General features: G+C 39.6%; 1 protein-coding gene across 1 annotated transcript; it reads right to left on the bottom strand.

Annotated features, from left to right (window-relative positions):
* Positions 1 to 44256: 44256 nt before the first annotated feature.
* On the bottom strand, positions 44257 to 45453 carry LOC135228039 (olfactory receptor 1A1). The gene has a single exon (XM_064270393.1). The coding sequence runs from the start codon at positions 45184 to 45186 to the stop codon at positions 44257 to 44259; it is 930 nt and encodes a 309-aa protein (XP_064126463.1). The 5' UTR covers positions 45187 to 45453.
* Between the last annotated feature and the right edge of the window lie 26636 nt (positions 45454 to 72089).

Here is a 72089-nt window from a genome sequence, read left to right as displayed (position 1 = left end):
CCCCTGGGTGAGGTGTCTTTCCTGAGGCTCTGCCAGGCACAGCTCCTACTGCTTCAATACAGTGGAAAGTGTGGGGGATCTGAATAGCATGGTTGACAGATATGATCTAGACTTACATGGAGTTATACATCCTACAATTGGAAAGTGAGTATTTTTCTAAGGCACACATTGAAGATTTGCAGAAATTAATCATGTACTGGCCATAAAGAATACCTCAACAAATTTCAAGGAATATATGAGCCAAGCATAGTCTGTAATCACAACTGGTCAATTGGTTTGGGAGTTAATAACAGAAAGGTTAATGGAGAATCCTCAAATGTTTGGACCTTGAGAAGCATGCTGCTCGATAACTCAAGGATAGAAAAGAAATAAAAATGGGAATATCTAGAACTGAGTGATAATAAAGACACTGTATGTTAAAACTTGTAGGACATTGTCTTAGTCATCTAGAGCTGCTGTAACAGAAATGCCACAAGTGGATGGCTTTAATAAGAAGAAATTTATTTTCTCAAAGTCTCGTAGGCTAGAAGTCCAAATTCAGGGCATCGGCTCCAGGGACAGGCTTTCTCTCTCTGTCACCTCTGGAGGAAAGTCCTTGTCATTGATCTTCCCCTGGACTAGGAGTTTCTCCACACAGGAATCGAGGTCCAAAGGACATGCTCTGTTCCTGGCACTGTTTTCTTGGTAGTACGAGGTTCCCAATTCTCTGCTTGCTTCCCTTTCCTTTCCTCTCTTGTAAGATAAAAGGTGGTGCAGGCCACACTCCAGGCAAACTCCCTTTACATTGGATCAAGGATATGACCTTAGTAAGGGTGTCACAATCCTATCCTAATCATTTTTAACATAAACAATCACAAATTGGAGGACAACCACACAGTACTGGCAATCACGACCTAACAAAGTTGACACATATTTTGGAGGGACACAATTCAATCCATGACAGACATTGCAAGCATGGTCCTATGAGGGAAATTACAGCCTTAATTATATTAGAAAGACATGAAGCATCGTGTTTATTGAGCTACATATTCATCTTAAGATTCTGGAACAAATAAACAATGAAATGACCCCAGGGAACATAGAAGGAAAGAGATTAAGAAATTGGAAGTAGAAATCAATGAAATGGAAAATAAAAACATAACAGAGAGAATGAAAAAAGCCAAAGGTTGGTTCATAGGAAAAAATAACAAAGCAGAAATACACCTGGAAGTCTGACCAAAGGAAGAAGAGAAAAAAACATAAACAAACAATACAATGAGAAAAAAAAAAGAGGGATAAAATCAAGATTAGAATGATTACAAGAGTATATTGCCAACATCCATGTACAAACTATTTCAACAAAATAAATGAACCCCTGAAAAAATGTGACTTGCCAGAGCTGACTGAAGAAAAAATGGAAACTTTAAATAGTCCTATAACTATTGGAAATATTAAAGCAGTTTCATTTTATATATAAATAAAACTGAAACCCATTGTCATTGAGTCAATTCTGACTCATAATGAACCTATAGGACAGAGTAGAACTGCCCCAAATAGTTTCCAAACAACAGCTGGAGGATTTAAACTACTGACCTTTTGGTTGGTAGCCAAACGCTTAACCACTGTGTCACCAATACAAAGGGTTTTACAAGCATGTTTCAGCAAATTAGGAATCATCTAATTTTTTTTACAAATTTTTCCAAAGAATGGAAAAGAAATAAAACTTCCCAATTCATTTTATTTCTAGCAGAAGAAGAATTCAAGAAATGAAAAGTCCAGGGGTTAATTTCACTTAAGACTATAAATATAGAGATGCTAAAAAAAAAAGGAGGTGGGCAAGTGGGGTGGGGAGAAGAATGAGGAGTTTAAAAAGAAAAAAAAAGGTTAATAATACCCAATGTTGGTTATGGTTTAGGGAAACACCACTTTAATGCACCAATGGTTGGAATACAAATTTGTGGCTATTTTTAGAACAATTTGGCAATATCAATCAAAAGTTTAAATACATACACCCTGTGATCTAGTAATTACATAGCTCTGAATTTGCTCCCGTGGATAGATATACAAAAGTATCCTAGATAAACAAAAAAGGCTGTTCCTTATATCTTATTTATAATGACAGCAAAACTGGAAATGATCTAATTTCAACGTTAGAGGACTGTTTAAATAAATTACGACACAGCCATAAAATGGAATCTATGCAGCCATTAAAATAACAACTAAATCTATGTGCATTCTTATGAAAAGACTTCAAACGGATTTTGATAACTTAAAAAAGCACAGTTTAGTATACTGTGCATAGTATAATCCCTTTTGCCTAAGTAAGAATATATATACAAGCAAAAAAGAAAAGGAAAAAACTAGCACTGTCAAGATTTGATGTAGTATCAAAGAAAAATAATCACAATTTTCCAATCACATATCTGTATAACGCTGGATTTCCTTCATATACCTCAACCAAAATAACATATCACAACGAAATAAGTGCTGAAGCTGGTATCAGACTCCAGCTATCTTCTATCAAGTCACACATCAAAACGATTTGGAAAAAAGAATGTAAAACAATGGCATTCTTCTCACAAAATTTTTGTTTGATTTGGAAAACATACTTTTTATTAAAAATTTGTCTAATGATAACATGTAATGATGAATTATTGGTCTAGTTAATAAGTATTTTTAAAATATCTAATATGGTAAGATATATATATATAACTCACATACAGAAAAGCTTTTTGAGGTCCTCAATAATTTTGAGTGTAAATGCATCCTGAGACTAAAAGTTTCAGAATGGTTCTCTTAAAGTACAAACGTATTTGAAAATGATTCACATCAAATTCAGAACAATGGTTCCTTTGAGGAAGAGGATAGAGTGGAGGAAAGAAATGGGGATAGCACTTTAGTGATATCATTAATATTTTAAATCTTTTTCAAGAGAGAGAAGTGACAAAAGAAGGTAGTAAATTAATACTGTTTAATTTCTGTAGTGGGTATGTACCTGCCTAAGACTATTTTCATATTTTGTTGCATGCTTGAAATTATTCATAACTAATATTTTCACTTTTTCAATGACCTGAAAGTTTGATTTGCAATTAGGTTTGGGTAAGGGAATTTAAAAAAAAATTGAGATGCCTGATAAGATCTGAAATGGCCAGTTTGAGGACTGGGTGTTTTTCCTTGCTGGTCCTGTTTTCACCCTAGTGGCAGCAATCTTCTACGCTATTTCTAAGAAAGGAATGTCTGGTAATGATGATGTAACTACACTGCAACTCCCCTAAGGGAGGAATGTCTGGGAATGATGACTTAAGTACCCTAAAACCCCCTCCCATCACATACCCTTGTAACTACCACACTGTAACCAACCTAAGAAGTCCTGCCTTAAAAGTTACTGATACAGGAAATACTGCCTTATAATGATCTACTACCAAATAATGTCTTTCGATGATCTAAGCCTGTAATTACTAATCAAGTAATAACTTTCAGTGATCTAAATTTGCAAATATCAATCAAGTAATGTGCTTCATATCCTTTGTGCCTTCCTGTCTTAGTTATCTAGTGCTGCTATAACGGAAATACCACAAGTGGATGCTTTAACAAAGAGAAATTTATTCGGTCACAGTCTAGGAGGCTAGAAATTCTAATTCAGCCTGCCAGCTCCAGGGGAAGGCTTTCTCTTTCACCGGCTCTGCAGAAAGGTCCTTGTCATCAAGCTTCTCAGTGTACAGACCCCGGGTCCGAAGGACACACTATGCTCCTGGTGCTTCTTTCTTCATGGTGTGAGGTCCCTTTGTCTGTCTGCTCACTCCTCTCTTTTTTATCTCAAAAGAGATTGGCTTAAATTGCAGATTGATCTTGTAGATTGAGTTTACCTAACTGCCACTAATCCCATATCTCAACAACATCATAGAGATAGGATTTACAACACGTAGGGAAATCACATCAGAAGACAAAATGGTGGACAACCATGCAACACTGGGAATCATGACTTGCCAAGTCAGATATTTTGGGGGGACACAAACATCACTGCTGAGTCACCATATTGGATTACTGGATTCCATCACATGGAATTTAGTCTATCCCCTACTTGAGCTGATTTTATATTATCAATAATCTCTCAAATTTACATTAATCAGAGTACAGATGGTTACTCTATGACATTTACTGGTATAGTTGGCATGATTTCTGAAGGAATATTATCCTCTGTATTCCTAAGAAGTTGCAGAGCCGACTTGCCCTGGTACCAGTGAGGACCCTTTGTACCCAGACCACCTCCCTAAATTCGGTGGGTTCGCTGGAAGTAAGCCTCTCAGATCGAAGCCTCATCTTATTGTGAAGATCGTTCTTTGAGGGATTTATTTGCTATCTTTTCTCTATACTTCCATTTTCTGCTCATTTCCTGAGCATCTTGCTCCATTCATTACCAAATTAAGTTTGTCAGGGCTGCCATCTCATGGCCCGTCTATTTTACTGAACTCCCTTTTCTTTCTGGTGCACTGTAAGGTTTTCATGCACGTTTAGGTCTTTAATACTAACAAATTTCTCCATAAGATGGGGAATGCCACATCCAAGACTGAAGTAGGACCTCTTAAGGGAACTCCTGCTGATTATATGACAAAGTATTATGGCCCTGGTTCAGTCCTCTATTTAGGCCAATGGGAAGCAAGCACTTATAGAAGGAAATTTAAAGAGCCAATGGGCATTGTGGGAGTTATTTGAGTTAACCAATTTGAGCTTTCTGTGCAGCAAGTAAGGGAATAAGGGCTTACAAACAAAACTAAAGTAATGGGAGGCATTTAGTAATTGGTACTTGGAAGCTTCCAAAAGAAATCATAATGATAAATTTGTCTCCTTGCCAGAGACTGTTTTAAAATAAGCTAACAGTGTCAGAGCTCTGTAACCTCGATGACTACTTACCTGGCAGAAAACCCTATACACTCTTTTTCTCAAAATGACTCCCTTTCCCAAATTGGCTTCTTTTCCAAAAATGCTGAAGTCCCCAGAATCTGCACTCCAATCCCAGCCTCCAACACCTGGCACTCTTTCTTTTATTCTGCTTTTCTAACAGTTACTCCCCTGTACCTTTCTTTACCGACCTACTCCACTGAAAACCCCCTTACTGAATCGCCATATTATCTCAAGGAACCTCTAAACCCAGCCCCAGTGCCATCAAGGAACCTCTAGAAGAAGTAAAATCCATTTGGGAAGTGCCTTTTAAAATCAGATATCCTGAAGAGGCTCAGAAGCCACCACAAAATACTTTTGCCCCTTCATCAAAAGTGGAACTTTGAACTTATTGTTAAGGAATTTCCCAACTCTTGTGAAGATCCTCACAAATTCACTTAAGAATTTAGGATGTTGACTGATACCTAAGAACCTGGTCTGGCACACATATATAATGTAATAAATTCATTGATAGGGCCAGGTGATGAACAAAGGTGAATGGGAAAGGTCTGATGGAAAACTCTACAGAATTTCTAATCATCCAGCCTAATATTTCAGGCATGAAACTAACAGCACAGGCCACAGATGTTGTCACGAATCTTACTGAAGCTATCGTGAAGGTTTTCCCCCCAAAAAATAGATTGGAACAAGGTTCAGGGTTGCAAACAAAATGAAGATGAAAATGTTTATGATTACAGGGGTGTTTTGACTAAACTGTTTGAAGAACACTCCAGTTTAAAGCTAGAAGAGTCTGGATCCCATATTGCTTTCAATGCCCTTTTGCCACTGGCCTCCATTCAGAGCTCGCAGAGTTAGTCGATTGCCACAAATTAGATTGGATAAATGAAAACTCTTCACAGTTAGCCACTCTAGCCTATAAGTTCTCAAACTCTAAAGCAGCAGGCTAGGGAAGCTGAACAGAGAACTAAAGCTAAACAAAATCAACTTATGGTCCTGCAATTACAGTTGCAGACAGAGCTGCAAAAGAATGTTCCCATACAGGATATGACATATGTCTAAGACTGGGCCCACTATCTTGCCCTTGTTTGTTACTACTATAAAAAGACTGCACTTTAAAAAAAATTTTTTTATTGTGCTTTAAGTGAAAGTTTATGGATCAAGTCGGACTCTCATACAAAAATTTATAAACATATTGCTATATAGTCCTAATTGCTCTCCCCCTAATGAGACAGACTACTCCTTCCCTCCTCTATTCTGTTTTGTGTTCATTCGGCCAGCTTCTGACCCTCTCTATCCTCTCATCTCCCCTTCAGATAGGCGATCCCAGCATAGTCTCATGTGTCCATTTGATCCAAGAAGATCATTCTTCACCAGTATCATTGTCTATCCCATAGTTTAGTTCAATCCCTATCTGAAGAGTTAGCTTCAGGAATGGTTCTTATCTTGGGCTAACAGAAGATCTGGGGACCAAGACCTCCAGGGTCATTCTAGTCTCAGTCAGACCATTACGTCTGGTCTTTTTACGAGAATTTGCGTCTGCATCCCACTACTCTTCTGCTCCCTCAGGGGTTCTCTGTTGTGTTCCCTGTCAGAGCAGTCATCGGTTGTAGCTGGGTGCCGTCTAGTCCTTCTGGTCTCAGGCTGATGTAGTCTCTGGTTCATGTGGCCTTTTCTGTCTCTTGGGCTCAGAATTACCTGTGTCTTCGGTGTTCTTCATTCTCCTTTGCTTCAGGTGGGCTGAGACCAATTGATGTATCTTAGATGGCCACTTGCTAGCATTTAAGACCCCAGACACCACTCTCCAAGGTGCGATGTAGAATGTTTTCTTAATAGATTTTATTATGCCAATTGACTTAGATGTCCCCTGAAACCATGACCCCCAAGCCCCTGCCCCTGCTTTGCTGACCTTCGAAGCATTCAGTTTATTCAGGAAACTTCTTTGCTTTTGGTTTAGTCCAGTTGTGCTGACCTCCCCTGTATTGTGTGTTGTCTTTCCCTTCACCTAAAATAGTTCTTATGTACTATCTAATTAGTGAAAACCCCTTCCTCCCCCCCCCCAGAACCGTCAAAGAATATTCTTTTCTCTGTTTAAACTACTTCTTGAGCTCTTCCAAGAGTGGCCTTATACAATATTTGTCCTTATGTAGCTGACTAATTTCACTCAGCATAATGCCTTCCAGATTCCTCCATGTTATGAAATGTTTCATGGATTCATCTTTGTTCTTTATTGATGTGTAATGTTCCATTGTATGAATATACCATAATTTATTTATCCATTCATCCGTGGATGGGCACCTTGGTTGCTTCCAGCTTTTTGCTATTGGAAACAGTGCTGCAATGAACATGGGTGTGCATATATCTGTTTGTGTAAAGGCTCTTATTTCTCTAGGATATATTCCAAGGAGCAGAATTGCTGGATCGTATGGTAGTTCTATTTCTAGCTTTTTAAGGAAGTGCCAAATCGATTTCCAAAGTGGTTGTACCATTCTACATTCCCACCAGCAGTGTGTAAGTGTTCCAGTGTCTCCACAACCTCTCTAACATTTATTATTTTGTGTTTTTTTTTTATTATTATTAATGCCAGCCTTGTTGAAGTGAGATGGAATCTCATTGTAGTTTTGATTTGCATTTCTCTAATAAGCCTGACCATTTTTAAAGGGAATATTTAAAACTAAAAAATAAACTGGGCAACCTAACACCAGATGTAGCCTTGAAGACAATAGAATGAAGGAGCTCTGGGGGCAAATCAGGGGCTTTTCCTATGGTAGCACTATATTCTCAGGGAGAAGCTATTATACAAACAAATGGAGAACCATGTAAATTTTGAATTGACACAGGCACTACCTTCTCTGCAATGTTGTTGTTGTTGTTAGATGTCATCGAGCCAGTTCTGACTCATAGCAACTCTATGTACAACAGAATGAAACACTGACTGGTCCTGCACCATTCTCATGACCATTCTAATAAACCCCACGAATTTACAAAGGGCTTTGCCCCAGAGTAATAAAACCTCAAGAATTGTGGGGGTCACTAATCAAGAACAGATTTTAACCTATTTCCAGCCTGTTTCTGTCTCTTTAGGTCCTATAGAGGACACGCACCCATTTTTTCTCAGCTTAGATAGTCCAGTAAACTTACTAGGAAGACATCTGTTATCCAAATGGAATTGCCATATAAAATTCTCAGGAACAGGAGGAATGCTATTAGATTTATCTGAAGCCAATCAACAGATAGACTCTAAGATAAAAAACACTTTATGTAAAGAAGCCTATTTGTTATTTAAAAGCCCTCAGCTTACCACCACAAGGTCATTTATCCAATTCTATCAAATGTCTTTCTTCTGTACCTGAAAATTTGCAGGCCACTGCTTCTACTAATGTTTGCTGAGTCCTGTAATTTGAACCAATTAAAACTCAAATAGCTACCCCTAAACCTTTACCTAAGTTTTTTCAATACCCTTTAGAACTAGAAGCTAAGGAAGAAACTTGTTCCTATAATTCAAGGCTTTATGGCTAAAAACATAATAATCCCATGCACCAATGCTTGCAAAGTTCTGGGTTTTCCTGTTAAGAAGCCCAACAAACAGGGCTGGTGATTTATAGAAGACTTGCGTGCTATTAATTATATAGTAATTCCAAGATTCCCCATAGATCCTAACCCTCACCTGCTTCTAATATTCCCCCTCTGAAGTGACTCATTTTACAGTAGTTGATCTTTGCTGCGTGTTTTTGAACATTCCAATCCACCTGGAGAGTCAATATTTGCTTGCCTTCACTTGAGGGAACCAATAATTTACCTGGACTGCCATGCCCCAAGGTTTTATCAAGTCCTGCATCTAGTTTTCTCAGATTTTACATGCAGATTTACAGACCTTACAGTTCACTCAGGAGCCTACATTATTACAATATGTGGATGATTTACTAGTCTGCTCTCTCAACAGGCATGTCTTACTGATAGTATCCTGTTGTTACATTTGGCCAGAGGAAGTCACAACGCCTCCAGAGAAAAATTACAGTTAGCCCAACCTTTTTTTGGAATCAGTTTAATGGCAATAGGGTTTTTTCTTTATTAGCATTTTGTTAAGTGCTTGGGACACATTATTTCTGCAAAAGTGGTCACTATAGACCCCAAAAGAAAAAAGACCATTTTAGCTAACCCTGTCCCTATTGCCAAGGAAAAGTTAAGAGGATTTCCAGGACTCTGCAGCTATTGCAGAACTTGGATATGTAATTTTCCTTTGCAGGCTCGACCTCTTTACCATTTGCTAAACTGTTCAGAGCCTGACCCCTTCCAGCTCTCTGAGAATGGACAAAAGGCCATAACTCAACTAAAAGAAGCATTAATCAACACTCCTATTCTTGGGTTTCCTAATTATAATTTAGACTTTCTTCTTTTTTGTCCATGAGATTTCTGGGAATGCCCTGGGAATGCCCTAGGAATCCTCACTCACAAACACAAGGGACAACAGAGACCCATTGGTTATTATAGCATCCAGCTGGACCCCATTGCAAGGGGCTAACCACCTTGCCTTAGAGCAGTAGCTACAACTGCTAGGCTAGTTGAGACCACAGCAGATATTGTTTTAGGAAATTTTCTTGATATTTATGTCCCTCATGCAAAGTCAGTCATTTTAAATTCAACAGTTACTCAGTAGCGATTGGCCTGCAGGCTGCTTGCTTATCAAATTCTCCTTTTGGCCACTTCTAATACTTTTTTTTTTAATTTTTTTAATACTTAGTTACATACTGTAACCTCTCTGAATCCAACTACATTGTTACCTTTACCTAATAATGACCATCCATCCCATGATTGCTTGAATCTTGCTGGACAACTTTCTTCTTCTATGTCAGAAACCTTGTTATCGAATCCTGCTTTAGTTCTATTTGTTGATGGGTCATATTTAAAGCCTGAAGCTACTGGATCTCATTACCAGGAAGGATATACTGAGACTACCTCAACTGAAGCCCTGGTGGTGAAGTGGCTAAGAGCTCAGGCTGCTAATCAAAATGTCTGCAGCTGGAAAACACCAGCCACTCCTTGGAAACCCTACAGAGCAGTTCTACTCGAAGACACACAACAACCTCAACCAAGGTTCTCAAAAGTGATGTCCTCCCTGAAGTCACTTCACCTCATCAAGCTGAATGAATTGCACTCAAAAGCTTGCAAACTGTCTTCTGGACAGTGAGTAAATATTTTACTGGTTCTAGATCTGTTTTCGGAGTTACTTATGATTTCCAATGTTATGGAAACAAAAAGAGTTCCTAACTTCTTCTCAGACCCAAATTAAAAACGATCCTTTACTAGCAGACCTCTAAGAAGCCCTTCTGCTCCCCTCTGAAATTTCTCTAGTTATTGTCCACGCCCACTCTCATGGATTGAATTGTGTCTGCCAAATATGTGTGTCAACTTGGCTAGTCCGTGATTCCCAGTATTGTGTGATTGTCCATTTTGTCATCTGCTGTGATTTTTCTATGTGTTGTAAATCCTACCTCTACGAAGTTAATGAGGTAGAATTTTTGTGGCAGTTATGTTAATGAGGCAGGATTCAATCCACAAGATTAAGTTGTGTTTTAAGTCAATCTTTTTTGACATATAAAAGAGAAAAGTGAACAGAGAGATATGTAGACCTCATACCATCAAGAAAGCAGTGCCTGGAGCAGAGCACAGACCCAGGATTCCTGTGCAGAGAAGCTTCTAGACCAGGGAAAACTGATGACGAGGACCTACCTGCAGTGCCAACAGAGAAAGCCTTCCCCTGGAACTGGCACCCTGAATTTGGACTTCCAGCCTACAAGGCTGTGAGAGAATAAATTTATCTTTGTTAAAGTCATCCACTTGTGGTACTTTTGTTACAGCAGCACTAGACAACTAACAGACACATCAACTCAAAGGAGGTTCACAAACAGAGAACATTAAAGGAAACGACCTAGCTGACAAAGCAGCTAAACAAGCTGCTTCCCAATCACCCTTTAAAGATGCCACCCTCATTCATGACTATAATAATTCCACTTTTGATCATGATGAAAAGGAGGAAATAGATAACAGTAGTAGAACACTTAGGACGCCTGTAAATATGGCACCTGTAAATTGTTGCCCACCAAAATTTGACCCAAAAGAAATTTCAGAATCACTTTTTAAACAACAACAATTAAACCCCACAGAGGAAATTAAAGAATGGGAACAGACCAGCTGTCATCAGGATCCAACCACTGGATTGTGGATAAAGCCTAACAAAAAAACCATTTTGCCAGAATGCTTACAAGTCTCTATGATTTGAAATTACTGGCATGATAAAATAGGGATAATGATGGATGAACTAGTCTGGGTTTTAGAAGCCCATTAGTGAGGAGATTTTTCTTCTCTGTAGAGCATGTTTTCCCTCATACTTTTAAAGATCACACTACTCCTTGTTTCAATCCTGTTAATGATCCTCACAAGCTTTTAAATTATGTATAGTCCCTCACATTGGAGGACTGTCTTAGGTAATGAACAACCTTATAACATGCTTATAAAGAATCCATCTAGGTCTGGAGAAAGTGCCTTAAGAGATTTATTTGGACATCAAGAATCAGGGCCTCCTGGAACTAAAACCATTCTCAAAACCAACTCTTCAGACAAAGATTAGACTGGACTATGAGACAAAAATGATAGTGGTGAAGAGTGTGCTTCTTGGCTCAAGTAGATACATGAAACTAGATGGACAGCTCCTGTCCAGAGGTGAGGTGAGAAGGCATAAGGGGACCGGAGCTGGATGTACAGACATGGGAAATACAGGGTGGAGAGGAGGAGTGTGTTGTCACATTGTAGGGAGAGCACCTAGGTTCACATAGCAATATGTGTATAAGTTTTTGTATGAAAAACTGATTTGAGTTGTAAAATTTCGCTTAAAGCACACACACACAAAATAAGCCCACATAATGAGATTGAGAAATGGAAAAAACATGGTTGCTCCCAATGCCCCATCTCTGAGATATGGACGGAACCCAATGAAAACTTAGTTCTCCCCCAAATCCCTGCAAGCCCTTGTACTGGAGGTATTGTACATGAATACCCATTTGGGAAGAGGTAAGATGATTTTTTTTTTTAAGATTATAGAAATTTTAAAGAAATATTGGTGGACACATTTTTATGAAGCCACTGAACAAGTGGATTCCCAATGTTCAATTGCTCTCAATTTAATGCAGGTAAACCTTACAAGGCTCCATCTGGGAGATTTCCCTTACTGTCAGAACCAACACTTGATCTGCCAGATTGATTTTATATAATTCCCTCTCCCCCCAAGTGATTACAATTTTGTAATGATTTGTAGATTTCCTCGCTGGGAAGAAGCTCTACCCAATCATCTTGCTACTGTGGCATTTGTGGCTAAGAAATTTCATGAGAACTTTATCCCAACTAGGGAAGCCCCAAGGGTCCTTTGTAGTGACTGGGGTCCCTATTTTGCTAGGCAAATAATTAAGGAAATATGTAAAATCTTCCCCACATTTCAAAGACTTCATTGTCCTTATCACCCTCAATCCTTTGGTCTAGTTGAAAGAACTAATGGTATAATACTCGAATAGCCAAACTTTCCAAATTTTTGCAATTGCCTTGGACTAAGGTGCTACCTCTGGTCCTTTTAAATTTAATAACTACTCCCTTTGGACTTCTCAAATTGACTCCTCATGAAATAATCACTGGACAGCCAATGACCCTCCCCCATTGGGTGACATGCCCTGATTCAAATTCAGTTCAATCTGATTTGTTTCAATATTGCAAATCTCTGGTCCAATATTCTATTGCATGCTTTACACAAGCTAAGGAGACTTTTGATAGTCAAAAGCAAAAAAGAGCTAAATTACCTAATATTCCACCTGGAGATCATGTTTACTGGAAAGGACACCAATTAAAGCATTCCTTCAAACCTCTATGGAAAAGACTTTATTTTGTCCTTTTCAATAATCCTTGCGCCACGAAATTACAGGGAGTTAAGGCTTGGATTCATTTATCCCAACTGAAGAAAATCCTGACTCCTGAATGAACTGATGAGCCTCATGGTGGACTGAAATTAAAATTCAAACATCACCAAAAAAAGAAGTAGATGACAGTTGGGTAGAATGCGTTCCCAAGACCTCCAGAGTGGACCTGAAGCTGCCTATGTAGCTCGTAGTAAAATTTGGACTTTTTGCCCTTTTCTTTATCATTTTTGTTATCTTAGTATTGTTACCTGTTATCCATGATTGTGGAATTATATCCTGGAGGTTTTGGTGATTATATTATGCCAATTGTTATCTTTGAAATAAGTTGTTTAATGAGGGTTTTAACTCTTTTTGAATTTTTATTAGTCACCAGGACCATGAATTTTATTGTGGGTATTTTGATGGTTTTAATGATCTAACTCATCTGTAGTGGCACCTTCTGACCATTACAGTTGGCCATTACAGTCATATTTGCTTAATTTCTCACTGCTTTTGAAACAGTTTTTTCTTTTATAAATTTGAACTTTTAGGATGGAAAAAAATCAGCTGTAGAGGTAATAAGTATTTGTTTTCCGATTACTCTAATCCCTTATGTTGTCATTGGACTCCAACCGTGAGGTATTATTCCTTGTTTTAATATCTTGTTCTTCCCCTGAGAAATCAGACCTATTTTTATAAGCACCACTTTTATAGAAAAGTTATATTTCTTATGACCTGTCTAGGATTAGAATCCATCTTTTATTTTAAAGTCTAATCAAATTTTTAACAACATTTATTCTCTTTTGCTATTAATGCCAGTCACAGATTAATTTAGTAAGACACATGTATATTGGTGGAACATTGTAACTTTTTATCATTAGCATTCTAATTATATTTGTCTTTTATTGTTTAGTAGCCTTTTTATCCTCCTTCAGGGCTTTCGTTGCTGAAGTTTATTTTGTCCTCACTATTATTCGTATGATAATAGCCTTTGTTTATTTCTTTTGGGCTGTGTTTCTCCATTATGAAGTCTTTCTTAATATTTCTGCCCATACTGCTACTCATCCTAAACTCATCCTAGCTCCGATTAATTCTTGGCAGGAGAATGCCTCTGTTAAGCTCCCTCAGGCAGTTGCACGATCTACAAATCAACGGAATGCTGGATCTGTCATCCTTTACTCGAAACTATACATGAGAACTCAGATCCATTAGCTACTCCCATACTGAATTATAGCTTTGTTTCCCCTGTTACCGTCAATTTTGACATCACTTCAGGTTAGCCATACATGTGGGACTGTGGCATCCTTCTTAGATCCCAGCGCACCCCCAAGTCCCATGTTTCAATCTGACTCAGATTAAAGAGTGTTCCAAAATACCCTGGATCTCCTCTTCATTGTAAAGACATGCCCTTAAATTCACGTAATGTCCCTTTCAGATATTGAAATGTGGCTTTTTCAGGAAATTTAACAGTATGTCTACAAGGAAAAAGATCTTTTTGTGTCCGAATATGAAATTGGCTAAGGTTAGGGCACCTGTCTCTTTGCGACAACTCCTTGATGGAGAATTGAATTGAACAGATGAATCAAACCATCCAACTCCCAGGTAAAGACACCAGGACCAGCCTAATATGTGCTGGATACGTATTTTTATGTGGAGGATCAAGAAACCCCATCTTTGCCAATTCAAATCCAAATAAAGAGCCCTATACCTGGGCTTTATCCTGTTTGGATGGTTGGAATATGACAGGACTATGTACCTTAGGACGTATGGGAATCCCATTAGACATCCATTCTTAAGATCAGAGTTTACATTGGACTGATCACCTAAAACTGTTAGAAAGGAGGAGAGAAAAATGGTCAAGAGATGAGCAAGGGTGAGATGGAGGGCACCCTTTAAAGGATTTCCCTTCCTTAGGTTATATTTTTTTGAGACTATTCTTCCCTTGGTATGGAGTAGGTAATTTAGAACCTGCCACTCGTAACATTTCCAGAACCATGGAAGGAACAGCAGATGATGTTGTCAATGCTATATTGTTCAAGAGAAACCACTGTACTCACTTGTCAAAGTAGTTTTGGATAACAACTTTCCCTAGATTTCCTGTTAGCCTAGCATGGAGGGATTTGTGCTATAGCTAACACGTCTTGTTGTACCTGGATTAACACCTTAGGAGAAGTGAAACAAGATATTAAACTGATTTGCCAGCAGGCTACTTGGTTCCGTATGACTCCACCCCCAGTCTCCCCTTTTCTAGATATTTTCAGCTGGCTACCCTCAGCCATTGAATCATGGATTAAGTCTATATTGTCCATCCAATTAATAATATTCATTGTCATTGTAATAATCATGTTCCTGTTGTTAGGTACCATCAAGTCAGTTCTGACTCGTAGGAACCCTATGTACAACAGAACAAAACTCTGCCCAGTCCTGCACTATCCTCACAATCATCGTTATGCTTGAGTCCATTGTTGTAACCACTGTGCAAATCCATTCTGTTAAAGGTCTTCCTCTTTTTTGCTGACCCTCTACCAAGCATGATAACCTTCTCCAGGGACTGGTCCCTCCTGATAAAATGTCCAAAGTATGTGAGACAAAGTCTTGCAATCCTCACTTCTAAGGAGCATTCTAGTTGTGCTTCCTCCAGGGCAGATTTGTTAGTTCTTCTGGCCAAAATCAAACCTGTTGCCGTCGAGTCGATTCCGAATCTATATTCAGTATTTTTTGCCAACACCTTAATTCAAAGGCAACAATTCTTCTTTGATCTTCTTTATTCATTGTCCAGTTTTTGCATGCATATGAGGCCACTGAAAACACCATGGCTTGGGTCAGGTGCACCTTAGTCCTTAGAGTGACATCTTTGCTTTTTAATATTTTAAAGAGGTCTTTTGTGGCAGATTTGCCCAATGCAATACATCATTTGATTTCTTGACTGCTGCTTTCATGGGCGTTGATTGTGGATCTAAGTAAAACGAAATCCTTGACAACTTCTGTATTTTCTCCATTTATCATGTTGTTGCTTATTGGTCCAGTTGTGAGTAATTTTGTTTTCTTTATGTTAACGTGTATTACATACTGAAGGCTTTGATCTTCATCAATAGGTGCCTCATGTCCTCTTCACTTTCAGCAAGCAAGATCGTGTCATCTGCATATTACAGGTTCTTAATGAGTCTTCCTTCAATCCTGATGCCATGTTCTTCTTCATACAGTCCAGGGAGTATTAAATGTTGTATGAAATTTTTGACAAATGGCATTACCTAAAAGACCCATTTAATGCCTTTGAAAATAATAATGTACATTGACAGTAATTATATTTTAGATGGACTCGAGACCACTCCTTGAGTAAGCCATCAGATGTCAGGTTATTCCTCTAATGTGGCCTGCCTGCACTAACCCTCAAATAGTAAAACCCAGAAACAAGAGTCTAAAGCTACGGCACAGTGAAGATGTCAAATATAGTGCCTGACTACCTTTTCACAATGTTCTGTTGCTACTCATACTCTGATTCATTTTTTTAATCCACACTCGACAGTCCTGAAAGTGACAGTTTGGAGATAAATGAAGAGTTACATTTGGACAAATCTGCTGCAAAAGACCTTTTTAAAATGTTAAAAAGCAGTGATATTGCATTGAAGACTAAGGTGCACTCAACCCAGACTATAATATTTGCAACCACTTTATATGCATGTGACAGTGGAACAGTGAATAAAAGGAAGACTGAAGAAGAATCGAAACCTTTGCATTAGGGTATTGGCAAAAAATAGTGAATGTGCCATGGACTGACAAAAGAATGAACAAATTTGTCTTGAAAGAAATACCAGCAGGGGTTCTTTCTGTTGTGTGCGGAGTCACTATGAGTTGGAGCTGACTTGATGGCACCTAACAGTAATAACAACCTTTTGACATGCATAGCAACCCAAGGTCTTCAAGGCTTAGTAAATAAACAGCCATACAGAATAAACATATGCTCAAAGTCCGTGCAGAAGAAAGCCTCAAAATTCTTATCAAAAGAAGGGTATGTGTAAGGGATTTTTTTTTTTTTTAATTGAGGCGCCTAATAAGATCTGAAATTGTCTGCTTGAAGATTGGGTGCAATTCCTTGGCTAGTGGTTCCATTTTCACCCTAGCGGCAGCAGTCCTCCATGCTGTTTCTAAGAGAGCAATGCCTGGTAATAATGACAGAACTACACTGCAGCTCCCCTAATGGAGGAATGTCCAGTAATGATGACATAATTACACTAAGACTCCCTGCCATCACATACCTTTGTAACTGCCACACTATAATCAATCTAAGAAAGATATGTATATACCTTTAAGTCAATAGCCTTACTAGCTTGCATCACAGGAAGTCATGCCTTACAAGTTGCCATTACAGGAAGGGCTACCAAACAATGGTCTACTACCAGTCAAGTAATGTCTTCCAATGATCTAAGTTTGTAAATACTAATCAAGTAATGTGCTTCATATCCTTTGTTCTCCCTTTATAAAATAGAGTGCTGAGTCACCATATTGCATTACTAGATTCCACTGCATGGAATTTAGTCTATCCCTGTTTGAGCTGATTCTGTATTTTCAATGAATCTCTCAATTTTACATTAATCAGAGTACATATGGTTACTCTACGACAGGTTTGACCTGTAAATTGGAAGAATAATGAGATATGGGAAACACTTTTCTTCCCCCTCCAAGCACATAGAAAATCTGGATAATTTATTTTTACATTTTAGAAAATTGTCAAGCTTGTAAATCTAGAAAGAAAAATCACCCGAAGTGGAAAGTGAATCCTTAGCAACAAGGAATTGAATTGGTGGCCTCTGGAATGACTAGGAACCACAGGGGATGGGACTTTATCTCCCATAGAGCCAGAAACTAAAAGTCACAGGGCTTAGGTGAGGTGGGTTTCAGAACTGGATTTCTTATATTAAAAAAATGAAAAAGAGCTGAGAAAGTTCTACCCCATTCATAAACAGAGCCTGGAAAATTTCCACCCACAGACCCAGGATCATAGCTTGAAGTAAACCACCTAGAACTTTTCTTTCTTTGCATCTCTTTTTCTCTATGTGCCATGTCTTGGTAAAAACCATCAGTTTGATCTTTCAGCTGGGTCCATTCTACTACTTGAGTCACTTTTTTTTTTTTAATTTAGGGATTACATTTTTCAAATAGACTCCTGAACTTAGTTCTCAAGAGAATGACTAGGTATGCATATCCTGAGCATTCCTAGCAGGGCTAACATACCATTTGATTGGAAAATGAAAATCAAAACCCCTCCCCACTTGATGTATAATAGTAGGTATGATGTCTCCATTGAGTCATTTTTAATTTGTTTGCTTTTTAAAACTAACAAACATGCATAACATGAAGAGTAAGGAATCTGTATACACATAAATGCCTCTTGCATACACTATGTTGGGGAGGATACTCAAGAAACTTACAAATTCCCTCTGGAGATGGGAACGGGGACACCACAGTAGGAGAGAGAGTTATTTTCACACTGATTATTTGCTTATCTGCTTGCATTTTTTTTCATGTATCTGTATTACTTTTAAAAAGCATATATATAGATTTCCAAAGAAAAATAAAAAATCTCTTCCCCTTCCCCCATTCCCCTTTTAAAACCCCAGGAATAATAACCACTATTAACAGTCCCTATGTGCACCCTTTCAGATATACATCTTTTCTTCCATACATTTTCTGGTTCAATGATGTGTGCCTATCTCTACATATGACATCGTGGGATAAATTGTACTTAAATTACCTAGACATAGCAATAAGGCCCTATGTTATTGTTGTATTCACAGTCAGAGTGACAGGGCAACAGATCAGTGATACAGACGCGAACCTAGCAACGCAACTGGAGCAGCTTTCACCAGCTTGCCACGTGGCACTGCCCATGTGACTAGACCACTGCCTCAGTACTCAGTACCTGTCCTGGGCTGGATTACAGAATATTTTCTATCTTCAGTTTTATTGTTCAGCAAGGTTCCCCACTGTTTCCATTCTGGTGTGTCTAGCCTCAGCCTTTTAGCTACGTATGAATGCTCAACAAGACCCAGCTCTGAGCCTCTGCAGGGAGGCTAGACTAGCCTCTCCCAGGTGTATTCAATATTGCAAAAATGCTCAGTCTTCTCCAAATTATTCTTTAGTTATATTGCAATCCAAATAAAAATTCCAAAAGGACTTTATAAGGAAATCGACAAGCCTATTCTAAAATTTATATGGAAAGGCAGAACCAAGAATAGTCAAAAAAAAAAAAAAACTACTGAAGAAGAAGAAAATACTGAAGACTGGAAGAAGGAGAACAAGAACAAGAAGAAAAACAACAACAGGTTTACATATACAGTCACTTGATTAATCTTTGATTTTGTGCTAAACATTGTGTTAGAAAATTTCTTAAGATAAATAATTTGAAGTCTAGGGTGATGTTATTTCCTATAAATATGGTTTTCAATTGCTTTTACTTAGAATTTGGGGCCACTAGGTATCTGGGATCATCCTAATCCAGCTTTGGTGTTACAGATTTTTCTAGACCACTGATGACTCAAAGCCAGGCTACAGTGTGTGTGAATTCTGCAGGCTAGTTTCGGCAAGTTGTGGATCATCTAATTTTCTTATAATTCTTTCAGAGGGTCGAAAAAGAAATAAAACTTCCCAATTCATTTTATGGGTCAGTATAACTCACACTAAAGCAAAAAAACAATGCAAGAAATGAAAGGTTCAGGGGTTAATTTCAATTAAGACTGTAAGTATACAAATCCCAAACAAAATAATAGTAAATTGAATCCAATAGAGTGTTCTAATAATAATACGAGATGGCCAATTTGGGTTTATCACAGGTATGTAAAGATAACTTAGTATTTTTTTATTCATAAATGTTCTTGACTATACTGACAGATTGAAAGAAAAAAAAAACTTGGTTATACCAATAGATGTGGAGAAAACACCAGATAAAATTTTAAACAAAAAATGTCCTTGATAAAGCAGTAAAATTATTTTATTAAATCTCAACCCTTGAGCATTACCTTTTTAATATTCTGTGTAATAAAATGGGAAGTACACATAAAACACTTCTACACCACAAAGTACAATGGTTGTCTTGACAGGATATACTTGTGTAATTGTTTGAGTTTGAGCTGAACTAGCCCCTTCGTGGAACACCATTTTTATTTGAAAAGAACCGACTGATAAACTATGGCTATTTAGACTTGAGTTTATTTGGCAGGTATTTTCTCAAAAATGAAAAAAACCAAGCTTGTCACTATAAGGAAAACAATAGACAGTATTTGTCACCAGCAATGATATTTGAGCTTTCAAGCAAATTGTTAAAAATTTTGGAAAATTTCTTTCTGCCATGGTGATCTTGACAGTTTGTCAATACTTTAAGACTTTTCTGATGAAATCAGTAGTGACATATAGACAAGTAGATAGATCATTAGATAGATATAGATATGCAAGATTATATAATGAAATGTATCAACATCTAGAAGATCCATATGACTCAATGAATCAATATTTTTCAAATGATCAATGCATTATGTGACAAAGTCACACATGGGTAAACGATTGATTCAAAACGCAAGTCAGGTCAACAGATTTTTATGTCAGAGAGGATAAAAAGTTCATTAATATGCCATCAGACTCCACATTGCTACTAACCTTTAAGAAATTAGCAACAAAAACAACCCAAGTGCCCACCAATGATGAATGGATAAACAAAATATGGTATATACATACAACGGTATCATTCAGTCATGAAGAGAAATAAAGTTCTGGTATAGGCTATGAGATACAGGAACCTCGAAAACAAGCTCAGTGAAATGTCAGATACAAAAGAACAAATATTTCATGGTCCCACTTAAATGAAGTGGGCTATGAATATCTAGAATAGGCAAATCCATCGAGACAAAAGAAGATTAGTGGTTACCAGGGGCTGGGAGGAGCGAGGAAAGCAGAGTTTAAAAAAAAAAAAAAAAAAAGATTGATAATGCCCTTTGTCGGTGAGGATCTAGAGAAACAGCCACTTCCATGCACTAATGGTTGGAGTACAGATTTGTAGCTATTTTTAGGAAAATTCATAAACAGAGCCGAGAAGTTTCCACCCTCACACCCAGGGGCATAGCTGGAAGTGAACCGCCTGTCCTAGAACCTGTCATACATCCCATCTATTTAGCCCCATGTGCCAGGTCTTGGGGAAAATCATTAGCCTTACCTTTCAGCTCACTCCTTTACTCTTCAGCTGGGTCCATTCTGCTACTTGGGCTGTATGTATATATATATATTTTTTCATTTTAACAACTATATTTTACATTTGCGAGGTCTCTAACTTTTTGGAATTTTAAATGGAGCACAAGCCTTTTTCTCTCATTCTAAGCCATAGGGCTTACTTCCCAGGCTGCAATCCTTTCATGGTCTGGCATCCTGTCTACTTACCTCTGACCAAAAGCATCTTCTCCGCCTAACAGTGACACACACACATACACACACAAATAGACTCCAGACCTCAGCTCTCAAGAGAACAACCAGATGTGCGTATTCTGAGCACCCCAAGCACTGGTATTTATGGTGCCATCTGATGGGAAAATAAATATCAAAACTTCTTACTAATTAACCCAAAACATTATGTATGAAGCCCCCATTGAGTCAGATTTTAATTGACTTTTTAAATCCATATAAACAATGTTGACAAGCAGAAGGTAAACAGGGAGACTTCTGTATACATAAATGCCTTATTTGTATAGATAATGCTGTAAAAGGTACTCAAGAAGCTTAGAAGTTTCCTTTGGAGATGGGGATAAGGATACCAGAGTAGGGGTTAGAGTTAATTTTCACAAATTACTCATTTATACGGTTTGTACTTTTTTATTCATGTGTATACGCTACATTTATATATATATATATATGTATAGTTAAAAGTGAAACATGGTTCCTCAAAAATTAAACACAGCATTAACAGAGTGCCTGGTGGATTCAAAGTGCTGAACTTTTGGTTAGCAGCTGTAGCTCTTAACCACTACGCCACCAGGGTTTCTAGTGTTACCATACAAATCAGCAATTCCAGTCCTAGGTATGCACCCAAAAGAACTGAAAGCAGGAACAGAGATCCTTGTACACCAGTGTTCACTGCAGCACTATTCACAATAGCCAAAGGTGGAAACATCCTAAATATCCATCAACAGATGAATGAAAAAATAAAATGTAATACGTACTTTCACTGGACTAGTACTCAGTCGTATAGAAAAATGAAGGTCTAATACATGCTACAACATGGATGGATCTTGAAAACATTACTCTGAGTGAGAGAAGTCAGTCACAAAATGACAAATATTGTATGACCCCACTTACATGAAATATATAGAATAGGCAAGTGTATAGAGATCCAAGTTTATTAGTGGTTACCAGGGGCAGGGCGGAGGGAGGGGGAAAGGAAGACACAATGCCTACAGGAGACTGAACTTCTTAAGGGGAATGGAATAATTCAGAAATGGTTAATGGTGATGGGTGAACAACATGATGATCATATTTAATATCACTGGACTGTACCACAATTTAAAAAATGTCAAAATGGTAAAAAAAAAAAAAAGAGTAAAATAAAAAATAAGTCTCTACCCTTCATTCTCCATGTCCACTTTGCTAACCCAGGAGTAATCACTGTTAACATTTTTGACCTGTATCCTTTCACACCCTTCCTGCATAGCTTTTCTGGGCCAGCAGTGTGTTCCCGTCCATGTCCACATGCGACATCGTGGGATAAACTGCACTTAAATTACCTGCACACAGCATTAAGGCCTTGTGTAATCGTGGTTCACAGTCAGACGACAGATCAGGGATACAGATGTGAAGCTAGCGATGCTGCTGGAGCAACTGTGGCCAGCTTGCCATGTGGCACTGCCCACTTCGTCTTGCACCCTCACTTTCGGCTCAGGCTCATGTGACTAGACCACGGCCTCAGCACCAGAACCTGTCCCAGGCTCCCTTACAGAGTATTTTCTATCTTGAACTTTATTGTTTGGCAAGGTTCCCCACTGTTTCCGTTCTGGTTGTATTGCTTCAGCCTTTTAGCTACATATGAGCAGTCAGCAAGACCCAGCTCTGCGCCTCTGCAGGGAGGTGGGGCCAGCCTCTCTTAGGTGTATAGGTAACCATCGCCCTTCTCCATGAATCAGGACCCAGCAACTCCATGAAAACCCAGAGTGAGTTTACATGTGTGTGCACCACATGTGTGTTGGAAGGGCTGGGGGAGCTACAGGTTTCTCCATTAACCATTACAGGTTACTGATCTGGGGACTACAAGCTTTCCAAGAATCAATAAAATGCTGGCATCCTGAAAAAATATGTATTCTTGGCTCCAAAATACCAAAAGAAAATTGAAATTACTAAGTATGTATTTAAATGGTTTCAAAAACTAGCACATCAACTTGTCAACAACTCAAGTCTTTGAGAGTCACCTACCAATTCTTTATTGTTGGGTGTAGGTGCATATTAATGAGTTTGACATTTCATAGAGTTAGGCCTCCAAACGGTTAAGCGCTGGGCTACTAACCTAAAGGTTGGCAGTTGGAATCCACCCAGAAGAGAGGCCTGGTGATCTACTTCCAAAAGGTCGCAGACATTGAAAATTACTCTGAAACACTTGAAGTCGCCGTGAGTCAGAACCCACTGGAAGGAAACTGGTCTGTCTGTCTGTCTGCCTGCCTGTCTGTCTGTAGCTTCCAGTACTAATCGCCTTAAGAGGACCCCCAAGGTCTCCTAACCAACAGATGGGAGACGCTGGCTGGGACTGACTGCCGCCCACCCAGTTCATGGGGAGAGAGGGCTGACCAGAGTCGTCTCCTCCCTCTCCACCCAGTGCTCTATCCCAGACTCCGTTCGGCCCCTGGCAGAGCATCCAGAGAGGGATGGAAAGAAAAACACCGCTTCCCTGCCTCCCGCCCTTTTCTACTAGGGGCGACGGTGCTGAACCCACCTAACCCCTCCCCGGGACCAGGCGTCTCTGTGGAAGGTCCCGAAGCTCCTTCATCCCTTATCCACGGGACTGAGGCAAAGATCGGTGGGCAGGGCTTCCAGCCAGCCTAAGTCGGTTCAGGAGCTATGGGGAACCCGGGTCACCCCAAAGGGACAGCAGTGGGAGCCGGGCAGCAGCCAACTGGACGCCCTAGTCGGTCCGCCCTCCTTAGGCCCGGCCTCTCGATGGGCTCTAGATCCGTTTCAGGCTCCCTGGATGGGCGGGCCGACCACACGCCCACCCTGGGCCGACAGCCAATAGAAAGAATGGAAAGGCGGGACTCCTGCAGAATCAGCCAATGAAAAACCCATAGAGGTCTGCGGTCAAATTACCCTTCTCGGTCCGCCATGAGCAACGCTCTCGCGCTCTGCAGGTTTCGTGCGCCATCCAGTGGCGGCCGGACAGGGACTTAAAGCGTCGTTCTGACTAAGATTAAAATCCACCCGGTAGACATAATTAATGTCACTGAACTGTGCATGAGAAGGCTGGTGAAATGGCAAATGTTTTGTTACTTATATCTTTACCACACACACTCAAAAAAACCTCTGCACCAACGCCGGTGGCGCTCCCCAATTTCAGAAGAAAGGACAATCCTGCCAGCCCTCTCCACCTACTACCAAGCAAGGAAATAGCCCCCCGCCCTTCCACCCTTCCTTAAAACGAAGTCCCTCTCTCACACCTGTGAAGGATTCTACATGAGATAGTAGTAAATTAAGTTGAGGAATAAATGACATGATCTATCAGATTGATGGATGACTAAAAGACATTTGATAAAAGTTAATATCTATTACTCATTTTAAGGAAAAAATGAAACTCTAAACTAAGAAGTAAGAGAAATCTTAATAAACACTCAGAAAAGCGCTGCAGATCTCACACTGTGTGAAGCACCAGAAGCATTCCTGTTGACAAGACGAAAAGAAATACCTCTTCCCTCACAGCTTTCATTTTCTGCCTTGGAGATCAGGACTAAACTACAAGACCTTATGTGGAGGTCATAAAAGCTTCCAGAAAAGAAGAACGATGAACTACAAACTGAAGAATTAGAATGACTACCTTGGATTTCAGCGGTGAAGCAACGACTTCACAATTCTGTAAAAATACATATTCTTAGCCCAGAATTTCAAGACGAACTTGTAATGTAGTGTAAGGGTAGAATAGAGATTTGAAAGGCCTAGGAAAATTTCTCTCCCATTCTTTTTTAAGGAGCTACCAGGAGACCAGTCACAGCAAACAGGGAATACTTAAAGGACAAGGAGTTAATGAGATCCAGAAAGTCAGATTTAACCCAGGATAGTAGAGGGGAAAAAAAAAAAAGTTCCAGGATAATGGTGACACCGTAGGCCTGGAAAGCAACCAGGCCAAGTTGGAACAAAAAGATAAAGGGTAAAAGTAGATTCAGTATCAGGGGAAAAGTAGATTCAACGGAACATAAGAAAAGAAATGAATCTATGTATATGAGAAAGACCCACCCATCTGTCAATTTGTCCTGTGGTGGTAGCTTGCATGTTGCTGTAATGCTGGAAGCTATGCCACCGGCATTCAAATACAAGCAGGGTCACTCATGGTGGACAGGTTTCAGCTGAGTTTCCAGACTAAGACAGACTAGGAAGAAGGACTTGGTGGTCTACTTCTGAAAAAAGTTAGCCAGTGAAAACCTTATGAATATCAGCAGAACACTGTCTGATGTAGTGAAGGAAAATGAGCCCCTCAGGTTGGAAGGCATCAAAATACTGGCGAAGAGCTGCGTCCTCAAAATAGAGTTGACTGTAATGCTGTGGATGGAGTAAAGCTTTCAGGACCTTCATTTGCCGATGTGGTATGACTCAAAATGAGAAGAAAAAGCTGTAAACATTCAGTAATAATAGGAACGTGGAATGTACAAAGTAAGAATCTAGGAAAATAGGAAATGTGAGTGCTAAACATCCATATCCTGGGCATCAGTGAGCTGAAATGGACTGGTATTGGCCATTTTGAATCAGACAATCAATAGTCTACTCTGCCAAAAATGACAAATTGAAGAGGAATGGCACTGCATTCATTGTCAAAATGAATGAACTGAAGTACAATGCTGTCAGTGATGGGATAATATCCATATGCTTACAAAGAATCAGTTAACACAACTATTATTTAAATTTACTCGCCAACTCCTAAGGCCAAAAATGAAGAAATTGGAGATTTTTACCAACTTCTGCAGTCTGAAATTGATCAACCATGAAATCAAGATGCATTGATAATTACTGGTGACTGGAATGCAAAAGTTGGAAACTATGAAGAAGGAAAATATGGCCTTGGTGATAGAAACCATGCTGGAGATGGCAGGACAGAATTTTTTAAGACCAATGACTTCTTCATTTCAAATACTTTTTTTCAGCAACATAAATGGTGACTATGCACATGAACTTCATCAGATGGAACACACAGGAATGAAGTCAACTACATCTGTGGAAAGAGACGATGCAAAAGATCAGTATCATCAGTCAGCATAAGGCCAGGGGCTGAATGTGGAACAGACCATTGATTGTTCAAATGCAAGTTCAAGTTGAAGCTGAAGAAAATTAAAACAAGTCCACAAGAGGCAAAGTACAACCTTAAGTATACCCCACCTAAATTTAAAGACCATCTCAAGAATAGATCTGACTCACTGAACACTAAAGACTGAAGACCAGACGAATTGTGGAATAATATCAAAGACATCATATATGAAAAAACAACAGGTCATTAAAGAGAAGAAAGAAAGAAAAGACCAAAATGAATATCAAAAAAGACTCTGAAACTTACTCTTGAACGTTGAGTAGCTAAAGCAAACCGAAGAAATGATGAAGAACTGAAGATTTCAAAGGGCGGCTCAAGAAGACAAAGCAAAGTATTTTAATAAAATGTGCAAAGACCTGGAATTAGAAAACCAAAAGGGAAGAACATGCTCGGCATTTCTCAACATGAAAGAACTGAAGAAAAAACTCAAGCCTCGAGTTACAATATTGAAGGAGTCTAGGGAGAGAAATAGACTCATTAACAACTCGCAAGATGCAGATGACACAACCTTGCCTGCTGAAAGTGAAGAAGACTTGAAGCACTTACTGATGAAGATCAAAGGCCACAGCCTTCAGTATGGATTACACCTCAACGTAAAGAAAACAAAAATCCTCACAACTGGACCAATGAGCAACATCATGATAAACAGAGAAAAGATTGAGGTTGTCGAGGATTTCATTTTACTTGGATCCACAATCAACGCCCATGGGAGCAGCAGTCAAGAAATCAAAGGACACATTGCATTGGGCAAATCTGCTGCAAAAGTTGAAAGCGTTAAAAAGCAAAGACGTCATTTTAAGGACTAAGGTGCGCCTGACCCAAACCATGGTGTTTTCAATCGCTTCATGTGCATGTGAAAGCTGGACAATGAATAAGGAAGACAGAAAAAGAGTTGACGCCTTTGAATTATGGTGTTGGCGAAGGATATTGACTACACCATGGGCTGCTGGTTTGGGGGAAATAGATCGCCAAGACTTTCTCCCTAGGTGCCTCTGGATGTACTCAATCCTCCAGCCTTTGAGTGAAAAGCCAAGCCCATTAACCATTTGCACCACCCGGGGCTCTTTCCGGAGCCAGCCTGAGATTATCAGGATTTCCCAAGGAGGGAGAAGGGCAGGGGGAATTGTACCTGATAAATTCTGCCTCACTGTGAGCCCAGAGCCATGTGCACACATTAGTGCTAGTTAACATTAGTTAACCCAGTGATCCAAGGAGGAGAGAGGAGAGAAAACAAAGGAAACAGAACCCTTTAGTAAACCATTTGCCTTTTCACTTTCTAACAGTAGAAATGTTTACTAAAAATTTAAGTGTTTTTCTATTTTGCTTCCCTGAATACACAATATTTTTACATAGCCTTCCCCAGGCATTCATGAGCCTGAAGGGAAATTGGGCTGTGCTACAAAAGGAACGCCAAGAGAAAGAATTCCATAATATTTTGTTTCAGTCCTTAAAAATGAACAAAGAAACAAACAAAACGATTTGTTGAGAAGGAATTTTTCAGGTTTATCTCCGTTAGCAGCAGATTAGCAACCACAGAGCTGACCGGAGGCGTACAGAAGATAGCTCTGCCTGCATTAAAGTTCAGCTGCAGTCAGGAAGAGGGACAGGACTTAGAGGATAAAACAGTAAGAAAAACAGTAAGGTAAATGTCCTTTCATATTTCAATAAGTCTATAGCTAAAGCAGGTTCAGGGATGGTTAATTCAGAAGCTCAATTATGCCATTAAAAACAAATAACAAACAAAGCAGTTCTTTTCACCATTTCACTCTGCTACTCTCAGCTTTTCTCGTGCTTGGTAAAGTGGAGGGTCAGTGAAAAAAAGGGAGACCCTCCACAAGACAAAGTGACACAGTGACTGCAACATCGGGCTCAAACAGCAACAATTGTGAGGCTGGCGCAGGACCAGGCATTGTTTCGTTTTGTTGTACACAGGGTCACTATGAGCCAGAACTGACTCAATGGCACCTAACAACAACAATGTTCTCAGCTTTTTGGCTTTGCTCCTTTGGTCTGAATTTTGTGGCCACACTTGGCTGCAGCCGCTCCAAGCATCACATCCTCACACAACGAAATACAGAGGCCAAAAAGGACAGAGGAGGATATGACTCTTCCTCATAACCCTTTTTACTTTCCAAGAAATTCCCTCAGACGATTTACTTGCACATAAGCTAATTAATTCTTTTTCAGTGTTTGTGTTTTGGTCTGGTTTGGTTTAGTTTTTTCACCAATGATATGAGGATAGAGAGGGTCTGCAGATTCAGGAAGCTGAGTAAAATAATATAGAATATGGGGTGGCAGAATCAAGAGAGGAGACTGCAGCCATTATACGTTTTGTCTGTCCAGTATTTTCCTCTTCCTCCTTCTGATTACAGCACCCACTTTCCTTTAGAGAACTCCTCCCTCAGGTTATATGGTCCTATTGGGTTGTCAATCATAAAGACCCACCCCTATGGCTATGGGAGCAAGCACGTGAATTTGGCTGGGCCAATCATTGTACTGCATCCTTCTGAACACAGTGATTGGTCCAATGAATGAACACGTGACTTATGCCTGGGCAATTTGCATTCTTCCCTGGAATTTTTCAAATTGGAGATGGAAAGGTAGCCCTTTGTTCTTTCTGGATTATACAATGTAAGCCTATAGGCCTGGGGTGTTGAGGCCATCGTCTCTACCATGGGGAAAGCCACACAGAGAGGAGAAACAGCAGGGAAGAAAAAGGGAGATTGACTTCTACCATCACTGAGTGCCCACTTCCTGAGGTCTAGTTCCTACAATGCTTCCTCTTCAGTGAGCTCCCCTGTGTTTGTCCCAGCTGCCTGAGTCAGTCAATTAGCCTTTCCCTTAATTCAGTTTGAATTGGGTTCCTGACACTTGAAACCAAATGAATTTTAATACAATGACCTAAAACAGTCTCCTTGGACCAGAATGATTAGTTGAACTATAAAAAACAGTATTCTCTGAACAAAATTTGGAAAATATGTACAAATATTAAGTATAAAGAAAAGTCACTGATAATTTGCCTCTCGTATGCAAACACTGTTAACATTTTTCCATATTTTCTCCCAGGCTTTGTTTTCAGTATGGGATCATGCCATATGCACAACTTTGTACCTCTGTTTTTTTATGTAACATTATGTTGTAAGCAATTTCTCATGCGATTGTTGTTGTGGTTAGCTACCATCAAGGGGATTCCAACTCGTGGTGACCCCATGTGTGCAGAGTAGAACTGCTCCATGGGATTTTCAAGGCTGTGACCCTTCAGTCCTATCTTCTGAGGCACGTCTTGGTGGGTTCAAATCTGCTAGAGCTGTGCACAGGTTTTCACTCAGTCCCCATATGTGGAGCTCCTACTGTGTGCCAGGCATTCTGTTGGACACTGAGGTAGAGGAATGAATTTCAAGAGTCCTTAGACTAAGCCCCTCACCTGGAGGAGTGCCCTGCCTACTGGAGGAGAAGACCCGAACACAGACACCTAGACAGAAGGTGAGTGTTCAGGACCCTAGGAGGCCCTGAAGTCTTAGAAGGACAGTAACTGGCCCAGCTGAATGTGGTCCACTGAATCTGACAGCATCTTCCCACGTAGGCAGGAAAAGTTCATCCTCCACAAAAGCTGCAGGACATCAGTGACCTGTCAGCTTCCGGGAAGATGGGTTGGACTCAGGAAGCAACCATGAGGTGCAAATGGACACTGGGGGTATTTTATTTTCCTAGGACTGCCGTCAGAAAATACCACAAAGTGGGTGGCTTTAAAGAACAGAAATTCATTGTCTTACAGTTCTAGAGGCTAAAAATCCAAATCAGAGTATTATTGGCTGTGTTGACTCCTTCTGTGGGCTCAGAGAAGCTGTTCTATGCCTCTCTCCTAGCTGCTGGTGGCTCCCGGCAATCCTTGGTGTTCCTTGGCTTGCAGGTGTGTCTGCTTCCATCGTTGTATGCTATTCTTCCTCTGTCTAACTCTACCTATTTTCCCCTTTTATAAGACACCACTTGGGATGGGATTAGGACCCACCCTACTCCATATGACCTTATGTTGACTTGTTTCCAAACAAGGTCACATGCATAGGTACCGGGGGTTAAGGACTGAACATATTTGGCAGGGGAGTGGGGCACAATCCAAAACTGCAGCTTCATTTGCAGCCATGGAGACTCAGCACAAGGAACTTAGAAATCTGAGAAACAGGAAGCCTGAAGCCATGGCTCAAACAAGGCACCACATACCATGGGTGTGATATGAGAAGCCCAGGATGCTGCAGACACGCGTTCTAGGACAGGGGATTGAAGCCGGGCAGGGCAACCCAAGAAGGTTGGGAGGCACTTTACCCTGGGCAACCCTGTGAACTTAGACCCCCACATTCTGAGACTTACCTGCATCTTCAGGGCAACACAGCAGGTTTGGATCCCAAACCAACATTTGCTTCTGATCCTTAAGTTAAAAATTAAGTTAGGCGGGGATAATAATATCACACGCCTTAGTGGATTGTTTTGCTGACTGCATGGGATAATACTGTCAGTTCTGCTGTAACACTTGATTTGAAAATGCACGCTTGGTACAGCGTGACTGATATATTAGGGAACAATTTGAGTGTAACATGAATTTCACGTATGCTTATGCACTTCATCCATGAGAAATACCAGTTTTATACAGAAAACTATACACTTCTGAATTGAGCTGCATACAAGTACACACACACACACACACACAAATAATACATGCACACACCTCAAAAATCCACTAGCTACCTGGGTTCACCATGTGTTATGAACCACACCCATCCACATCTGAGGTTGGATTTCAGATAACCCTGCCTTGCACCTCTTCACAATAACTCACAAGCTGCAACCCTTCCAGAGTCCACTTGCACAAGAAAACTTCAGGTCTTTTTTAAGAAAAAGTATGGTATCTATTGTAGTGTTTTTTTCTTAACATTTTAACATGTCTAAAACTGTGCTACCATTGTTATTAAATTCCTACCTTTTTTTTCAGGTGTCACTTGACAAACTTTTTTTTTCTTTTTTTTTTTTTAATTGTACTTTAGATGAAGGTTTAAAGAACAAACCAGTTTCCCTTAAACAGTTGGTCACATATTGTTTCATGACATTGGTTAACAACCCCATGACATGTCAGCACTCTCCCTTCTCAACTTTGGGTTTCCCATTACCAGCTTTCCTGCCACCTCTTGCTTTCTAGTCCCTGCTGCTGGGCTGATGTGCCCCTTTAGTCTTGTTTTGCTTTCTGGGCCTGTCTAATCTTTGGCTGAAGGGTGAACCTCAGCAGCGACTTGATTACTGAGCTGAAACAATGTCCAGGGACCATACTTTCCGTGTTTCTCCATTCTCTGTCAGGCCAGCAAGTCTGGTCTTTCTTTTTGAGTTAGAATTTTGTTCCTCATTTTTCTCCAGCTCTGTCTGGGATCATCTATTGTGATCTCTGTCAGAGCAGCCAGTGGTGGTAGCCAAGCACCATCTAGTTGTACTGGACCCAGACTGGTGGAAGCCATGGTAGATGTGGTCTGCGTTAGCCCTCTCGACTAATCTTTCCCTTGTATCTTTAGTTGTCTTCATTCTTCCTTGCTCCTGAAAGGGTGAGACCAGTGGAGTATCCTAGATGGCCTCTCACAGCCTTTTTTTTTTTTTTTTTGTGCTTTAAGTGAAAGTTTACAAATCAAGTCAGTCTCTCACACAAAAACTTATATACACCTTGCTACATACATTTTTTTTTTTTTTACATACACCCAATTACTCTTCCCCTAATGAGACAGCCTGTTCTCTCCCTCCACTCTCTCTTTTCGTGCCCATTTCACCAGCTTCTAACTCCCTCTACCCTCTCATCTCCCCTCCAGGCGGGAGATGCAAACACAGTCTCAAGTGTCCACCTGATCCAAGAAGCTCACTCCTCACCAGCATCCCTCTCCAACCCATTGTCCAGTCCAAACTCTGTCTGAAGAGTTGGCTTCGGGAATGGTTATTGTCCTGGGCCAAAACAAGTTCTGGAGACCATGACCACCAGGTCCTTCTAGTCTCAGTCAGAACATTAAATCTGATCTTTTTATGAGAATTTGGGGTCTGCATCCCACTGCTCTTCTGCTCCTTCAGGGGTTCTCTGTTGTGTTCCCTGTCAGGGCAGTCATCGGTTGCAGCGGGGCGCCTTCTAGTTCCTTTGGTCTCAGGATGATGTAGTCTCTGGTTCATGTGGCCCTTTCTGTCCCTTGGGCTCATAATTACCTTGTGTCCTTGGTGTTCTTCATTTTCCTTTGATCCCGGTGGGTTGAGACCAATTGATGCATCTTAGATGGCTGCTTGCTAGAGTTTAAGACCCCAGATGCCACTCTTCAAAGTGGGATGCAGAATGTTTTGTTAATAGATTTTATTATGCCAATTGACCTAATTGTCCCCTGAAACCATGCTCCCCAAACCCCTGCCCCTGCTACTCTGGCCTTCAAAGGATTCAGTTTATTCAGGAAACTTCTTTGCTTTCGGTTTAGTCTCATAGGCTTTTAAGACACGAGATGCTACTCACCACAGTAGAACACAGAACTTTTTCTTTACAAGCTATGTTATGCCAATTGAGCTAGATGTTCCCTGAGACCGTGGTCCCTACAGCCCTCAACCCAGTAATCCAGTCCCTCAGGGAGTTCAGATATGTCTATGGAGCTTCCATGACCTTGCCTTTTACAGGTAGTGCTGGCTTCTCCAGTTTTATGTACTGTCATACCCTTCACCAGAGTTACCACTTATCTACTCTCTATTTAGTGTTTTTCCATCCCATCCCTCCCCTCTCTCCTAATCGCCAAAGATTATTTCTTTTTGTGTGTTAACCTTTCCATGAGCTCTTACAGTAGTGGTCTCATATAATATTTATTCTTTTGTGATTGACTTATTTCACTCAGCATAATGCCCTCCAGATTCATCCATGTTATGAGAAGCTTCACAGATTCAGGTTGTTCTTCATCACTGTGTAATAACCCGTTGTGTGTATGTACCACAGTTTATCCATTCATCTATTGATGGGCATCTAGGTTGTTTCCATCTTTTTGCTATTGTGAACAATGCTGCAATGAACATGAGTGTATCTATTCATGTGACAACTCTTATTTCTCTAGGATATATTCCTAGGGGTGGGACTGCTGGGCCACATAAACCAGAGACTACATCAGCCTGAGACCAGAAGAACTAGGTGGTGCCCAGCTACAACCAATGACTGCCCTGAACACAAGAGAGAACCACTGAGGGAGGAGGAGAACAGTGGGATGCAAGCCTCAAATTCTGGTAAGAAGACTAGACTTAATGGTCTGACTGAGACTAGAAGGGCCCCAGAGGTTATGGTCCCTAAACCTTCTGTTATCCCTAGATAGGAATCATTCCCAAAGCCAACTCTTCAGACAGGGATTGGACTGGAGTATGGGATAGAAATTGATACTGATGAAGATTGCACTACTTGGGTCAAGTAGACACATGAGGCTATGTGGGCAACTCCTATCTGGATGGAAGATCAGAGGGTGGAGGGGATCAGAAGCTGGCTGAATGGACATGAAAACAGAGAGTGGACGGAAGGAGTAAGTTGTCTTATTAGAGGGAGAGCGACTAGGAGTATATAGCAAGGTGTGTATAAACTTTTGTATGACAGCCTGACTTGATTTGTAAACTTTCACTTAAAGCACAATAAAAATAAAAAAAAAAAAAAGGAAGTCTGACTCTTTCTCATGTTGTAGAGAAAAAAACATTATGAAGTTTAGTAAAGCAAAAAGGAAGTTTTATTCAGCATATATTCAAAAAGACAAACGTGGGAAGTAAACAAGCATGCTGCCAGAGTTAGTGTCTGCCCGAATCCAAGGAAATATTGCAGAATAAGCAAGAATGGGAAAACAGACAAGCATGCTGTCACAACCACGTCTGCCTGAGTCAAGGGAAATATTACAGAACAGATGAAAGTGGGAAAATGGACAAGCATACTGTCACAGCTATGTCTGCCTGAGTCCAGAAAACATTACAGAGTCATCAGTATATATTATCATTACAAATGGACAAAACTTTTGAAAGCTTCAGCTTTTTATAGATTGGCTAGAAACTGTGATCGTACATTTTGAACTGTCTTTCTTAATAATCATTGGTACAGGTTTCAGTAATGACAGTCAGGAGGGTCCTCACTGGTCCAACAAATTTTCTATTCACTAAACGCTACTAGTAAAAGATAAGAGTGGAAAGTTTTTTGTGTTCTGTTCGACTGGTTTATGTGAAGGGTTCCCTAGGAGGTATTTTCCAAGATGATTTTAGCAATTCTTTTTGTACCTCAGGGCACTGTTGATGTGTCCTTGTGAGTCCACTTTGGGTAAAAGAGAGAGAGAAAAAAAAAAAAAAAAAAAACCAGCAGATTAATTTTGCATCAGGAATTTTTAAGTTCGTGAATAAGAAAAGCACTCTTGAAAGTAAAATAGCCACTTTTAACATAAATTTACATCCACAAAGGGGAGAGAGAGTTATAAGGTAAAAATGGTAGAATGTTAACCTTTGAGGATTCTGGGTGAAGGGTGTGCTGTAATTCTTTGCACATTTTTATGTCAATTTTCCGTAAGTCTGAAATTGCTCCAAGATAAAGTTTGAAATAAGACACCATTAAGAAACTGAGTAGGCAAGCATAGACTAGGAAAAAATATTTGCAATTCATATCTGACAAACAACTTGTATCCAGAATATATAAAGAACGCCTACCATACAATTCCACAACTCATCTGTCAGTGTGTCCCACTGTGGTGGCTTGTATGTTGCTGTGATGCTGGAAGCTATGCCACTAGCTATTTCAAACACCGGCAGGTTCCCCGTGGTAGACAGCGTTCAGCAGAGCTTCCAAACTAAGACAGGCTAAGAAGAAGGATCTGGTGGTCTACTTCAGAAAAAAAAAAAAAAAAAACTAGCCAGTGAGAACCATATGAAGAGCAGCAGAACGTTGCCTGATAATCCTTTCAGGTTGGAAGGTACTCAGAAGAGGACTGGAAAGAGCTGCCTCCTCAAAGTAGAGATGACCTTAATCATGTGGATGGAGTCAAGCTTTCAGGAACTTCTTTTGCTGATGTGGCACGACTCCAAATGAGAAGAAACAGCTGCAAACATCCATTAATAATAGGAATGTGGAATGTATGAAGTATGAATCAAGGAAACTTGGAGGTCATCAAAAATGAAATGGAACTCATAAACATCAATACCTTAGTCGTTAGGGAGCAGAAAAGGATTAGTAAGAGCCATTTTAAATTGGACAATCATGTGGTCTACTATGCCAGGAATGACAAATTGAAGAGGAATGACATCAAATGTATCATCAAAAAGTACATTTCAAGATCTATGCTGAAGTACAATGCTGTCAGTGATAGGATAATATCCATACGCCTACAAAGAAGACCAGTTAATATGACTATTATTCAAATTTACACAGCAATCATTAATGCCAAAGATGAAGAAATTGAAGATTTTTATCACCTTCTGCAGTCTGAAACTGATCAAACACGCAATCAAGATGCGTTGATAATTACCGGTGATTAGAATGCAAAAGTTGGAAACAAAGAAGAACTATCAGTAGTTGGAAAATATGGCCTTGGTGGTAGAAACTATGCCAAAGATCAGGTGACTGAATTTAGCAAGACCAATGGCTTCTTCATTGTAAACACCTTTTTTCAACAACATAAATGACGACTATACACACGGACTTTGCCTGATGGAATACACGGGAATCAAATTGACTACATCTATGGAAAAAGACACCGGAGAAGCACAATATCATCAGTCAGAACAAGGCCAGGGACGAACAGCAAAACATACCATCTAGTGTTCATATGCAAGTTCAAGTTGAAGCTGAAGAAAATTAGAACAAGTCCATGAGAGCCAAAATATGACCTTGAGTACATCGTACCTGAATTTAGAGACCATCTCAGAAACAGATTAGATGCATTGAACACTAATAAAAGAAGACCAGATGAGTTTTGCTATGACATAAAGGATATCATACATGAAGAAAGCAAGAGGTCATTAAAAAGACATGAAAGAGATAAAAGATCAAAATAGATGTCAGAAGAGAATAGGACACTTGCTCTTGAATGTAGAGTAGCTAAAGCAAATGGGAAAAATCATGAATTAAAAGAGCTGAACAGAAGATTTCAAAGGGCAGCTGGAGAAGACACAATAAAGTATTACACTGAAATGTGCAAAGATCTGGAGTTAGAAATCCAAAGGGGAATAACACTCAGCATTTCTCAAGCTGAAAGAACTGAAGAAAACTTTCAAGCCTTGAGTTGCACTTTTGAGGACAAAATATTGAACGACACAGGGAGCATCAAAAGAAGATGGAAGGAATATACAGAGTCACTATACCAAAAAGATTTGGTCATTGTTCAACCATTTGAGGAAGTAGAACATGATCAAGAACCGATAGTGTTGAAGGAAGAAGTCTAAGCTGCACTGAAGGTACTGGCGAAAAACAAGCCTCCGGGAATTGACAGAATACCAATTGAGATGTTTCAACAAAGGAATGTAGTACTGAAGGTGTTCACTCATTTATTCCAAGAAATTTGGAAAGCAAGGACCTAGTCAACTGACTGGAAGAAATTCATATTTGTGCTCATTCTAAAGAAAGTTGATCCAACAGAATGCAGAAATTATTGAACAATATCATTAGTATCACTTGCAGGTAAAATTTCCTGAAGATAATTAAAAAATGGTTGCTACAGTACATTGACAAGGAACTGCCAGGAAGTCAAGCCGGTTTCAGAAGAGGACATGGAACCAGGGATATAATTGCTGACGTCTGTTTTTTATTGACTATGCAAAGGCATTCGACTGTGTGGATTATAACAAATTATGGATAGCATTGCAAAGAATGGAAATTCCACAATACTTACTAGTGCTCATGAGAAACCTGTACATAGAACAAGAGGCAGTGGTTAAAACAAGAGGATACCGGGTAATTTAAAATCGGGAAAGGTGTGCGTTAGATTTGTGTCCTTTCACCATACTTATTCAGTCTACGTGCTGAGCAAATAATCCCAGAAACCAGGCAATAGGAAGAAGAACCAGGCATCAGGTTTGGAGGAAGACTCATTAACAACCTGCGATATGCAGACACTATAACCTTGCTTGCTGAAAGTAAAGAGGACTTGAAGCACTTGCTGATAAAGATCAAAGACCACAGCCTTCCGCATAGACTGGACTTCAACATAAAGAAAACAAAACTCCTCACAACTGGACCAACGAACAACATCATGATAAACAGAGAAAACATTGAAGTTGTCAAGGATTTTATTTTATTTGGATCCACAATCAATACCCATGGAAGCAGCAGTTAAGAAATCAAAGGATGCATTTCATTGGGCAAATCTGCTGTGAAAGACCTCTTTAAAATGTTAGAAAGCAAAGATGTCACTTTAAGGACTAAAGTGCACCTGACCCAAGCCATGGTACTTTTCAATCAAAAAGCTACACAATAAATAAGGAAGATTGAAGAAGATTCAATGCTTTTCAGTTATGGTGTTGGTGAAGAATACTGAATATACCATGGACTGCCAGAAGAACAAACGAATCTGTCCTGGAGGAAGCACAGTTAGAATGCTCATTAGAAGCAAGGATGACGAGACTTGGTCTTACTTACTTTGGACATGTTGTCAGGAGGGAGCAGTCCCTGGAGAAGGACTTCATGGCTGGGCAAGTAGAGGGTCAGCAAAAAAAGAAGATGACCTTCAAGAAGATAGATTGACACAGTGACTGCAACCATGGACTCAAGCATTTTTGACAGCAATCGTGAGGATGGCATAGGATCCAGCAGTGTTTTGTTCTGTTGTACTTAGGGTTGCTGTGAGGTGGAACCGACCTGATGGCACTTTACAAGAACAACAACACAATGCAATATTTTTAAAAAGTAAGCAATCCAGCTTTAAAAATAGGAAAAGATCTGAACAAATATTTCACAAAAGAAGCTCTATGAATGGCCAATAAACACAGGCAAAAAGTGTTCATTAGTCATCAGGGAAATTCAAATTACAACCACAACAGGAACTTTCATACATCGCTGGTGGGGGTGTAAAATGGTTCAGTCTCTTTGGGAAAGTGTCTAGTTATTTCTTAAAATACTAAACTTACCCTATCCTATGACCAGAAGGACTTGAACCACTTACTGATGAAGATCAGTATGGATTATACCTCAGCATAAAGGAAACAAAAGTCCTCACAACTAGACCAATAAGAAAAGTCATGATAAGCAAAGCAAAGATTGACCTTGTTAACGGTTTCATTTCACTTGGATCCACCGTCAACGCCCATGGAAGCAGCAGTCAGAACGAAATCAACAGCACCTAACAGCAAACAACAACGACCAGGAAATCCGCTTATAGGTATTTACCCAAGAGAAATGAAAACATATATCCACAAAAACATTTGTACAAGAGTGTTCATGACAACTGTATTCATAATAGCTCCAAATGGGAATCCAAAATGCTCCCCAAGCCCTTTCCTAGTCACTACCTGCCTCATAGGTAATCACTTTCTCATTTCTTCACATTTGACTAATTTTCACTGTTCTTAACTTCCTATGTTTGGAATCATACTGTAGGTAAATGTTTTTGTCTACATTTGATGTATTTTTTGTAAGATGTATCCGTTTTGTTGCATGCATTAGTAGTTTGTTCACGGTGTGAATAAATTGCAAATTCTTTCTCCATTCTCCATAATTGGGTTGTTTCCAGTTGGGTCTATTATAAATAAAGTGCTATGAACATTTTTGTACATGTCTTTTGGTGATCACTGCACTCATTTCCCTTGAGTATACAGACAGGAATAGAATTTCTGTAAGAGTTCCTGGGTGGCAGAAATGGTTATGTGCTCGACTGCTAGCTGAAAGGTTGTAGTTTGAATCTCCCCAGAGGTGCCTCAAAAGACAGGCCTGGTGATCTGCTTCCAAAAGCTCACAGCCTTGAAAACCTTATGGAACAGTTCTACTCAGTGCACATGGGATTGCCATGAATCGGAATTTATTTGACAGCAACTAACAACAGAATTGTTTTCTCGTAAGGTAAATAAATATGGCCCAAAAGCTTTCCAAAATGGTTGTCCCAATGTACGTTCCCACCAGTCATGTATGAGAGCTCTATTTATTCTGCATCCTTGCTAACACTTGGTATTGTCAGTCATAATTTTTAGCCATCCTGGTGGGTATACGTGATTATCTCATTGTGATTTTAAGTTGCTGATTCCTGATCATTAATGAGGTTCAGCACTTTTGCATATGCTTTTTGGCCATAAAATTAAACATATTAAACTGAACAATTCCGTGACATTTAGTACATTCACAATGTTGGGTAACTACCACCTTATCTAGTGCCAAAATATTTTTATCACCCCAAAAGGAAACCCCATGCTCATTAACTGTGGCTCCCCATTCTGCCCTATCCCTAGCCCCTATTAACCACCAATCTGCATTCTGTCTCTGTTATAAAGATTTCATATAAGTAGAATCATGCAATATGTGGCCTTCTGTGTTTAGCTTTTTTGACTTAGCATAATGTTTTCAAGGTCACTCACACATTATACAGTGTATCAATACTTTCTTTTTATGGCTGAATAATACCCTGTTGTATGACTGTACCACATTTTGTGTATCCATTCTTTAGTTGAAAGATATTTAGGTTCTTTCCACCTTTTTTGGCTATTGTGAATAATGCTGCAATGAACACTGAGGTACAAGTATCTGTTTGAGTCCCTGCTTTCAGTTATTTTGAGTGCATACGTAGGAGTGGAATTGCTGAATCATGTGATAATTCTATGTTTAACAAGGATCGCCAAACTACTGTATATAGTGGGTGCATCATTTTACATTCTAGCCATGAATGGACAAGACTTCCAATTTCTCCACATCTTCACCAACACTAGTTATTATTCATTTTTTAAATTATAGCAATTCCAGTGGGTCTGAGGTGGTACCCTATGGTGGTTTTGATTTGCAGTTCTCTAATCATTCATTTTTTTTTTTAATGATTAATGATGTTGAGCATCTTTTCATGTGTTTGTTGGCCATTTGTATATCTTCTTTAGAGAAATGTCTATTCAAGTCCTTTGTCATTTTTAAATTGGATTGTTCCTGTTTTTGTTATTGAGTTGTAAATTGTGTATATATTCTGGATACTAGATCCTTATCAGGTATCTGATTTGTATTTTTTCTCCCATTTTATAAGTAGTCTTTTCACTTTCTTGATACTATTCTTTGATGCACAAAAGTTTTTAATTTTGATAAAGTCCAATTATCTATTTTTTCTTTTGTTGCTCTTGCTTTTGGTGTCATATCTAAGAATCCCAGGTCATGAAAATTTACCTCAGTGTTTTCTTCTAAGACTTTTATAGTTTTAGCTCTTACATTTAGGTTGTTGACCTATTTTGAGCAAGTTGTTATATTGGTGTATGGTAGGAGCCGGGGTGGCACAAGCAGTTTATGATTAACTACTAACCCAAAGGCTGGCAGTTGGAACACACTGAGTGACTGTCTAGAAGAAAGGCCTGGTGTTGTGTACCCAACCCGACCCTGTTGTGTAGATTTTAATATTAGACATTAATAGAGAAACACTCAGGTTTGAGATGTGTAAACTCATTTAGTTTATTGCATGGTAGTCATGGAAAGGCACTCAAGTGAGATCTCATGACATTCATTTAGAACCAGAGAATCAGAACTAACAATTATAATTACAATGTTATTTGATGGTTAGAGTCCAAATCTTTAGACTTTAAACTTTACCTTTTACAAGTCTTCTTCAGAGGAAGGCTTGATAAAGGCTTCAACTTAGTGAATGTCCTTGGTAGCTTTGTTCCAAGGCTGGCAGAGATGGACAGAACCTCAGTCCAGAATCTCAGTCTTCAGAGAGAGTCAGACTCCAGAGGTACGTTCCATCTTTGTCCTCTCTCAGTGAGTGACCAGAAATTCAGAGTTTATATGCGAATGTTTCACCTTGGCATCACCCAATAAGGGCCAGGGTGACATCAAAGACTAGTATGCTATGTCTTCTCTCCGGGGTTAGAGATTAGCCAAATGTCACACCTTTTCTTCAAGATTAGAGATGAAGGAGGCTGTTTAGACTTATGTCTTCAAGCTGGTTTACAAAGATTAACTAGTTATGTTTTCTTTAACCACAGCATGTCAGATCGAAGTCAACTTGAAGGTTCTTTACATTCTTCACATAATTCACATGCTTCTGTGGGTAAGTTCAAATTTTTTCTAGATAACTTTTAATGGCATGAATGTTTCTAATGATTTACAGTTAATACTAGAGGGCTTCACAAAAGCACACATATTTCTATTTCTAAAGTCATATTATTAGTGCTTATACAAATGTATTTGAAAACATAATAGTGACATATACCTTATGTGATTTGAGAACATTAGAGAAACATGCAGAACACCTGTCTAACTGCTTCAATAAAGGTTACAGCCAAGAAAACCCTAGGGGGCAGTTCTACTCGGTTACACATGGAGTTGCCATGAGTCAGGGACCAACTTAATGGCAGCTAACAACAATAGGGTCCAAGTTCATTTTTTTGCCTGTCAATATCCAGTTATCTCAGCACCACTTTCTGAAGATTATTCTTTCCCCATTGAATGGTATTGTCTCCCTGGTCAAAATTAATTCCTTCATCCATTGTTGGTAGGAATGCAAAATGATACAGCTATTGTGGAAAACAGCCTGGCGATTCCTCAAAAAACTAGAGTTACACTTGCATAGGACCCAGTAATTCCACTTCTGGGTATATACTCTAGGGATCTAATAGAAGTGACATGAACAGACATATGCATGTCTATGTTTCTTGCAGCACTATTCACAATATCAAAAGGACAAAAACAACCTAAGGGCCCATCAATGACTGCATGGATAAGTACAATGTGGTACATACATATAATGGAATACTACTCAGTGATAAAGAAAAATGAGATCCCAAAACATCTTACAATGCAAATCAACCTGGAGGGCATTACGTTGAGTGAAATAAGTCAATCAAAGAAAAACATATATTGTATGTTCTCAATTTACAAAATTACACGAATAAGTAAATATACAGAAACTAATGTTCATTAGCGGTTACCAGAGGTGGGGGGAAGGAGAAGGGGGAGAAGTACTCCCTAGATAGTAGTCACTTTTTGTTTATAGAAATGGGGAAAGGTGGCACTGAATATGGCTGAAGTTTGCACAGCATGACCGAGGTAACTGAAGTCAATAAGCTGTACACAGGAAAAAGGGATGAATGGGCAAATGTTGGGTTGTGTATGGTTTTACTACAATAAGAAAAACAAAACCAAACCCTTTGCTGTCAAGTCAATTCTGACTCATAGTGACCCTATAGGACAGAGTAGATCTGCCCCATAGGGTTTCCCAGGAGCAGCTGGTGGATTTGAACTGTTAACCTTTTGGTTAGCAGCCAAGCTCTTAGCCACTGCACCACATAACAACAACCAAAAAAAAGAAGGGAAGGGCTACAGATCCTGATACTAATTAGATAGAACCAATCTCCCCATGAGGTTAGTTCTCTTGATTTGGGGGCTTAGAACCATGGTCTCATGGGACATCCCAGTCAAATATAGTTTTTAAAGGTTACTTTCCATCTCCCAGTATGGTAAGCAGTGTCTGGGGTCTTAAAAGCTGACAAGCAGCCATCTAAGATAACAACTATTGATCTTTATTTGTCTGGAACAAAACAGAAAGAAGGAAACACAATAATCATAGAAGGAACTGGACTACAGTACTAACTGTCTACCTAAACCTTGGCCTTCTGCACTTGGAGACCAAAAGAACTAGATGGTGCCCAGCTACTACTACTGAGCATTCTGATCAGGAACACAATAGATGGATTCTGATAAAGAGGGAAAAAAGTGTGGAACAGAACTTCAAATTCTTAAAGAATCCAGACTCATTTGACCTATTGAGGTTGGAACAGAACTTCACATTCTTAAAGAATCCAGACTCATTTGACCTATTGAGGCTGGAGGAGTCCCAGAGGCAATGACCCTGAATTACTCTTCAAATTTTGAATTGAAACCATCCCCTGAAGTCATCTTTAAGCTAAGTGACAGTTTAGCCCAAAGACTAAAGATTTTCCCCTTTGAATAAATACTGTGTTTTAAAAAAAATTATATACTACCAAAGGGTCAACAGCTATTTTAAAGCATAGATTTAAAAGGTTGGGGAGGAAGAGAGAGTAAGTAAATGTGAGTGAAACAACTAAAACAGGAATATTGATACAACGTGAAGAATGTAACCAATGTCACTGATCCTTATGTCTAGAAACTGTGGAATAAGGGGCAGTTTTGTTGTGCGTATTTTCACAAAAAAATTAAAATTAAAAAAAAATCCATTGACCATAGATGTATAGATTTATTTCTGGACTCTCAATTCCATTCCTCTGCTCTATATGTCTATCCTCATGCCAGTACATGTTTCGATTGCTGCAGCTTTGCAGTGAGTTTTGAAATAAGTACGTATGTTGATTTATAGTTTGTTTATATACACATATAGCCAAGAGATTGTCTTTTCTATGTATTGTGAAGATGTTTTCTCATTTTTGGCTTATCAATGACAGAGGCAGGACATAGATTATTATTACCAATATATAGATGCGGAAGTCAATGATCATACTTTCTCAATGTTACTCTGCTAGTCAGTAGCATAACTGGGAAATAAACCCAATATTCTTCTGCTGTCATCTTGCCTATAGGAGCAAGAGTGTGTACAAAGTGAAAACCTCAATCAGATGTCTTATCAAGCTATTACAAGATTTCTGAGAAGAAGAATTTTCTAACTGAGAAAATCAATGATGGCTCTCGGAAGGGGCTGGCGTTGGAGCTGGACTCTTAAGTGCATGCTTAATGGTGGCTGCCATCCCCAAAGTGTGACCTCACATTGGTTATGAGGAAATTCTCTTGCTGAAGAGTTTCCCCAAGGCAGCCTTCATGTCTCGGTTTCTCAGACTATAGATGAAAGGATTTAACATTGGGGTCACTGCTGTGTACATCACAGTTATCACTGCATCCTTTAGGCTGTGACTGGTCAGAGGACGGAAATACATACCCATGACTGTCCCATAATACAAAGAAACAACTGTGAGGTGGGAGCCACAGGTAGAAAAGGCTTTGAGCACACCCTTGGTGGATGGAACCCGTAGAACAGTGGCAAAGACCCGGATATAGGAGATAATGATACATATTAATGGCACACAGAAAACACCAACCCCTAGATACATCATTTCCACATTAAAGTGGATATCAGAACAGGACAACTTGAGCAAAGAGGAAATGTCACAGTAGAAGTTGGCCACTTCCCGGTTCCCACAGAAGGACAGACTAGCTGTGAGCAGAACGTGAGGGAGGGTATTGGCATTTGCAACAACCCAAGACCCAACAACAAGCAAGATGCAAAACTTTGGGCTCATAATTGTTGTGTAATGGAGAGGGCGGCTGATGGCCACAGCACGGTCATACGCCATCGCAGCCAGGATATAGCTATCTGTGTTACCCAAAGCGATCATGAAGTACATCTGTGTTATGCATCCTCCAAAGGAGATGGCTTTGCTGCCCACAAGGTGGTTTGCCAGCATCTTAGGGATGGTTACAGACGAGAAAAGGATGTCAACAAAGGAGAGGTTGGCAAGGAAAAAGTACATGGGGTTGTGAAGGCGAACATCAGAGCGAATGGCTAAGATAATGAGCAGGTTTCCAATCAATGTGATAGGGTAAATAAACAGGAAGAGGATGAAGAAGGCATCTTCCTGCTCCTGTTGGCTGGTAATTCCCAGAAGAATGAAATTCAGGACAGAGGACTGGTTTTCTTTCCTCATGGCTCCTTCAGTATGAAAGGGAGAAGAATCTAGAATTATTGGTGAAGTTATTTTTTGATGATCTTCCTTATTCTCCACTTTTGACTCAACAGATCAGCTGCCTTTCTACCAGGGTTAACTAAATCCAGAGGCAGACAATATTTTGAGGGGAAAAAAATCCCTGCAGGTCAGTGGGACTATTTGTCAGTCACCCCTAGAAACTCATGTCTAAGAAGTGAGGAATCTGTGAATTCATCCTCCCCACCCCAAACCACCAACCCAAACACCCAGGACATAATCACTTAGCAAATAATTAACTTTTCATATACCATTTTCTAAACATTTCGATAGGCCTCATAAAAAATGACACATCTGAGAAAAGTAGATTTTATTTATTCAACATATAGGTGTTAAGCATACCATCTGTGCCAGGGACTATGTTGGAGAAAAGAAGGTGAATTGAGGCATAGTCTCTGCCTTCAACTTTACAGCTTAATAGAAAATCCAGAATCACACACTAATTTTATTACACATGATAAGAAAAGCACAGCATTTTGAAATCTAAGGGAAAAAAAAAAAACTCTCCACTGCAATGCGTGTGTCCATAGAAGGGTTACTCTGGACAATTAGGAATTGGTTCACTGACCAAACTCAGACTGAGCCAAAGGCCAGGAGGTGACAGGTACCTACACTGACATCAGTCAGTTGTAAAGAAGGATCATTGAGTGTAGGTTGTATCAAAAGCAGCCTAGCAAATTTTTCACAGCTCCCCCTTCAGGTGTTCTATTTTCAAAATAGACTTTTGCCCTCTCCTTTGATAGGTTTTATCTCTCAAACCTTTAATTATATGTAATCGCAATGTTTTTCTTCTTGATCTTCTACTCCATTTCTTCATTATTTCTTTTGATGACTCATCCAGCTTCACAGTGGTTTCAACTACCATGTTGCCAATGACGCTGAAGGCTGTATCTGTAGACTTGATCTCTCTTTCCCATATTTCCATGTTCAATCACCCCCCCAACGTGTCTGAACAAACCTTGTATTCTGCACATCCACCCTAAGTAGATTGCCAGGTTTTCGGAGGAGAAAAACCACATCTTGCTCATTTTTATCTCCTCCAGGAGATTATTGTGGAGTATTTTTCATTGTTGACACCAATAACTTTGCACTGGATATTTCTTAAGTTGCATCCAAATTTATTTCATGGGGTCTCCACATGTGGGTGCTCACAGGCACTTTCACCCAGTTTTTCCCTTACCTTTACATCTGATCTTGGTGATCCTTCATTTAAAATATGTCTTACTTAACTCTATTTTTCTACTCATTCCATCAGGGCTTTAGCTTACACCATCATTTTCCACCAGAAATACAGTAACACTCCCTGAACAGATAACTACAGAGTCCCTCTTCTTTGATCCATCTTGCACTCTGAGACCATAGGAATTGTGGCAGAGTCTACTAGCTGCTCACCCAAACCCATGCTATTCTCTTCTTCCTGTACACCCAGCTAAACTACAAATCCCAACCCCCCTCACAGTGAAATGTGGTCATGGGACTGAGTTCTAGCCAACCCATTGGTGTGTTCCAGTTCTGGGCTTCTTCCACACTCTTTCCCCTTCTTCTAGCTGGGTGCATATGGCAGAAGACTGAAGGGAATAATGGAGTCACATGGTGGAATGAACAGTGTTCCTTCTTCTCCATGTCTAGTAGAGCCACCCACCACCAAAAATACCCACTACAACTGTTACAAAGGAGAAAAATAAACTTGTATTCTCTTTAAACCATTCTACATGTTGAGACTTATTTGTTACTGTAGTCTACGTTATCCTAAGTAATTCACTAATTTTTCTAAATGGACTTCTACTCAGTAAGTAATTCAATCTATAATTAATTCAATTACCAATTCTGTGTCTCCTATAGTGCACTGGTGAGTTAAATGCTAGGAACAGGGGATGCAGGTCTAGTTATCTCTCCCCAAATTGTGAAGTGCTTTCTCACCTCTGAATCTAAAGGAATTTGGTTTCTTCTCCCGAAATGCTCTTTCCCATCTTCATTCAAAATCATACATAATATCTCAGGGTTGGAAGCGTTCAGTAAATCTGGAGGGCTCAGAGACTATGGTAAATCCCTATTTATGGCAATATAAGATTTCAGAGGAGGAGCTTTTGGCAACATGACTAAGCTGATGTCAATAGGTCTCATTCTTATTAAAACACACAAAATTCTAGATAAATTATAAAAGTTAAATAAATAAAAGACATAGCCAAACTTAAGCAAAACAAATGAGAGTGCTCATGTATGAGAAGGAAACCCTGGTGGTGCAGTGGTTAAGAGTTCAGCTGCTAACCAAAACGTTGGCAGTTCGAAACCACTAGGCGCTCCTTGGAAACCCTTTGGGGCAGTTCTACTCTGTCCTTTAGGGTCACTGTGAATCAGAATCGGCTCGACAGCAATGGGTTTGGTTTGGTTTTACATATGAGAAGCAAAGAGCAAGCTTAAAGCAAGAATTGTACACTTATATTGGTCACTGGCAGAGGCAACCTACCTAACTAGATGGGCCAGAAATCTAATCCAGTGTGACAAATAAAAAAGACACATAATTGGCTATGTAATTCTAGGGTGGAACTGTTGTCACTTTGAAGCGACTGATGTTCTCAAAACATTATACCAAGCTGGAGTGGCCCTTGAGGTTTCCTACCAGGAATTAGGCTGGGATGTGGCATGTTAATGCCCCTTTGGTACAGGAGATGTGGTCACAGATCTGCATGAAGCAGAGGAGCTTAACTTGATCCCTCTGCAGAAAACATCTGAAGGGCTGCCCTGCTTGTGAAAAGAACACTAGGAAATATTTTGGTATATAAAGATTGGAAAGTGAATAGAAGTCACAGAAAATATGGTTGTCTCCAAAAAGAAAAACAAAAAACCAAAGGAATCTCTAGATAAGCTAAGAGAGTTCAACAAGCTTATTGGATATAAACTAACATTTTGAAAAATCAATACTGTCCCATACTTTCCTATACTTAAGTAACAATAAATTACAAATTTTAATTTTTTGAAGACCCTGCCATTCACAGCAGCATTAGGAGCTTTAAGGAATCTAGAAACAATCTTAACAAAAGAGGTCCAAGACCAGCATCAAAAAACGTTACAAAACTTTGCTAAGGATGAAAAAGAATACCTAAATAAATGGGGAGATACCCAATGTTAATAGATAGAAAGACTCAATGTGGTAAAAGGACTCAATTTACCTATGAATTTGATGCAATCCCGATCAAAATGCCACAGGTTTTTTCTTTGTTTGCTTTTAACCTCTAGTAAAGATGAACATTCACATACCTCCGACCCAGCGATTCTACTTGGAGATTAGATGTTAGAGAAACTCTATAACATGTGCTCAAGGAGACATTCACAAGGATGTATGTTGTTACATAGAAAACTTAGAATTGGTCCATCAGTTGAAGAAAGCTATCGACTGCTAACCAAAACGTTGGCAGTTTGAAACCACCAGTGGCTCTGCATAGAAAGATGTGGCAGTCTGCGCTCGTAGAGATTTACAGCCTTGGGAAACCCTGTGGGGGTCACTATGAGTCGGAATCAATGGCAGTGGCATGTAGTAAAAGCATAAACCCTGAATGAGTGTATACGACCAACTCCAGAATAGTGATTATGCCTGGTATGGGGTAGGGGGGTTTAGATGAGAACAAAGTGGGTTACAACTGTATCTGTACTACATTTCTTTAAAATTTGGAGCAAATGTACCAAATGTTATATTTGTTAAATCTAGATAATGAGTTATCTAGATAATGGGTTCTTGTTATGTTATTCTCTTTGTCTTTCTGATATTTTAATACTATCATAATAAACAAATTTAGTTGAAAATAAAGATTTCACAGGTTTGAGTGATGAAGGCCATGTTTCACTGAGGGTTGGAGACAGAGTGTTGCCTGTGAAAAGTTTGAGAATAAATGGGAGCTTATTTACACTGGAAAGAGGGACCCAGGGGCCATTATATCATGCTAAGAGAGAAAGATGGAATGGAAGAAAGATTCAGGACAGAGGAAGCAAATTGTAAGTGGATGCAAGTAAGGATAGATTTCAACAAGCTTTTGCTATCATTATTTAATCTACTCAGTCTCTTAACCTCTTATTGCATCTCAGGCCGTCAACTCAGTTGTGGTGCTTTAATCCCTCCCCAGCCTGAACCCCATGGTCACCCACCCTTCATAAAGCCTCAAACCTAGGACAATCTGTTACCGCCAGTTGGAATCAATTTGTTGGTCACTGGTTTGGAGTTTCTGGGTAGTGCAGTTAATGCACTTGGCTGTTAACTGAAATGTTGGAGGTTGAAGTCTACCCAGAGACACATCAGAAGAAAGGTGGGACGATCTATTAAAATCAGTCCTTGAAAACCCTATATAACACAATTCTGACACATGTGGGGTCACCATGAGTTAGAATGGACTCCATGGAGACCAGTCTTACTACTTATTCTTGGGTAGTAAATAGTGGAGAAATCACACAAACTTGGAGCTAGAAGTCATGATGCTCAATTCCATTTGAACCCTCAATACTCTTCAGCAAGACTCTCTCTCCCTACTCTCTGTGGCAGTCCATGGAACCTTTCCCACTGTCCTCAAACTCACCATGACATCCTGCATCAAAACTCTCTTGGAAACCTGAGTGCCACTTCCGTCTTCGCTGAGAAAGTTAAACCCATAACGGAACAATTCCTTAATATTCTCCCATGCACATAATTCCATACATAAGCTTCCATCCTGTTCTTTGTCTCCCAAGACTCAAAATAAAAGTATATATCCACATATACGCTCCTGTAAAAAATGGTGCCAACTACAAAAATGGCATGGCTACAGCCTCAGACCTCTTCATCTAACTTCACAAGGGGACAGAAAGAGAATCATTATCACTGTCAGCATCCCAAGGCTGATTCCTATGAAGTGCAGGTAGACATGCCTCGTCTCTCCAGCCTTTTTACAAATTCCTACTCCAGCCGTCCCTTCCACTGCACTCTCTACTCCTCTGCTGGGTTCAATAATTTGTTGCAATGGCCACACAGAACTCACAGACAATATTCACGATTATGGGGTTTATTAGGGGAGTACCAGGTTACAATTCAGAGTCAGGAATGAATCAGGATACAGTTCTTTAGTTAGGACAGCTCCTGGGCTGTGCCCACAGGCAGGCTTTTCCATGGACCTCTACCCCTTGGGCCAGCCAAGACTCTGTTCTGCTCAGGAAAGTGTTACAAAGCTCTTGAGCTGCACTGATAAGTGCCCAGACACACGCCACTCTGCCAGTAAGCCTCAGCCCAAAGGTGCTCAGCTCTAGACCCACAGGTTGACAAGCCTAGCTCCACAAAGTTCCCAGAGGCACCGCTCTCTGCCAGCAAGACTCCTGCCTGCAGGCACTCAGCTCTTTTGCTCCATGTGCCAGGAAGCCCTCTGCACCATCTCCTGCAGTCTCCTGGTTCTGCTGCTGCCACTTCTCTGCCATGCTTGCCACCGCTTCTCACGGTCTTGCACCATCTCTGGTGTTACAGCTCTCTCTCTCTCCTAGGCCTAGGAGATTCTCAGCACAGATACTTCAAGTCCAAAGGACATGCTCTGCTTGGTTCTTCTTTCTAGGTGGTAGTGAGGTCTCCCTCTGCTCTGGGATTGGCTCTGTTTTTAAGCCTCACAGGACAGCAAAACTGACTAATCCACTTTTTAGGATTTCATACACCTTATTTGCACGGTCCCACCCCCAAAAAGGTTCCATGCATCTTAATTGCATTATTAGTAGGCTGTCCAATCTCTTTGGTGGGCTACAAGCACCTTATCTGCATAGTTCCACTCCATCATTTCAAAATTTTGAATGGCTAAAAGGGCCGTATTAAGTAAATCACTGCACGGCATCTCTCATTCTTACTCCCTTCTATTTCTTCAGCAATATTGTTCCATTAGTTCTTTCAGCTGCTGTATTTTCTCTCTTTAGTATGTCTCTCTTTAGTAGATACTAAATGCTCCTTCCCATTAACTAGTAAACGTATCACAGCATTTTTAGTCATTAAATGAGCCTTCTCAGTTTTGTAAACCTTTTAGCTACCACTTCATTTCTTACCTCTGTCCTTCCTTTCTCAGCCAGGCTACTTTATAAAGACATTTGCTTACTGAATCCAAAATTGTGTTTATAAAATCCAAATGTGAATGTATCTGTCTCTTTAAAAGCACTCACTCTCTACCCATCACCTAATAGATGAAGCCCAAGAAACTCATCATGAATAAAACTCAAGGACAGTGTTCAGACCACGGAGTGTAAATTCAAGCAAAAGTGTTTTGTCTTTAGCAGGAGCAGAGAGTACAGGCAGGAGAATAGGAAGAAATAAACCTGGAAGAGAAGTTTGAGTTTATATTGTGGAGGGTTTTTAAGCAAAACAAGGACTTTGTGCTTTGTTCATTAGGTATTAAGAATTAATATAGATGTGCGTTGCACTAAATGCACTAGTCATTTCCGGTAATAGAGAGATGAAACCTTTAACGCAGGTATTTGGACCTATAAATTGAGTTACTGACCAATAGGGCAACATTTTAGAGTGACAGTCTGGTGCAAGGGTAAATACAAGTGATTTAAAAAAAAACAAAAAGCATTAAATAATGTAAAAAAAAAAAAGCAGCACCAGCGTAAGACAAGTGGTTGATACAATCAATATGGTAACTAAAGAAACAGGAAGAGAACTAGAGACGAGAGGTTTCTGAGCACCTGGGCTTCTGGTTAGAGTTCCACAGTGCTGGATGTCAGAGGCTTTTCATGGGGAGAGATGATTTTTGCTGAAACTCTGAAGAAAGAGGTAAAAGAAACTTACACTCCCATGCATAGGAGTCAAGAAGTGCATCAACATGGATACTAGGGGCAGAGTGAGAGCCTTGAGTTCTCCAGACTGAAGCCAGAGTCCTGGGCAATGCTGGGCCACTAAAATTCACTTGTGCTCTGAGATCCTCATGAGTGTAATGGTGCTGAGGACAGCTTCAGAGGGACAAAAGAGGCCAAGTGCTTCCCCTTGGCATCTGGGGACAGCAGGTTAGGCCAAACACATGTTCTCTGAGTGTTTTGAGACTTCCCTGATGCATTCACAGCATTGACAACAAAATAACATAAATTTCTGAAGGGGTCCCTTAACGGGCACCACTGAAAATGCAAGTGGAGGTGGCTTTGTAGCTCCTCTCTAATACAGTGTGCTCGTGTATGTGCATGTATACACTTGCACATACTCAGATATTCACATACTTTCATGCACACACACACACTCACAAACACAATATTACTTCAGCAGATATGGCTTAGGTCTGAGAAACCAAATCAGAACTTCCCCTCCTGATCCCATTTTCATGGCCAACAGCCCAAGAAAAAGAATCGTAAGATAAAATCTAAAGCCCTGTGTACTGGATTTTTTTTTTTTTTTTTTTTTTTGGTTAATTATTATGATTGCCAGTGCAGGATTGTATATGGAGGATGGAAAGCAGGATGCTCTGAGGAGGAGGAGAAGAGAAGACGAGGGGTGTCCCTCTCTCTCTCTGAGAACTTGGGTTCTGAGGTCAGGCCAGTATTCGAGTCCTAGATTTGCCATTACATGTCTCTCTGAATTTAGATAATTCATTTCACCATTTCTTTTTTCATCTAATAAAAATGATACAGTAGTTCAACTTATCTCTTGGGGTTTGGGGTGGGTCAAAGGAGATAATGCATGTAATGCAGTTGCTGACACATAATAAGCCCTCAGTTAAAAACTATCCCTTAACGTCATAAAGACTTTCTTCTCCAATGTCAACAACCCTATCTGAGGAGTCTGTGCTGAGCTGGACTAGATGCTGTCCCTTTAGGGTCCTGGCCCTGCAGCCTTCACTCCTCTTCCACAAATGGGAAATTTACAGCCAGAGGTCTAACTCCTGTCAGTATTCCTTTTGGGGAGCATGATGGAGAAAGGGTCCGTAGTGGGCCTGGAGAGTAGGTCCCTGTTCTGTTTCTGAGGTGGAGGAGACAGGACCAGGATGGTATGGAGTCACCCCTGAGTGTCCTAGTCATGAAGCAAAAGGGGCAGATGGAATCTGTGGGGCTGGAACTGTTCTGAATGGACCCTGAAGAAGAGCCCTCTAGTTTCTTCCTCAAGGAAGCAGCATGGGTTATAGCATAGAGACGATCTGGAATTTTTCACTAGGTTATAAAGGCTCTTGAAACAAAACTCCCCCAGGTCTTCATTCAGGCCACAGTCAGAGTAATTATTGAGACTCATTTACATGCTCCTCCAGCTCTGCCCTGAGGGGACAGAGTTGCTCTTCAGAGTAAACTTTGGGCACTCACAATGTTGAGAACTCCTTCCCCCCCCCCCACCCCAATCTCCCTGAAACTTCCTTTCTGGTTTAGGCAACCTTACCATCACCTCCACTTCCACTGTTGGAGGGAGTCAGCCTTTCCCTAAACAAAAGTCTTTCAGTGACAGTAGCTGTGCCAAGTGTCTCACAAGGTAATAGTGGCTCTCCTTTGACCCCTTACCACCCCAAAAGTTAGCTCTCAGCAAACCCCAGATGGGGCAGTACGGGGCCTGCTCCTTTAGGAAATAGCAGCTGGTGTCTGAAGAGCATGTGCAGAAGCAAATTTGAAGGGTGAAAAACCAAAGAAGATGAAATATAAAACTCAGTGGGTCCAAATTAATTTACATGGGTGCACTCACCCATAATATGGGATATTCTGTGTTAACTGAAGTGCCTGGGAGAGGCATCAACAGTCTTCTAGGCTGTCTAATTAATTGCCTATGGTCAATGAGTTTAAACTGCCATAACTTCTTTTGCATTCTGTAACAGAAGGAAACCAAAGGGAAACAGAAATACTGAAATTTATTAATTAATCAATTTTTCTCACTCCTCCCTAAACATACCTCTCAGGAGTGCCTTTAAACAAGGCATTGAGAAAGAGGTTAGTGAGGGGACCACCACTATCCTTAAAGAGCACTGAAGCAGGCTTCTTCTATAGGCCAGAGATGACAGTAAGGTGGTTTGTAACACAAGAGGAGCGAATCAAAACAGAAGTTAATGATCATCTCGGGGTTTTTTTTCCTAATAATGCAAAGTTAGTTTAATATTAGATAATCAACACAATTTACAACATGAACAAAATAAGGGAGAATAAAATTCAGTACTCATTTATGACAAAAAATCTCAACAAACCTGGAATAGAAAGGAACTTCTTTATCGTAAATATTGAATACTTTCCCCTAGGTCAGAAACAAGAAAAAGATGTCCACTGTTCTCACTTCTATTTGACATTGTCCTAGCCAGTTCCAAAAGTCAGGGAAAAGAAACAAAAAGTACTACTATTGAAAAATAAAAGAAGAAATGGAAGTATTATTATTCACAGAAGACATAATTGTATGCATAGAAAACCCTAAAGAATCTACAAACAATTAGAGCTAATCAATTTGACAAAGTATTGAATATAGGTGAGAGTAAAAAGTCAATTGTATTTCTATAGGTTAGCAACAAACAATTGGAAAGTACTTAAACTAAAAATATATTTACAATAGCATCAAAAATATCGTGTATCTAGGAAAAATGTAACAAAAAACATGCAAGACCTATGCACCGAGAACTAAAAAATATTGCTGAGAGGCGGAGCCAAGATGGCGGAATAGACAGGTGCTTCCGGCGAGCCCTATTTACAACAAAGGCACGAAAAAACAAGTGAAACGAGTATATTTATGACAAGCTAGGAGCGCTGAGCATCAAAGGCAAGCTTAGAAAATGAACTGAGGGGAAGGAGAATGAAGAGACCATTCAGAAGCAGAGAGAAGTTACCGGACCTGAATCACAGGGAGCCCTCAGGCACCATTCCAGGAGCGGCGGCTGCAGGCTGGTGCTAGCATCCGGCCTCAGTTTCCTCGGAGAGGCAGCCAGCCACACAGCCTCCTCCCACCTCCAGAACCTGAGAAGAACGGTGCTCTTGGCAAAAGCTAAGTACTTCCGTATATTTTACCGCACCCTCCCACCCCCAAGCCAGCTTCAGCGGCTGAATTCCCTGGCCCTGACATAGGCACTGTTGAGTGCCTAGAGCCATCCTCCTGGCCCGGGAGAAGGAAAAAATTTGCAATTTGGGGAAAAGATAATTTGCCAGCTCCACTAACGGGGGGAGCTCAGGACAGAAGCATCTCCTGTCCAGGCATAAGTGGTCCATGAATTTTGAGCATCTTTCCCTTCTGCATGGACCTGTGTGGGCTTCTTCAGGAGAATAGGCCCTTGTTGACAGACTCCAACAGTTCCAACTGTGCAGTGGAGTGGTAGGTGTTTGATGTTTGACATTGCTGTGCCTATTAAACAGGGTTCTCGCCTATCCACATCAGGGGCCAAAGGACTGGTAGCTCCATTCAGGTCACCAGCCACCCGTGGCAGGGGTCCCAGGATAACTGGTACCTCCCAGTCCTTACAGCCAAAAACACTGGGTGCCCATGCTCCATATGCAGAACCAACCCACCTGCACACTCTAATGAACAGGGACGTGCTTTCCTCAGAGACACTTGAGGGTCATTTCTCAGCCCCCTGCCTTGTTCAGAGCATTATCTCCTGCTGTAATTAGGTACCGGTACCTGCACCAATCACCCCTGCCCCTCTAAGACTGTAGGATAGAGCCTGTACCACACACTTGATGATCAGCTACTTGGACACTTGAGCTGAATTCATACAAGAAAAGTGAATGGGCTCCTAGACTAATATACCTGATAACAGCTCTAGCCATTTGGGAACAGAACTTCAGAGCTCCAAAGGTGAAAATAATCAAGCTAGCTCACTCAAGCAGCCCATTTGGGTATATCAAAACAAAACAAAGCAAGAAGCTACAACACAGTAAACAAGCATAAACTAATACAATAATTTATAGATTACTCAGAGACAACAGACAATATCAAGTCACATAAAGAAACAGACCATGATCACCTCAACAAGCTCTCAAAACAAAGAATCCAGGAACTTACAGATGAAAGTGCATTCCTGGAATTACCAGAGGCAGAATACAAAAGATTAATACACAGAACCCTTCAAGACATCAGGAGGGAAATGAGGCAATACACAGAACAAGCCAAGGAACACACAGATAAAGCAGTTGAAGAAATAAGAAAGATTATTCAGGAACATAATGAAAAACTTAATAAGCTGGAAAAATCCAGAGACAGACAGCAATCAGAAATTCAGAAAATTAGCAATAAAATTACAGAAGTAGACAATGCAATAGAAAGTCAGAGGAGCAAAACTGAGCAAGTAGAAGCCAGAATTTCTGAACTTGAATTTAAATCACTTGGCACTAATATATTTGAAGAAAAAATCAGATAAAATAATTTAAAAAAATGAAGAAACCTTAAGAATCATGTGGGACTCTATCAAGAGAAATAATCTACAAGTGATTGGAGTACCAGTACAGGGAGGGATAACAGAAAATACAGAGAGAATTGTTGAAGATTTGTTGGCAGAAAACTTCCCTGATATCATGAAAGATGAGAAGATATCTATCCAAGATGCTCATCGAACTTCACATAAGGCAGATGTTAAAAGAAAGTCACCAAGACATATTATAATCAAACTTGCTGAAACCAAAGATAAACAGAGAATTTTAAGAACAGCAAGGGATAAATGAAAAGTCACCTACAAAGGAGGGTCAATAGGAATAAACCCAGACTACTCGGCAGAAACCATACAGTCAAGAAGGCAATGGGAGGACTTATTCAAAAAACTGAAGGAAAAAAACTGCCAGCCAAGAATCATATATCCAGCAAAGCTGTCTCTTAAATATGAAGGTGAAATTAGGACATTTCCAGATAAACACAAGTTTAGGGAATTTGTGAAAACCAAACCAAAACTACAAGAAATGCTAAAGGGAGTTTTTTGGTTATAAAATCAATAATATCAGGTATCAACCCAAGTCTAGAGCACTGGGCAGAGCAATCAGAAGTCAACCCAGACAGGGAAATAAAAAAAAAGACAAAGCAAGATTTAAAAAAAAAAAAAAGCTCAAAACAGGGTAACAGAGATAAAAGAAGGCAACATTAAAACAATAAAGAGGGACTAAGAAATGTAATCATAGATCTTCCACATAGAGAGGAAGATATGGTGATAAAAAGAAATAAAAGCTAGGTTTAAATTTAGAAAAATACAGATAAATAATAAGATAACCACGAAGGAGACAAACTATTCTACTCAACAAAATAAAACACAAGAAAAAAATAGAGACTCAGCAGAAACAAAATCAACAACAACAAATATGAGGAAAGGACAATATATAAAGTTAATCTACTCAGCACATAAAATTAACTGGGAAAAAGGAACTGTCAACAACACACAAAAAAAGACATCAAAATGATGGCACTAAATTCATACGTCTCCATAATCACGCTGAATATAAATGCACTAAATGCACCAATAAAGAGAGTAAAGAGTGGCAGAATGGATTAAAAAACAAGATCTGTCTCTATACTCCCTACAAGAGACATACCTTACAGTTAGAGACACAAATAAACTAAAACTCAAAACATGAAAAAAATGTATCAAGCAAACAATAATCTACAAAGAAAAGGAGTGGCAATATTAATTTCTGACAAAATAGACTTTAAAGTTAAATCCATCAGAAAGGATAAGGAAGGGCACTATATAATGATTAAAGGGACAAAATACCAAGAAGAGATAACCATGTTAAATATTTGTGCACCCAATGACAGGGCTGCAAGATACATTAAAAAAAAAAAAAAAAAAAACTCTATCTGTATTGAAAAGTGAGATAGACAGCTCCACAATAATAGCAGGAGACTTCAACACACCACTTTCGGTGAAGGACAGGACAACCAGAAAGAAGCTCAATAAAGACACAGAAGATCTAAATGGCACAATCAAACAACTTGACCTAACAGACATATGCAGAACACTCCACACAACAACAACCAAGTATACTTTTCTTTTCTAGTGCATATGGAACATTCTCTAGAATAGACCACATATTAGGTCATAAAGCAAGCCTTAGCAGAATCCAAAACATTGAAATATTACAAAACATCTTCTCTGGCCATAAGGCCATAAAAGTAGAAATCAATAACAGAAAAAGCAGGGAAAAGAAATCAAACACTTGGAAACTGAACAATACTCTGCTCAAAAAAGACTGGATTATAGAAGACATTGAGGATGGAATAAAGAAATTCATAGAATCCAATGAGAATGAAAACACTTCCTATCAGAACCTTTGGGACACAGCAAAAGTGGTGTTCAGAGGCCAATTTATATCAATAAGTGCACACATCGAAAAAGAAGAAAGGGCCAAAATCAAAGAATTATCCCTACAACTTGAACAAATGGAAAGAGAGCAACAAAAGAAACTCTCAGGCATCAGAAGAAAACAAATAATAAAAATTAGAGCAGAATTAAATGAAATAGAAAACAGAAAAACAACTAAAAGAATTAACAAGACCAAAAGCTGGTTCTTTGAAAAAACTCAACAAAATTGATAAATCACTGGCCAAACTGACAAAAGGAAAACAGGAGAGGAAGCAAATAACCTGAATAAGAAATTAGATGGACGATATTATAACAGACTCAACTGAAATTAAAGAATCATAACAGATTACTATGAAAAACTGTACTTTAACGAATTTGAAAACCTAGAAGAAATGGATGAATTCCTGGAAAGACACTACCTACCTAAACTAACACGAACAGAGGTAGACCAACTAAATAGACCCATAACAAAAGAAGAGATGGAAAAGGTAATCAAAAAACTCCCAACGAAAAAAGAATCCCTGGCACAGATGGCTTCACTGCAGAGTTCTACCAAACTTTCAGAGAAGAATTAACACCACTACTACTAAAAGTATTTCAGAGCATAGAAAAGGACGGAATACTACCAAACTCATTCTATGAAGCCACCATATCCCTGATACCAAAACCAAGTAAAGACACCACAAAAAAAGAAAATTACAGACCTATATCCCTCATGAACTTAGATGCAAAAATCCTCAACAAAATTCTAGTCAATAGAAATCAACAACATATCAAAAAAAAAAACAAATTCACCATGGCCAAATGGGATTCATACCAGGTATGCAGGGATGGTACATTAGAAAAACAATTAATATAATCCGTCACATAAATAAAACAAAAGACAAGAATCACACGATTTTATCAATTGATGCAGAAAAGGCATTTGACAAAGTTCAACACCTATTCATGATAAAAACTCTCAGCAAAATAGGAATAGAAGGAAAATTCCTCAACATAATAAAGGGCATTCAAACAAAGCCAAAAGCTAACATCATCGTAAATGGAGAGAGCCTGAAAGCATTCCCCTTCAGATCAGGAACCAGACAAGGATGACCTTTATCACCGCTCTTATTCAACATTGTGCTGGAGGTCCCAGACAGAGCAATTAGGCTAGACAAAGAAATAAAGGGCATCCAGATTGGCAAGGAAGAATTAAAATTACCTCTATTTGCAGATGACATGATCTTATACACAGAAAACCCTAAGGAATCCTCAAGAAAACTACTGAAACTAATAGAAGAGTTCAACCCAGTATCAGGATACAAGATAAACATAGAAAAATCAGTTGGATCCCTCTACACCAACAAAAAGAACATTGCAGAGGAAACCACCAAATCAATACCATTTGCAATAGCCCCCAAGAAGATAAAACACTTAGGAATAAATCTTACCACAGATGTAAAAGACTTATACAAAGAAAACTACAATACACTTCTGCAAGAAACCAAAAGAGACCTACATAAGTGGAAAAACACACCTTGCTCATGGATAGGAAGATTTAACATCAGAAAAATGGGTATCCTACCAAAAGTGATCTATACATTTAATGTAATTCCGATCCAAATTCCAACGACATTCTTTAATGAGATGGAGAAACAAACCACCAACTTCATATGGAAGGGAAAGAGGTCCTGGATAAGTAAAGCATTACTGAAAAAGAAGAACGAAGTGGAAGGCCTTACTCCACCTGATTTTAGAACCTATTATACCGCCACAGTAGTCAAAACAGCCTGGTACTGTTACAACAACAGATACACTTACCAATGGAACAGAATTGAGAATCCAGACATAAATCCGTCCACATATGAGCAGTTCATATTCGACAAAGGCCCCAAAACAGTTAAACAGGGCAAAGATAGCCTTTCTAACAAATGGTGCTGGCATAACTGGATATCCATCTGCAAAAAAATGAAACAAGACCCATACCTCATGCCACGCACAAAAACGAGCTCAAAATGGATCAAAGATGTAAATATAAAATCTAAAACAATAAAGATCATGGAAGAAAAAATAGGGACAACTTTGGGAGCCCTAATACATGGCATAAACAGTATACAAAACATTACTAACAATGCAGAGAAAAACTAGATAACTGGGAGCTCCTAAAAATCAAACGCCTATGCTCACCCAAAGACCTCAACAAAAGAGTAAAAAGATTACCTACAGACTGGGAAAAAGTTTTTAGCTATGACATTTCCAGTCAGCACCTGATCTCTAAAATCTACATGTTACTGCAAAAACTCAACTGCAAAAAGACAAATAACCCAATTAAAAAATGGGCAAAAGATATGAACAGACATTTCACTAAAGAAGACATTCAGGTAGCTAACAGATACATGAAGAAAAGCTCAGGATCATTAGCCATTAGAGAAAACCAAATCAAAAGTACAATGAGATTTCATCTCACTCCAACAAGGTTGCCAGTAATTCAAGAAACACAAAACAATAAAAGTTGGAGGGGCCGTGGAGAGATTGGAACACTTATACACTGCTGGTGGGAATATAAATGGTACAACCACTTTAGAAATCAGTTTGGTGCTTTCTTAAAAAGCTAGAAATAGAACTACCATATGCTCCAGCAATCCCACTCCTTGGAATATATCCTAGAGAAATAAGAGCCTTTACACAAACAGATGTATGCACACCTATGTTTATCGTAGCACTGTTTACAATAGCAAAAAGATGGAAGCAACCAAGGTGCCCATCAATGGATGAATGGATAAATAAATTACGGTATATTCACACAATGGAATACTATGCATCGCTGAAGAACAGTGATGAATCTGTGAAACATTTCATAACATGGAGGAATCTGGAAGGCATTATGTTGAGTGAAATTAGTCAGTTGCAAAAGGACAAACATTGCATAAGATCACTAACATAAAAACTCAAGAGAGAAGAAAATATTCTTTGATGGTTACGAAAGGGGGGAGGGAGGCAGGGTGGGAGAGGGGTATTCACTAATTAGATAGTAAATAAGAACTACTTTAGGTGATGGGAAAGACAACACACAATACAGGCCCAGGAAGGTAGGCAGGAGCCACAGACAGCAAGAGAAAAAAAATATCAGGGTACAGGGCCCAGGCCCAGGGCAGGGTCATGACAGCACAGTCTTCCAGCATTTGGCCTGGCTATTTTGCTGAGCAGCATGGCAGGAAGGCAGCCAAGCCTGGACTCTGGCTCTAGCTCCGCAGTGCCTTTTGTTGCCCCAGCTTGAGCAGAGAATGGCGTCCCCTCCTCCGTCCCTGGGCTGGATCATAGACATCTGGGAGCCCTGCGTTGTTCCAGGTCCGAAGTGGTGAGAAGCTTGACCTGCTCAGTCTGCTCCTGGTGTCAGGACACAAGGAACTTTAGAGTTGATGCATGGCAAAATATGCCCATCTGACACCAAGGCCTGGAATTTAAAGAACTAGACCAAATCCATTATCCCAAACAGTCTTCATAACCCTTGAGTAACAAAATAAAAAGCTGGTTCTTCTTTCTGTCTAGTTGAATGTCTGAACATACAAAGGGTCTACATTGCTATAATAAGTTAATACTTCACTGGGCTGTTTTAACTCTCAACAGGATGTTTTACCAATAGTGTCCTGTTGTTACAATATTTTGACAGAGAATCTCATGAGGCCTCAAAAGAAAAATCAAAGGTAGCCCAATCTTCTGTTAAGTACTTGAAAAATAATCTCAGTGAACAGAGCCACTGTTAACTCCAAAATAAAAAATAGACTATCTTAGCTTATCCTGTCCCTACCACAATAAATAAATAAATAAAAGAATTTTTGGAACTCTGTGGTTACTACAGAAATTGGACATGAGATTTTTCTTTACTAGCTCAATCTCTTTACCATTATCTTAAGAGTTCACAGGATGATCCCTTTCAACTATGCGAGGATGGCCAAAAAGCCGCTCTGGGAAAGACAACACGCAATACAGGTGAGGTCAGCACAACTGGACTAAAACAAAAGCAAAGGAGTTTCCAGAATAAACTGAATGATTCGAAGGCCAGCATAGCAGGGCTGGGGGTTTGGGGGCCATGGTTTCAGGGGACATCTAAGTCAATTGGCATAATAAAATCTATTAAGAAAACATTCTGCATCCCACCTTGGAGAGAGGCGTCTGGGGTCTTAAACTCTAGCAAGCAGCCATCTAAGATGCATCAATTGGTCTCAACCCACCTGGATCAAAGGAGAATGAAGAACACCAAGGACACAAGGATTAAGAGCCCAAGAGACAGAAAGGGTCACATAAACCAGAGACTACATCAGCCTGAGACCAGAAGAGCTGGATGGTCCCCGGCTACAACCAATGACTGCCCTGACAGGGAACACAACAGAGAATCCCTGAGGGAGCAGGAGAGCAGTGGGATGCAGACCCCAAATTCCCATAAAAAGACCAGACTTAATGGTCTGACTGAGACTAGAAAGACCTCGGTGGTCATGGCCCCGAGACCTTTTGTTGGCCCAGAAAAGGAACCATTCCCAAAGCCAACTCTTCAGACAGGGATTTGAAAGGACAATGGGTTGGAGAGAGATGCTGGTGAGGTGTGAGCCTCTTGGATCAGGTGGACACTTAAGACTATGTTGGCATCTCCTCCCTGGAGGGGAGATGAGAGGGTAGAGGGGGTTAGAAGGCGGCAAAATGGACATGAAAAGAGAGTGGGGGGAGGGAGCGGGCTGTCTCATTACAGGGAGTGCAATTGGGAGTATGTAGCAAGGTGTATATAAGTTTTCATGTGAGAGACTCACTTGATTCAAAAACTCTCACTTAAAGCACAATAAAAATTAGAAAGAAATAAAGGCATCAGTCAGCTAAAAGAAGTATTAATTAAGACTCCTACTCTAGTGTTTCTTAATTATAATTCAGACTTTTCACATTCTGTCCACAGGTCTTCTAAAAATACTAGGAATCCTCATTCAAAAACACAGAGGACAACAGAAACTCATTGGTTATTATAGTATCCAGCGGAGCTCCCTTCACAAGGGGCTGCTCCCCTTGGCCTAGAGCAGTCACTACAACTGCTAGACTAATTAAGATCACAGCAGATATAGTTTTGAGTAATTTTATTAATGTGTATGTCCCTCAGACAGTGTCATCCATTCTAAACCCAACATTAACTCCACATCTTTCAGCCAATCAGCTGACTTCTTATGAAGTTCTCCTTTTGGCAGCTTCTAATAGTTGGTTATGTATTGCAACTTCTCTGACTCCAGCTATGTGGTTACCTTTACCTAATGATGATAACCATCCATCCCATGATTGCTTAAATCCTACTAAACAGCTTTTGTCTCCTAGGCAAGATTTACAAGAATCCCCATTATCAAATCCCGATTTAATGCTATTTGTTTATAGGTCATATTTACAGGCAAAACCTGCCAACTCTCTTTACCAGGGAAGATATGCCATGGCCACTTCTGCCAAGGTCTTCGAAAGTGGCACCTTTTCTGACACCACTTTAGCTCAGCAAGCTGAACTGATTACATTAAAAATAGCTTGCAAACTGGCTTCTGGATGGTTGGTAAGCATTTACAGATTCGATGTAGGTTTTTTTTTTAATTACTCATGATTTTGGCAAGTTATGGAAACAAAGGAAGTTCCTAACTTCTTCTAGGACACAAGATAAAAAGCCGCTTTAGTAGAAGACCTCCTGGATGCCCTTTTGCTAGTCTTTGAGATTGCTGTAATTAAAATCCAGGCCCATCAACCCAAAGGGGTTCCACAAACAAAGGAAACTAAAGGAAATGACTTAGCTGCTAGAGAAGCTAAACAAGCTGCTTCCCAATTACCCTTTAAAGACACTGCCCTCATTCACGACCATGATAATTCCACTCGTGATAACGATGAAAAGGAGGGGCTAGATAATAATAACAAAACTGTTGGGATGCCTGTAAATATGGCACCAGTAAAATGTTGCCCAACAAAATATGACTAGAAAGAAATTTCAGAATCACTTTTTAAACATCAACAATTAACCTCTACAGATAAAATTATAAAATTAAAATAGACCTACTCATTGCACATGAACACACAGTTGAGAAGAAATAAGATGATAGAAATTTTAAAGAAATATTGCTGGGACATTTTTATGAAGCTGCTAAACAAATGGCTTTCCAATGTCCAATTTGTTCTCAATTTAATTTAGGTAAATGTTGGAAAGCTCCGCCTGGAAAATTTCCCCTGCCATCAGGAACAATGCCTGCAGATTGATTTTATCCAACTTCCCTTCTTAAGTGGTTACAAGTTTATATTAGTAATGCCTTGTAGATTTTCTCACTGGGTAGACGTTTTCCCCGATTGTCAAGCCACTACCACTTTTGCAGCTAAGAAACTTCTTGAGAACATTACTCCACCTGGGGACACCCAAGGGTCCTTTGTAATTGAAGAGACATCCGTTTTACTGGGCAAATAATTAAGGAAATGTGTAAAATCTCCTGTTTTTCAAAGACTTCATTGACCTTATCCTGGATCCTCTAGTCTAGTTGAAAAAACTAATGGGATAATGAAAACTCAACTAGCCAAACTTTAGAAATCTTTACAACTGCCTTGGACTAATGTGCTGCCTCTGGTCCTTTTAAATTTAAGAATTACTCCATTTGGACTTTACAAATCGACTCCTCATGAGATTATTACTGGATGGCCCTCCCAGATTGGGCAACTTGCCCTGATTCAAATTTGTTTCAATCTGAAGATACCCGACCTTTACCAATGCGTATCCAAACAGTAAGTCCTATACCTGGGCTTTATCCTGTTTGGATGGTTGGAATATGACAGGTCAATGTACCTTAGGCCATATGGGAATCCCTCTAGACATTCATTCTTACAATGAGAGTTTACATTGGACTGATCACCTGAAACTATTAGAAAGGAAGAGAAACAGTCGAGAGCTATGACTGCTCAAGAGAAATCACTGAACTCACTTTTCAAAGTAGTTTTAGATTATTGAATTGTCCTAGATTTCCTGTTAACCCAGAAAGGAAGGGTCTGTGTATAGCTAACACCTCTTGCTGCACCTGGTTTAACATCTCAGGAAAGGTTGTTGTTCTCAGGTGTCATTGAGTCAGTTCCGTCACATACCTACCTTATGTACTACAGATCAAAACACTGCCCAGTCCTGCACCATCTTCACAATCATTGTTATGCTTGAGCCCATTCTTGCAGCCACTGTGTCAGGAACAAGATATTAAACTAATTTACCCAAAGGCTACTTGGCTCCATATACCTCCACCCTCAGTCTACCCTTTTCTAGATATTTTCAGCTGGCTATCCTCAGGTGTTGGACCAAGGGTTAAGTCTATATTGTTAACCAGATTAATAATATTCATTGTCATTGTAGTAATGTTAGGGTCTACAAAATGTTGTATGAAACATTTGGCAAATGCCATTACCCAAAAGACCCACTTAATGCCTTTGAAAGGAATAATGTACATTGACAGTATTTATATTTCAGATTGACTTGAGGCCATTCCTTGCATAAGCCATCAGATGTCAGGATGTTCCTCTAATGTAACCTGCTCAGCACTAATCCTCAAGTAAGAAAACCACAGAAGCAAGAGGCTAAAGCTATGGAATGGTGAAGATGTCAACTAATGGCCAGCTACCTTTTCACAATGTTCTGCAGCTATTCATAGTTTGATTTCATTTTTCTTGAATCCACAGCACCCCTGGAAGCCACAATCAGGAAATCAAACAATGTATTGCATTTGGGTGAGTCTGCTGTAAAGGATCTTTTTAAAATGTGGAAAAGCAGAGATGTCACCTTGAGGACTAAGGTGTACTTGACCTGAGGCATGGTATCTTCGACCACCCCACTGGCATGTGAAAGTTGGACAACAAATAAGGAAGATTGAGGAAGAATTGACAGCTTTGTATTAGGGTGTTTGTGAAGAATATTGAATACACCACGGACTGGCAGGAGAATGAACAAATCTGTCTTGGAAGAAGTACAGCCAGAATGCTCCTAAGGAGGGAGGATAGCTTAGGATCAAGCAGGGTTTTCTCCTCTTTTGCATGGAGTCTCTGAGTCAGAGCCAACTTGACAGCACCTAACAACAATTACAACCTTTTGACAAGCATAGCTTCTGAGGTCTTAAAGGTTTATTTAACAAACAGCCATCCAGAATAAAACATATGCTCAATGTCCATGCAAAGAAAGCCTCCTTTCAGAATAGTGGTCATGAACTGATCAAAAAAATTTCTTTTAAAATCTTTGATCAAAAGGAGGGGAATATGTAAGAGAATTTTAAAATTTAAGGTACCTGAGAAGATCTGAAGTAGCCAACTTCAGGTTTGAGTGTGATTCCTTTGTGACTAGTTCTGTTTCCACCCTAGCAAGAGCCATTTTCTGTGTAGACTTAATCGTGAACTTAAGAAATGTCTGACAGTAATGATGCAACTACACCGAGACTTCCCTGAGAGAGGAGTGTCCAGTAATTATGATGCAACTACCCTGCATTCACCCCCATTACATATGATTACCACATTGTAACCAAACTAAGAAGACACATATATCCTTTTAAAGCCAATCACCTTATGAGATTTCACTACAGGAAGTCCTGCCCTATGAGTTCCCACCATAGGAAGTCACACCTTAAAAAGATCTACTACAAATTCAGTAATGTCTTTCAATGATCTAAGCCTGTAATTACCAATCAAGTAATGTTTTTCAATGATCTAAATTTGTAAATAGCAGTCAAGTACTGTACTTCATGCTTTTCATTTCCCTCTTGTAAAACATCACTGATGAGTTGCCATATTGTATTACTGGTTCCACGGCATGGAGTTCAGTCTATCTCCAGTTCGAGCTCTCTCTTTACTTTCAATACACCTCTCAGTTTTATATTAATCAGAGTAAGGATGGTTACTCTAAAACACTATATTCATGGATTGAGAGCCTAAAAGTTGTTAAAATGTCATTTATTACCAAATCAAGCTATAAAGTCAATGCAATCCCAAACAAAATACAACTGGGGGGGGGGGGAAATTCACAGAGCTGATTCTAAACTTTATATGGAAACTCAAAAGACTTAGAATAAATAAGACAATCTTGAAAGGGAAGAACAGTGTTGGAGAGTCACACTACCAGATTTCAATTAATATAAAGCTTTATTAGTCGAAGCAGTGGAGTACATATGCAAGGACAGACAAGGAGAAAAATGGAAAAGAATAGTGAGTCCAAAAATAGACCCATGTATAAACAGTGTGTTGGTTTATCCACAAATTATCCACAAAAATCAGTGGAGAAGAAGAGATGTTTTCAAATAATTGGATATCTGAATAAAAAAAAAAATGAAACCTGACCCACCTTTCACATCACACACACAAACGGAATTAAATTAAGATGGATCATGGGCCTAAATGTGAAAGATAAACTATTATGCTTCTAGAAGAAAATAAGGGGAAATATCTTCATGGCCTTGGAGTAGACAAAAATTTTTTAAAGAGAACACACACACACAACAAATTATAGTAAATGATAAAAAAGGGTTTTTTTTTTTAATTAAAAACTCCAGTCATCAAAAGACATGATGATGATCTTATACACAGAAAACCCTAAGGAATCCTCAAGAAAACTCCTGAAACTAATACAAGAGTTCGGCAGAATTTCAGGTTACAAGATAAACAGACAAAAATCACTTGGATTCCTCTACATCAACAAGAAGAACATCGAAGAGGACATCACCAAATCAATACTATTCACAGTAGCCCCCAAGAAGATAAAATACTTAGGAATAAATCTTACCAAAGATGTAAAAGACATATACAAAGAAAACTACAAAGTACTACTGCAAGAAACTAAATGGGACCTATATAAGTGGGAGAATATACCTTGCTCATGGATAGGAAGACTTAAGATAGTAAAAATGTCTATGCTACCAAAAGCAGCCTATATATACAATGCATTTCCCATCCAAATTCCAACAACATTTTTTAATCTGATGGAGAAACTAATCACCAACTTCATATGGAAGGGAAAAAGCCCCAGAAAAACAAAGCATTACTGAAAAAGAAGGAGAAAGTGGGAGGTCTCACTCTACCTGATTTTAGAACCTGTTATACAGCCACAGTAGGCAAAACAGCCTGGTACTGCTACAACAACAGGCACATAGACCAAAGGAACAGAATTGAGAATCCAGATAAAAACCCATCCACATATGAGCAGCTGATATTTGACAAAGGCCCAGTGTCAGTTATTTGGGGGAAAGATAGCCTTTTTAACAAATGGTGCTGGCATAACTGGATATCCCTCTGCAAAAAATGAAACAGGACCCACACCTCACACCATGCACAAAAACTAACTCCAAGTGGATCAAAGACCTAAACATAAAGACTAAAACGATAAAGATCATGGAAGAAAAAATAGGGACAACCTTAGGAGCCCTAATACAAGACATAAACAAGAATACAAAACATTACTAAAAATGACGAAGAGAAACCAGATAACTAAAAACTGGGAGCTCCTAAAAATCAAACATCTATGTTCATCTAAAGACTTCACCAAAAGAGTAAAAAGACCACCTTTGTGACTGGGAAAAAATTTTCAGCTATGACATCTCCAACCAGTGCCTGATCTCTAAAATCTCTATATGATTCTGTTAAAACTCAACCACAAAAAGACAAACAACCCAATTAAAAATTGTCAAAGGATATGAACACGCACTTCACTAAAGAAGATATTCAGGCGGCTAACAGATACATGAGGAAATGCTCTTGATCATTAGCCATTACAGAAATGCAAATTAAAACTACGATGAGATTCCATCTCACTCCAACAAGGCTGGCATTAATCCAAAAAACACAAAATAATAAATGTTGGAGAGGGTGTGGAGAGATTGGAACACTTATACACTGCTGGTAGGAATATCAAATGGTACAACCACTTTGGAAATCGATCTGGCGTTTCCTTAAAAAGCTAGAAATTGAACTACCATAAGACCCAGAAATCTCACTTCTCAGAATATATCCTAGAGAAATAAGAGCCTTTACACGAACAGATATATGCACACTCATGTTTATTGCAGCACTGTTTACAATAGCAAAAAGCTGGAAGCAACCAAGATGTCCTTCAATGGACAAATGGATAAATAAATTATGGTATATTCACACAATGGGGTACTACACATTGATAAAGAATAATGATGAATCTGTGAAACATTTCATAACATGGAGGAACCTGGAAGGCATTATCCTGAGTGAAATTAGTCAGATGCAAAAGGACAAATATTGTATAAGCTCACTATTATAAGATGTTGAGAAATAGTTTAAACTAAGAAGAACACATTCTTTTGTGGTTACGAGAAGGGGGAGGGAGAGGGTTATTTACTGTTTAGATAGTAGATAAGAACTACTTTAGGTGAAGGGAAGGAAAACACTCAATACAGGGGAGGTCAGCACAACTGGACTGGACCAAAAGCAAAGGAGTTTCCTGAATAAACTGAATACTTCGAAGGTCAGTGAAGCAAGGGCGGGGTTTGGAGACTATGGCTTCAGGGGACAACTAAGTCAACTGGCAAATTAATTCTGTTAAGAAAACATTCTGCATCCTACTTTGAAGTGTGGCGTCTGGAGTCTTAAACGCTAACAAGTGGCCATCTAAGATGCATCAATTGGTCTCAACCCACCTGGATCAAAGGAGAATGAAGAACACCAAGGACACAAGGTAATTATGAGCCCAAGAGACAGAAAGGGCCACATGAACTAGAGACTGCATCATCCTGAGACCAGAAGAACTAGATGGTGCCCGGCCACAACCAATGACTGCCCTGACAGGGAGCACAACAGAGAACCCCTGAGGGAGCAGGAGAACAGCAGGATGCAGACCCCAAATTCTCATAAAAAGACCAGACTTAATGGTCTGACTAAGACTAGAAGAATCCCGGCAGTCATGGTCCCAAAACCTTCTGGTGGCCCAGAACGGGAACCATCCCTGAAGCCAACTTAGCAGACATGGATTGGACTGGACAATGGGTTGGAGAGAAATGCTGATGAGAAGTGAGCTACTTGCATCAGGTGGACACTTGAGACTATGTTGGCATTTCCTGTCTGGAGGGTAGAGGGGGTTAGAAACTGGCAAAACAGCCACGAAAGGAGAGACTGGAAGGAGCGAGCGGGCTGACTCATCAGGGGGAGAGTAAGTGGGAGTATGTACTAAGGTGTATATAAGTTTATATGTGAGAGACTGACTTGATTTGTAAACTTTCACTTAAAGCACAATAAAAATTATTAAAAAAAAAAAAAAAGACATGATGAAGAGGGTAAAAAGACAAGCCAAACTAGGAAGAAATCTTGACAATACATATATAAGACAAAGAATCTCTTGGATATGTAAAAAGTTGTAAATCAACATACTTCCTGATTTCAAAACCTACTACAAAGCTATAGTAATCAAAACATGTGGTGCTGGCATAAGGATAGATATACAGAGCAAGAAATAGAATTGAGAGCCCAGAAATAAACCTATACATCTATGATCAACTGATTTTTGACAAGGATGACAAGGCCATTCAATAAGAAAAGAATAATCTCTTCAAAAAATGATGCTGAGACAACTGGGTATCCACATGCAAAAAAAAAGCTTGGACCCTACCTCATCCCAATACAAAAATTAACTCAAAATAGATCAACAACCTAAATATAAGAGCTAAAACTACAAAACTCTTGGAAGAAAACATTGAGGTAAACTTTCATGACTTCGGATTTGGCAATGAATTCTTAGATATGACATCAAAAGCATGAGTAACAAAAGAAAAAATAGATAACTGAACTTTATCAAAATTAAAAACTTCTGTGCATCAAGGGGCATTATCAAGAAGGTGAAAAGACAACCTACAGAATGGGAGAAAAAAAATCTTCAAATCATACACCTGATAAGGATCTAATATTCAAAATATATAAAGAACTTACAACTCAATAACAAAACCACAAACAAATTAATTTTAAAATGGGCAAAGGACCTGAATAGATATTTCTCCAGAGAATATACACAAATGGCCAAACAAGCACATGGAAAAGTGCTCTACATCATTGGTCGTTAGAGAAACGCAAAGTCTGGGTAAGTGCGGCCACGTAACTGAATTTGGGCTGACTGAGCCTCATGTTTCATCTTTCTTGGTCTTGACACCTGAGAATTTGCCTCTGCACATGCTCCTCAGACTCCAGCTGATACAAACTGAAAAGATCCTGTAGCTCTTTTGGGATGCAGGCTATCTCCTCAGAAGCAGGCCTTGTACACCCCCATCTGGGCTATATTAAGGACGAACTCCTGGGGCTGGTGAGGACGAGTCAAGAGGAGAATCACCATCACCTTGTGAGACACTTGGCACAGGTACTGTCATTGAAAGACTTTTCTTCAGGGAAGGGCTGACTTCCCCCAACAGTGGCAGTGGAGGTGTGGGTAAGGCTGCCTAAGCCAGAAAGGAAGTTTGACAGAGATTGTGGGGTTAGGGGAGGCAATGGTTCTCAACACTGTGAGTTCTCAATGTGCCCATGCCTTGTTTCACAGTCCCACTTCCTCCCCACCAGTGCCTTTGCTAAGCATAAGAGATCTGGCAGGATAGAGCACTGAGATGGGGCTTAACTCTAAACCTTCTCACAATCGGT

The sequence above is a fragment of the Loxodonta africana genome, chromosome 18, assembly GCF_030014295.1.
Source record: "Loxodonta africana isolate mLoxAfr1 chromosome 18, mLoxAfr1.hap2, whole genome shotgun sequence".
Lineage (NCBI taxonomy): Eukaryota > Metazoa > Chordata > Mammalia > Proboscidea > Elephantidae > Loxodonta > Loxodonta africana.
The sequence above is the reverse complement of the archived record's forward strand: the minus strand, read 5'-3'. Positions and strand labels throughout refer to the sequence as shown.

Excerpts from the sequence above, each read along its gene's own strand:
- LOC135228039 (XM_064270393.1), bottom strand. The coding sequence starts at position 45,186 with ATGAGGAAAGAAAACCAGTCCTCTGTCCTGAATTTCATTCTTCTGGGA.